Source organism: Thermobia domestica, chromosome 10, assembly GCF_964235325.1.
Source record: "Thermobia domestica chromosome 10, izTheDome1.hap1.1, whole genome shotgun sequence".
Classification (NCBI taxonomy): domain Eukaryota; kingdom Metazoa; phylum Arthropoda; class Insecta; order Zygentoma; family Lepismatidae; genus Thermobia; species Thermobia domestica.
The window spans coordinates 239,474,696-239,535,643 of record NC_137463.1 but is presented as its reverse complement, the minus strand read 5'-3'; the positions used below and the strand labels follow the sequence as shown (position 1 = coordinate 239,535,643).

At 36.3% G+C, this 60,948-nt stretch overlaps 1 protein-coding gene across 1 annotated transcript; it reads left to right on the top strand.

Annotated features, from left to right (window-relative positions):
• The first annotated feature begins 3,048 nt into the window (after nt 1–3,048).
• On the top strand, nt 3,049–46,365 carry LOC145663121 (tudor and KH domain-containing protein homolog). Its single transcript, XM_081729406.1, has 11 exons — nt 3,049–3,177; nt 7,759–7,904; nt 14,462–14,615; nt 19,493–19,623; nt 24,256–24,364; nt 29,704–29,885; nt 32,371–32,481; nt 33,361–33,459; nt 39,514–39,752; nt 42,516–42,708; nt 45,760–46,365. Exons 2-11 carry the CDS (start codon nt 7,809–7,811, stop codon nt 46,003–46,005), a joined length of 1,560 nt encoding a protein of 519 aa, XP_081585532.1. The 5' UTR covers nt 3,049–3,177; nt 7,759–7,808; the 3' UTR covers nt 46,006–46,365.
• The last annotated feature ends 14,583 nt before the right edge of the window (nt 46,366–60,948 follow it).

Below are 60,948 nucleotides of genomic sequence, written 5' to 3'. Positions count from 1 at the left end.
GGGCCAGCCGGGCTTGGGCGGGACGACACTGATTTCTCTTCAGGTCGGGCCGGGCTGGGGCCGATTAACTGCAATTCTTTAATAATTATTGACTTTCGTTAAACGATAATTGGAATAAAGCCAAACGCTGAAGAAGTGTGCCCGTGAAAAATGTTACAAAGAATGCAATAACTATTTACAGTTTGTGTTGCTTAGCGCCTTCACTTTCACTATAGAGGATTGCTGGCATTATGCGGTAAATTGAGCTCTGACGTTGACCTTCACTGAACCCAAAACATGACAAGAAGGGGTGGGAAAGTTTTGCCTGCCGCTAAATAATATTGCCATCTTCACTTTATGTTAAAAATCAATCAAGTTAGTTTTTGTTACAGGAAATGGAGTTTTTGTTCTCTTGATGACAGGCAAAGTTCTAGGAGGCAATGGTACCATTCAGGAGGCAAGCGTCAGGTTGTGAACCAGAGTTTAGAAAATGTTTCCGAGGATTAGGTCAAGTTTAATACTAAATTTTGAGAATGATTGGGGCTGGAGCTAATTTTTAAAAAAAAATATCGGGAAGGGGTCGGGCCAAAAACTTTTAAAATTTATCGGGCCCGGGCCGGGCTTGGGCCAAGAATTTTAAAAACGTATCGGGCCGGGCCGAGCTCAGGCCGAAAATCTTCAAAACTTTTCGGGCCCGGGCCGGGCCGGGTCTAGGTACATTCGGACTGGATTGGTCTCGGGCCGAAAAATTCGGCCCGTGCATGTCTCTAGTTCAAACCCTGCCTAAGGAAAGTTTTTTATTACTTGTAAAAATTTTTATAACACTTCTTTCGTTAAAATAAGATTAAAGATAATATTCAAAAAGTGATTCAACGATTATTTTTTAAAATTTTCATTAAAATAAGTTTGCCTTTGTAGTATACAGATCCATAATAATAATAATAATAATAATAATAATAATAATAATAATAATAATAATAATAATAATAATAGTAGTAGTAGCAGTAGTAATAGTAGTAGTAGGAACGGGTTAGAATGCAATTCAGCATTCATTTGTTTCTGTGCGATCTTGCCAAACGTAACCCGCTTACAATGCTTTCTGGCTAAGGCTGATTGTATTTCGAAAATATGCATGTGGGAGATGTGGATACATCTTTCACCTTATGTAATTTTACTACTTTACTGTCTGAGATGAACAAATTACTCTGACACAGGGGTTACGCTCAACCTGTGGTGCGCAACTTCATTGGTTACTTAGCAAAATCGCTAGTAACTAATAGAACTAAAGGACATAAAAATGCTCCATTAAAAGGCAGCAGAAATTTGTGGAATATGCTGGGTTAGTTCAATTTGAGTTTAGTGTCCTTTGTAACAATGAGACTAAGACGAATTTCTGCAGTGCATCGTGGATCCGAACAATATGAGTTACTCTTCGTGCATGTGCTTTCACGTAGCAAAAAACGAGATATAAGAAAACGCCCTTGTGTAACAATTAACGGCAAAACGTTGAATTACGTCTCGGATATCAAATTTCTTGGTCTTTGGGTGTCAGATACATTAGATTGGAAAATTCACATTCAAAAATTATCTAGTAAATTGGCTCAAACCTGTAACATGTTAAAGCTTTTACGAAATAGTGTCAGTCAACATGTTCTGCTCACGGCTTATTTTGGACTTTTTCATTCTAAATTGAAATATGGTATTATATTCTGGGGATCTACTGCACTGCTAAATTCCATATTCGTTTTACAAAAGAGAGCTTTAAGGTTTATGACCGGAAGTAAACCTCGAACTTCTTGTAAACCTCTATTTAAATTTCTTGAAATCTTACCTCTTCCATGTTTATAAATATATGAACTTCTAAAATTTGTAAGAAAAGATATACAGATAGATACAAGCAGCTTCCGGTTGAACTCAGATATTCATAGGCATAATACAAGACAAGCGTCTGACCTTCATGTAGAGTCCTCACGTTTAAAAGTACATAAGAATAGTACATTTCCTATGGCAGTGAATATTTATAACAAGCTTCCTTCCACTTTGAAAAACAAAACATCTGGTTTCAATAAAGCAGTCAAGTCCTACCTACTCGAGCACTGTTTCTATTCTGTAGAAGAATATCTCACCTGTAGTAAATAATGTTTAAAGTATATATATTTTGTATATCTATAATGTAAGGTTTTATTAACTGTTATGTTGTTTTATATCGATGTATGTAAATTAGAATAATGAAAAATTGTACGTTTTTTTTTTACATAAATTCACAGTATTTTAATATTGCATGTAGATTTAAATCTATACATATGTACACATTCAGTGTTCTTATGACGTGTCCAACTCATACGTTCACGTTGTGAACAATTTGTATGAAAAAGGATGAAAATAAATACAATACAATACAATGCACTTGGAATTGTAATATTTTTTCTGGGTAGGGCCTACTGAATAAAAATAGCCCGTCATAAAAATAGCAACTTTATGGTTAAAACGAGTGATAAATGTTAGAAAACAATTTCTAGGCATTACCAGTGATTTTCGCGATAAAATATTTGCGCAAAATAGGATAGCAGGTACCGGTACTAGAATAGCCATGGGCATCCAAAAGTGGGACTTCCCCCCTGGCTCACGAAAATGTATTAAATTTCTTAAGATTTTCTTAATACGAATAAAAAAAAATACCAAACGTAATATAGCAACCAGGGAGATCGTCCCCCTGGAAAATTTTCTTCGGGAGCCCATGAGAATAGCACCTAATCATTTCCAGAGTAGATCAGTTTTGCATGCATATTATCAATTTGCACGCAAATAATTATTTAAACATGAGCCAGGTTAATGACAGTCCATAACATCTTACAGAATATCTAAAGCAAGAAAAGTGAAAGAAAATCGCTTTATATTATTATTATTATTATTATTATTATTATTATTTGACGAACTATTCTTACTTTGCACACTTTTTGTCCGTGTTGCAATTATTTTTAGTGAAATTGGCCTAGTCCTCTTTATACATATAATATATAGTACAATACAGAAAAATAAATAAACATTTATGGAAATTCATTTTATTGACGCTTTTACTTATCACTTATTCTCCATAAGAACTCTAGTTTCGCATGATGATAGTCAACTAACAACTGAAATGTGAAATCCGCTTTTGTCCTTATAGGGAGGAGAGAGGTATATTTGCAAACAAATAGTGTAAGTTGCTTGTGTTTTCGCAGTATATTATTATACTTTGTTCCTGTTAGGGTATATTTCTATAAGTAAATACTCTATTGATAGTAAATATTCATATTTAGTCACTACGGAATGTAGAATATAATGGACCTCATGTATTGAAATACATGGCCTTCAAATTGTTTGTTTATTAACATGAAAGCCGTGTTTTTTTGAAAATAGGTTAATTTCTTCTTAATTATTTACTCTTCGGGTGACAGATATGCACATACCGGTAGTAATCTTATTTAAAAATGAGACGAATAGAGTATGTGTATAAACGATAAAAAATCAAATTAGAAATGTCAATGCAGTTCTAATAACGGGAAAATTGGAATCTATTAAGTTTGAGAATTAATTTTGTATCTTTATTTTAAACTGTTAACCTGGCGATGAGCTAGTTTCGTGTTCCTCTCTATCTTAGAACTAAATAAAAACAGGACTCCCTCGTGGCTCAGTGGTTAGTATACGCGCCTTTGGCGTGGAAGGTTCGGTTTTGATTCCCGGCTGGAGCTCATGTAGTTCGGATCCCACGTTAAGCTGTAAGTCCACGTCTCATATAGCCTCGCTGCTGAAAGGGACGCTGAACTCAAAATCAAATCAACTTGTAACAATCAGAAATCCCGTTAATAGGAGTGCGAGGAAGACCCGGCAGAAGTTTGGTTCTTGTATTCATCGTTTTTTGGTTTCACTCAGGCAGACGGTTCTATCAAATAGAAAACTTGTGGATAAAATACGATGTGAAACATTGTTCGTGAAGGAATGAGATATTGAATATCAGTAATTACTGTCAGTACACAGCATATTGAAATAAATTTTGAGAGATAGTGAAAGTAGTGTACATGTGTAAGTATGGCCTTCCACTATCCACGTGTATGTTTATACTCCTCCCCCCCTTCCCGTCGCTGACGCGCTTGCTACCTACGGACGCACTTCTCTACCTCTCAGGTCTCCTGCCCTGGCTCGGTTAGATAGCATTCGTGCTTTTTAGTGGGCACCTAGCACAAGTTGGTTCGTGTTTTATAAGCTGTAGTTTTATGCCATACTGTGCGTCCACACTGTATATATACTAAACCATCCTGAAGTCAGTCTTCAAGTAGTAGTGCAGCTCCTCATTTAGTGCATGCTCTGCTAAAAGAAATACGAAGCTTTAAGCTAACCTGAAAACGTAAGAAATGTATCAAGAGTTTGGTAGAGCCGTCTGCTTAAGTAATGCTTATATATATATATATATATATATATATATATATATATATATATATATATATATATATATAATTGATCGTGAGGTAATTTTACGAAACCAGCTTCACTTGGAATCTTGACGCAAAGATGAATAATAGAACTATTTTTAGCTGTGAGAGGGAAAAAAAACAGTTTTAGTGTTAGGAAGTGTTAAAATGAAGAAATCTCTATGTCCATATTTAGCTCTGCTCAGACGTAGAATAGATCGAATACTAGCCTGTAATGACACCTAACACAAGTTAGTGGATACAGCTGCATCGTGCATACCTTACCTGTAAAGATATCACAACGCCAGCTTTCGTAATACATTTCTACATCAGTTCTTCTTTCCGTATCTGCGTAAAGCTACAATTGAGAGTGTACAATGTAAAGTTATAAAAGAATGTGTAGTAGGGGCTAAAATGCCGTAGTTGGCGGCCCCGGATAAGAACCATATGAACCTGTTTTGAACGTTGTATTACTACTTCTCTGTTCTTACTGTATTATACCTCACATACACACCTGTTTCATTTTAGACCTTCCGTAGTCACTGTAAATCACAAATAATATTTCTTATTTTTATGCTTATTTTGCTCTTTCCTACATCCGTATGCATCTATATAGTACCGTATTACTGCGCAAAATTAGTGCCTTCGAAATATGAAGTATTGCAAAATACACACTACTCAAAGATTACTACATCCTTACCTTCTCACTGCGATAGAGAATATAATGTCGAAACTGCTACTAAAAAATTCGTGAATAATATCATCCTTATTGCGTGTTTGAATAAATATTCCTGCCAAATATCCATTGAAGTGTTCCATCTTCTTGCCCTGTGTGGGGTTATAATTTCGAAATGTTCTCCACATTGACTGAATCGACTGGGCATGTACTTTTTCAGGTGCGTTTGGGTTTGCAGTCCCCTATCGAAGACATGTTGCTAGAATATTAAAAGTTACAAAACGCATAAGAAAATATTTATTTCGTGCGTGCTAATGGGAGAATACTTACATTCGTGAAAAATGAAATTTTTCATCATTATATGTACTCTTACTGCCTTGAAAAGTGTTTCTTAGAAAGACCTTTTTTTAATAGGTGCAGATTGACTTCACAAGGGTTGAGTGTGTAGATGTATGGCATAAGAACTACAGTACATTAAGCACAAACCAACGTGTGTTAAGTACCACTTAAAAGCACGAGTGCTATATAATCGAAAAAAATGAAATGAAATCTTTGAGTTTTACGTCCCGCGGTTATGCCGTTAGGCTAAAGGGGACGGTGATGATGAGTAATGAATGAAATGGAATGAAGGAGGTGGGAGGAAACGGGAGAACCCCGAGAAAAACCACGCAAACGGTGTTTGTCCACCACAAAGTTCACTTGGCGAAGGCTGGGATCGAACCCGGGACCCCAAGCACCAGCTCTACCACTGAGCCACCGCGGCCCCGCTGTCTAATCGAGTCAAGGCAGGAGCGCATCAGGGGAGCCCGAGTAGTAGCGAGGGAGTGCGTCCGTAGGAAACAGGCGCGTCATCGACGGTGAGTAAACTCATAAATGACCATTTTGAAAAACACTTGGTATGACATAAAAGAAATAGAAAGCTTTGCGATACTTTCATTATCAGTTTGCACACTGCTTTGACATAGCACTTCCTTCCAGATTTTAACTTCGGTTTTCTCGCTTATTAATCAACCTCCACTGGTGATAATTCACTCTTTTCTTACTCTCATGCTGACATTTCGTCTGATTGTGTTATTCTTCCGTAAATTTTGTACTTTAGGACTGGCATCTGCGGCAGTTAACCCGGAAATAGATAATAGATAAGGGTTCTGTCCTGCCTTCCTATTTGCAATTTGTATTATAGTACAGAAAAAGATCATAACAATAGCCAATAATTAAATATATCGAACAGGATTAAAATTTCCGCTCTCCAATACTCAAGTCAAAATTAATATTCATGTCCTCGAGCTACACGCTTGTAGCCTCGTCGTAACCGAATTTAAAGTTTTTTTTTTTTTTTTTTTTTCCTCACTTAGGCTTCATCTTTGTCATCATACACTAAATAGCACACACAAGTGCCCAGGACACCGACAAAAATTTGAAGCGTTGTTAGAATAGTACTCTGATTTCAATGTTTTGCACACACACACACACACACACACATAAGAAGTTTGTTGGTTGTATCTTTGTTACGGTCGAGAACAGATCAGAATCTAGTCTGCGTTGCGTCTGTTCAGCATTGTGAGATGTCATCAGCTGGACCAACAGGACTGTGTCGTAGTTTTGTGTTAGGTGCCGGTACTTGTCGGGATGCAGGATAACGAGTATGCTGACACAGAAGCCAAGAACACTGCATTAGAGCACATTATCCCGTGCTCCGATCTCAGTAGCTACATCCTCCAATGAATAGCTAAATCTGATTGACAAGAGGATTGGAAGTAGCTCAACGAAGATAAATTCGCTCAGTAATATCTGTTTTTTGTAATTAGCAAACGTCGTCACGCACTGAACTCCGAGATGGATTGTGGTGCGTTTTCGTATTGGTCACTTTCATCTCAAGCATTCCTTTTTAGTGTGTGACGTCAACATTCCGTATTATGAAGACTATCGCGCCATGAATATTCCTCCTTGTACAAAACTCGGAATACTGACATTTGAGAGAATGTTTAGACTGACTTGTATTAGTTGGATTTTAGGGAATACTCTGTTTCCAGTGACAGTAGGTATGCTTTCGTTCTGACGACTGAAATAGTTAACTTTCCCTGAGACTGGTGGGAGCTCATGTATTTCGGATTCCACGTTAATCAGTAGGTCCTGTCATATAACCTCGCTGTTAAAAGGGACGTTAAACTCAAAATCAACTCAACTCAACTTCTCTTGTTATGTACCTTATACTGTTTACGAAACCACAGTTGAAAACTCATAAAGGGTTCGGCAGGGAATCGAGTCATTTCGTCACGCTGAATATCTTCAGTTCTTGAATATTAAGCATGATCAGAATGCTACTATCCTTCTGACAGACACTTACGAGTCAGTTTTGATGAAACGTGGAATGGTGTGTGTGTAACATTCGCTATAATAGCTTCTTATCTGGCAGCACAGTGTGCATTTGAGTGTTATTTTATATACCAGTTCCGCAACATGCTGCAGTACGTTTTACTGTTGTAGTTCAGGGTGTCTCGTCCTCTACATGGGTGTAACGCAACTTTTGGATCACGCTGAACAGTAAAAAAAGATTTGTTTTTTAATACATACATCAGAAAATTTTGCCTCAGGGAACTGTTTAAAATTTCTCACAGATATGACTGTCTAATTTCTTTTTCTCAATCATTTTAGGTCAAAAGAAGACCAACATTGGCCAAGCCAATGATTTCCAGGAATGAAATATGGCTTGGAGTATAAAGACTATTACTATTCCAATTTTAATTGGAGTATCGCTGTCAGGAGTCAGTGCGGCTTTATTGTATCTTTTGTTGCGAAAGGTAAGCCATTCAGGATATATAGACCTAAATATTATCCATAGTTAAAGTTAAAAGTTTTTAGTTATTTGAAAAATGTATGGAATAGTTATTTCAGTGTTTCATGCTCACTTTTATTCTCCTCAAAGACAAATATAACAGGTAAAGCTGTGCAATATTTCAGAAACTACTTCATTTTTCTTCTTCTGTTAATAAAGTTGCTTTTTTTTTTTTTTTTTTTTTTTAATACATGTTTCTATTTCTTACATATTTTTTGCTTAAGATTTGTTAGACGATATGTCTGTCAAATGTGCTCAAACTTTAAAACTCGGAAGCTAATTGAGAACTGAATCTACAAAATTCATAGTTTTTTTTAAATCTTTACCTTAAGTGCGACAGGAATATGAAAAGGTAGCCACTAACGAAATGGAACCAAGCTTAGTAGGAATATATTTGAGATCATGCAAAAATGGTAGACGCGTAAGCACCTGACTCATTGTCCAACTTTAATGTTTGCTGATGACGTATCAGTTGTGCAGCAAATCATGGCACTGACATTTCTAGAACTGACCTTATTAGTAAAACTACTGTACGTTGAACAACAACGTATAGTACAATTTGAAGTTCCTCGAACTGTGCTGTACATTCCCCCGACTTAAATCCCTTTTGAAAGACGAGCGGAATGGTGTGGGAAGGCATTTTGCAGCACGACCAGATGCACCGATGACTATTCAGCAGTTATCCACAGCGCTGGTGATGAAAAGACTCATTACCAACCTTGTGAGCAGCATGGGGCATTTTACAGAACATGCAGCTCTATCCGTGATCACATACCCTTTTAAGAAGCATTGCACTCGTGTAATTGTCAAGGGAGCGATCGTGAGTCATAGTGGTTTCAGTTTAAGTTATTGTTTCTGTATAAAAGTGCCATTTTTGTTGTAATCACGTTTTTTCTTTCTGTTGTTTTCTATATCATACTGTCATACTGTATCAAGTTTCACCGATGTATACCACGTAGGAGTAACACAGGATACGAAACTTACTTCCGTCCGTAAGTTTTGCACACCAGTGTATAACAGAGTTGTGAATATTAATTAATATACTATTATATTTTAGGTTTTAATGTTTTCGCCTGCAAATATTTTATGACTGATGTTGTTACTATTAATTAAAAAGGAAGTCGACGAAATTAAGACCTCGAATAAAAGATTGGAGAATGAGTTCACACTTCCTTAAACACCATTCGTGAAAAACTTGATGAGAATTATAACCTCATCAAACGAAGGAATTAAACAAATGCATGAATACTATTGAGGAATTACAGAATAAAAATTTCTCGTTAAAAATGATAAGTTAAAAGTTCAAGTAGATGATTTGAACCACTATAGTAGGCGGAATACAGTTGAAATACAAAATATTCCTGTTTTATAAGGTAAAGATGTTAGTAATGTAATTAGGGGGTAGGCAGAGCATTGGACATAAGTGTTACTAATAATATGACAGACAGGATGAAAAATCTCCCAGTCAACCACAACAAGGTTAAATTTGAGTTGGGTTGATTTTGTGTTTAACGGTCTGTTCAGCAGCGAGGCTATACGAGGCGGGACCTACTGATCAACGTGGAATCCGAACCTCATGAGCTCCCCCCCCCCCCCCCGCAGTTTAAATTTGTTAGAGGATCAAAAGATAAAGTTGTTACAAAAATAAAATGTGTTGATCTGGGTCTTGTGAGTGGGTGGAACTATTCATGTTAATCAGAGTTTAACATTATACCTAGAATAGTCTTTAGTGAGGCCAGGGAAATTAAGAGAGAAAAAAATTGCTTTCTTCTGAATTGACTGTGCAAGCAATAACAAACTGAGAAAAAAGGCTAATGATTCTTTTGTAGAATATATATACAGTGAAACCTCTGAATAACGGACACCAATGGGACATGAATTTTTTGTCCGTTATTGAGAGGTGTCCGTTACAGAGAGGTTACAGAAATTTAATTTCTCACAACGGTAATTATATGCTGTAATATACAGTAAATGTATTCTGTGTGTGAATGTATGTACGTAAATTTCAATATGAAAATACTCTACTTAGTACATTGGGAAGGATGAAGGAGAAACTCATTTCTGTTAAATAATATTATTGCTGGGGAAGTACATATCATCACCATGTAAGCGTTTTTCATTTATTTCAAATTCTCAAAAGATGCGTTAGAAACCAATTAATCGGTTAGACTTTTTTGTTTAGCGAAAAAGGCATACTTTTTCCTCTACAAGGTTTATAAAACTCATTAACAAGTGTCCTCTGAGAATCCTCAGTACAGTTGAGAAAGAAACACGTGTGTGTGTGTGTGCGTTTGTGTTGTGGCGCGGTATCTTCGTTGGCGGAATGAATGAAAAGGCATATGGGAGTGCATATGTTTACTGGCCGAGCCCCAATCACAAAGAATATCTTCTTTGAGAAAATGAAAAAGCAAGCCGGGAAAACTCCAACCTAGATTTGTTCCGGTATCATAAATAAAAGAAAAATGTTTCCTTCCCCCCCGCAAAAAAAAAAAAAAAAAAAATTAAATAAAATAAGAGAGGAAACATTGCCCGTTGAAAATATGATTGCAAAACAAACAATGTTTGTTTTGTTATCTTTGAAATTGTCGGAAAAGATGCAAGGCAAAAGGACTAAATTTGTTAGGGAAGGGAAGATAGTTCGCATAGAATTCTTGGCCATGAAATAAAAAAATAAATTTCAAGTTCAGCTTGAAGCTGTTCTGTTTGATGGTTCACCAGGTCTAGACTCATGACATACGCTTGTGAGGAATAATATATTGCAGAACCGAGAATAATTCCTGTCCGTTATGAAGAGATTATTTAAATGTCCGGGGGGGGAGGACTGTCCGCGTTCGTATTTGAGTGTCCGTAAAAGGGAGAGTTTTGTTCCATATGGGAACATATATTTTTGCCGGGACAAAAAAATATGTCCGTATTATAGAGATGTCCGTTAAGGGAGGTTTCACTGTACTCTCACTCTGTTGATTAGGTCAGAAGTTTAACGTAAGATTAATAGAAATGATCAGTCGTTATTTTAAAACTATCAAAATGTCAGAGGTATTCGAACTAAATTACAGAAACTGTAATTTATTGATGATGAAAGGAATAACGTATTTAAACAAGGTAGAATTCATGAGGATGGAGGAGGTGCACTTAAATCGATTTTAAAGGACTATATTGTAACTGAAATCCCATTAACCATAAATTGTATTGAAGCATTAAGTATAAAACTTAAAATAGCAACTAAATATCTTTATGTCATCGTTATGTACTTTCCGCGGAATACCAAAGTGGAAAAATATCTTGAATTCTTTTTTTAAAAAATTGAAGAAATAGGCGATATACAATTTCTTTATATCATTATGGTTGGTGATTTTAGTATTCCTTCTATTTTAGAGTTCTTGTTTGATTTGTTATTTGGTGACGTTATCTGTAAGTCCTTTGCAGACTTACTTAATTTCATAATTTAAGATCTCCGAATTTAATAATAATAATAAAAAAAAAAAATGCGTATGACTTAGTTCTCTCTAGTGTGAAGTTGGAAGTTAGCGTTATCTAGGAATATGTGTCCTTTAATAAAAGATAAACATCATTCGTCATTAAATTATCAGTTAATCGTAATAACAGTATTTCTTGTATTAAGCATACTACTGGTATTGTATATAATTTTGGTAAAGCTAATTTCCTAAAGTTCTTCAGGCTACAGAATTTGATAGTTACCTGCAATAAAAAACGTTAATCTAGCAGTGAATTACTCTTATAATATTTTAAATGTCATTATCGATAGCAATGTGCCTAACAGGAAAATATTCAAAAAGCGTCGTCACCCCTGCTGGTTTACGTCGGAAATTGTTAGTATACTAAAAGGAAAAGATTTCTATAGAAAACATTTGCATCTTTCAGTTTATTATATGAATAAATTTTAAAAAGTTACGAAAACGAGCTAAAACTCTTAAGATAGGTCTTACAAACTATATATAAGGAAATCAGTAAATGATCCTAAATACTTTTAGAATTATTTTAACGGGGTGTCTATCGGTCACGAATGTCACGAAATCAGAAAACGATCATGAAAATCACGAAAAAGTCACGAAATTTAGCTTTTGGATCACGATTTTTTTAACTGTGCAAATGTAAGTACAGATTGGAAAATTTTGTTCTATAAAACGTCAAAATTCACCTTCAAAAATGTCTATGGCCGGCTTTAGACATTACCAAATCTTAAGCAAAGTACGTTTCTATAACATGGATGAAAATTCGACCTAATTCACACCCAAATTCGCTCTTGAAAATGTTAGGAAATCTTATGATTTGGTAAAGAAAAGGTCACGAAATTTCATTTTGGAATTTTAGTAGACACCCTGTTTAAGAATAAAAAAAATAATAATTTAGAAGTTAATCATATGATATATAACAATCAAATACTTACTTCTGATTCTGCTATTGTCAATAATTTTGCTGAATATTTTAAGTGTCTACCTTTATGTCGTCCAAGTTATAATGGATATTATTCCCCCATCTTAAATGTGGCAAACTCTCTAGCTGCCAATTCCATTTCTGAACAAGATTATATAAATGCCTGTGAAATAATCTAAATTCCCTAGCCCTGATTTAATTTCTACGTACATTGTTAAGAGATGTGGAGAGGTTTTGAATATACCTCTATGTCGTGTGTACAATCTCATATTAAAAACTTCTTTCCAGGTATGTGGAAAATTAGCAAGGTTCATCCTATATTTAAGACGGAAAATCGTACAGCAATCGAAAATTATAGACCAATCTTATTAAATTCTAAAATAGCTAAAGTTTTTGAACATATCCTTTATAGTAAAATTTTCAGTCAAGTTAAATCTTATATATCAATATATCAACATGTTTCTATCCCAGGAGATCAACAGTTATTACTAATTTTGTTAATTTTGTTCGATTTCCCCAATAACAATCAGTCAGTTCATACAATATATACAGATTTTTCAAAAGCTTTCGACAGATTGGACCATGATACATTAGTTATGTAATTATCTAGTTTCGGGTTTTCAGAACAACTACTTCTATTGATTCCATCTCACCTAAAAGACATAAAATAATATGTAATGGTCAATAATGAAAGATTTGCTTTATTTGATGTTTACTCAGGGGTGCCGCAAGGATCTAACCTAGGACCTTTATTTTTATTTATTTATTTGTATTATCAATTATTTGCCGTCTATTCTCATATATTCAAACTCTATTGTATATAGACGATATAAAACTCTATAGATGTTAAGAGAGGCTAATGTTTGAAAGCTAAAGATTATTTAAATATTTATTACCATTGGAGACTTCAAAATAAAGTAAATTTCCTTGTCAATAAATGTGTCGCCATCACATTTTCAAGAAAAAAATAATCCCACTTATTTTAATTATAAGATTAATAACTTGAGTATCAGAAGATGCCAAGAGGTAAATGATTTGGAAATTCTCATCAATAACAAGTTATCTTTTAATGTACGTGTAGAAAAGTGTGTAATGAAGTTTTTAGGATTCGTAATAAGGAACACTAGAGATTTACACAATTTTCAGCTTTTAATAAGTGTATTTAACACCCTTGTCAGAAGTAAACTTGATTATGCCTCTTTGGTCTGGGCTCCTTATTACAGACACTATATTAAGATTGAGCATATCCAAAATAAATTTTAGAGATACCTGTATTATAAGGTTTTCAGAATGTGTAAGGCTGTTGAATTTGAATATAAAATTTTTTAAAAAAATAAGAAATTGATTACTTCTTATTTTTCAACAGATCTTTTCTTGTAATAGGTGACAAATAAATAAATAAATATTACTATTTATTCTTTTATGTTTTTAGACTTGAGAACCATACATTTTGATTTGACTTCTCTTGTTTTACACAAAGGAATATCTCAGTTTATCGGAACTTCTTGCAACTATTTGTATATTTTTCCTTACAAATATTATGAGTTCATAACATAAGATAAGAAGCAGATAAGATTTCGAATTTAACTTAATTTTCGGGGTTAAATTTCGATAGAGTAAAAAGTGACTTTAACTGCCACCTTTGCATTCATATGCTAAGGAAAAGTAAGGAGCAGGTAACCAGAGCTTACCTCCAATGTATTCAAATGCAGGCAAGGTAAGGCTTAATTTTACTACGTTGCTTTTATATCGAAATTAGCTACAATATTCATTCCACACTATCACAAAGTTGACTGAACTCCCTTTGCCTCCAAACTGGACGTGTGATGTAGGGATTTTTTCTTATTATATATGTCCTGTATTTTGGCCTATGACTAGCTTGCGTGTCCTCTATGCGCGGACCGTCGAATTTCATTCCCATTGGAATCTCGAAAGATTTTTAGGGGATTGATCCAATTCCGTGAGGAGATACAGTGAGCTAGTGAAAGAAAGAAATAGTGGTTGTGTATTGACGAATCCATAAATTACTTTGGGTGGGATACGGAGTAGAGCAAGCTGATACAGTGAGCGCGAGTGAGTTGGCTATATTCTTATTGTGATTAAAGTTATTATTATTATTTTTTACAGGAAGATGAGTTGGAAGACATTAAAACTTCTCGACACACGACTGTCGAAGTAAAAGTGCCTAAGGAAAGTGTTGGAATGCTTATCGGAAGGGGAGGAAGTAATATCAAAGATATACAAGAAAAATCAGAAACCAGAATTAACTTCAAAGACGAACGTACGTATTGTTTATTAAAATATTTGAGCATTTTTGGGTTTCTTTGTGTAGTGCTGTGTTGTCTGAGGAAGGACCCGGGGGTAAGGTTCTAAGAAAATATAGTGAAACATCTAAATAACGGACAGATGGGACGTGGTTATTTGTTTATAGATGAGAGGTGTCCGTTCAGAGAAGTTACACAAACTTGACATTATTCAGAGTTTATGCGATAATTGTATGTATGTATGTATGTATGTATGTATGCAGATTAGTTATAAGTGTAAATATAGAAACCCTAAGTGCTGGAGCTATTGGATTTTCGAACATGGAGTCTTCTTTTCCCCGAGAAGTGTGAAAGGGAAAATATTCCTCATTGAAATTTCATCATAGAATAGGAGACTTTTGTTCTTTTATCTTTGAAGGTGCAGCCCCGAAGGAAAAGATGGGTGAATTTATTGTAAGTAAATAGAAATTCCACATAGGATTGGCGGGAATATATGTTTTTACACATTGAAGGTTTTTCTAACAAGTAAACCTTGCGAGGTCGAAATCGACTTTGTTGACCAAACTTGACTGCAAAGTGGGAATATCAAGAAACGAGCGTAAGTAAAATTTAAAGTTCTTCCATCCATAAGTACGGGCGCAGTGGTCAAAAACTTAATTGATAAGAATAAGCCAGAACAGTGTGTTTCTAGAATAAAAGTTTCAGTGTATTTGTAAAACGAATAAGAATGGAAAACAAAAGCACTTTAATAGACATCGGGAGGAAGTAGACATCTATTCGAGCGTAGGCTTGTCATGGCGGCCATCTTGTATCTCGCTCAGTTATTTTAAATAGGAACGGGAGGAGCATGTAATGTATCAGATTGGGGTAGAATTTTAAGAGAAATAGAATGGTGAAGTCTGTGTTGCCGTAAGTTTATATTTGTAAGACATAATGAAATGGCACGTTGATATGAGTTCATTGTTTCCGAAATTTATTAACAGCCGTATCTGTTTTAAACAATCCAAGTCAGGAAAAGCTAATGTACGCTAGTGAGAACGTAGTGGGAAACTACTTATGAAGGTAAAATTAGCTTGAAATCGGTTAACTTGTATCGTGCAAAATATTGTAAATGGGAATGTGGTGAATTGATAAAATATTTTGGCCTAACATTTGATGAGAAACAAACGCAGTTATTTTTGATACAACTTTGCTGAACGTTAACTGCAGCATTCGTTAGACTTGTATTAGAGTACACGCGAATATAATGATGAATATATTTTGTTTGATTTGGGGAACTAAGTGCATCTGTGTGTGTGTGTGTTTGTGTATATCTGTGCGCAATTTATACCATTAGATGGTATCTCCCTTCCAGATACCAGTACATGACTCCCTTCCTATTTAAAATAATCGAGCGAGATACTATATGGCCGCTATGATAATCCTGCCCTCTAATAGATGTTTACTTCCTCCCGGTGTCTATTAATGTTTTTTTTTTGTTTGTTTGTTTGTTTGTTTGTTTGTGTGTTTCCATCATTTACCCGTTTCACAAATACATGAAATTTTCACACTTGAAACACGTCCTGGCGTATCTGATTAATCAGGTTTTTGATCACTGCGTCCGTCTTTATGGACAGAAGCACTTTAAATTTTGCTTACGCTCGTTTCTTGATATTCCCCACTTCGCCACGAAGTTTGGTCAACAAAGTCGATTTCGACTTCGTAAGGTTTACTTGTAAGACTTCATCAGCAATCAATGTGTTGTGAACCGAGAAAAAAAGAATTTTAAGTTCATCTTGCAACTATTCTGTGATGAGAGCTTTGTGATGAATAAACACCGTGTACATGGCTTTTCTCAGGATTCTTCCGTTTCCTTCCACTTTCTTCATTCCACAATTTCATGTATCACCATCTTCGTTAGCCTTGAAAAAATTGCATTGTGGTGACCAGCTCATTCATTCATGACAAAGATATTTTGAGGGGAAGGAATTTGCTGTGTCAAATACGTATGAACTAACAATTATACCTATCCGTTATGAGGAGGTTTCATAAAACGTTGGGAGAAAAGACTATCTGCGTCCGTATCCGAAAAGCATGGCCGTAATAATGCATATATTTTGGCGGGAATAGGAAAACCTGTGCGTATTATGGAGGTGTCCGCCAACAGAGCTTTCACTGTGTTGTATATTCTATACAAAAGAGATACCTCTCTGGAGCTCTTGTCAAGAGGGTTTGCATATGATGTCTTCTATCTTGTTATGACCGAAAATAGTGTAAAAACTAAGATCAAAAATTATACGTAGGATACCAATGATATTGAAGTTTCAAATTCTGCCTTTGAAAAGATTTGTATAAAATCATCATCATCATCATAGGAATTCTGCCTTTATTGGCAGGTCACTTGCCGCAGCTGAGAAGCTTCCATGCTCCACGGTCCTCCGCTAACCTTTTCGTCTTCGCATATGATCTTTCTGTTTTAGTATCATCCATTAATTGTAGTCTCCTTCGCCCCCTCCCTCTCTTTCCCGCCACCATACCCTCTAGGACGTCCCTCATGATACAATCTCTTCTTAGGCAATGTCCCAACCAGTTTCTCTTCCTCTTCCTAATAATATCTAGAAGTGTTCTTTTCTCACCCACCATTTCTAACACTCTCTCATTCGTTTTCCGCTCGACCCAACTAATTCTATCCATTCTTCTCCACACCCACATTTCGAAGGCTTCCATTCGATTTTCGACACCTTTACGTAATGTCCACGTTTCCGCCCCATACAGTACAACACTCCACACGAAGCATTTTATGAGTCTTTTTCTCAACTCTTTATTCAAGGTCCCACAAAACAGACTTTTCTTCCTCCTAAAGGCTTCTTTCGCCATTCCTATCCTTGCTTTTATTTCACCTTCGCACTTCATGTCATTACTAAGAATACTACCCATATCGAAAACTATTCACTTGTTCTATTTTCTCCCCTCCTACTTTTACATTTGACACTTTTTATATTTGTATAAAAAATAATTTACAATTCCAGATGTCCAAATTTCTGCGTAATTCAGAATCATAAACATCAAGGATTCTTAATTAATCATATCACACCCACAGACACAAAATAATAATAATAATAATAATAATAAATAAGCACAAAGATATTCTAAACAGATCTTGGGAAAAGATTATAGACAATTTTGCTAATAGACTCCAGTAATATACACATTTTTCAGTTAAAAAATATTTATTAGTCAAAATTATAAATATTTTTACTAAATTGTAGTTGGTTTTGTTTTGAACCCATCTATTGATATAAAGTTAGAAAACACTTATCTTTGTAACCTTCATTCAAAAAATATCTAGAGGTTGTGTTGTGAAATTTAAGGAATCACTTTCATGAATTTTAATTTGTGCCGTACATTCCAAAATTGTGGAATTTTAATATAAAATTAATCCCCATTAATATATATATATATATATATATATATAATGCAAAATCAAAGCGAACAGTTCCGATCCTTTTTGGTTATTTACATCTCTACAACTGGCAAGTCAGCAGAGGTTTTCAGTCGCTTGTGTATTTTCATCAGTTAATTGTGAACGTGAGGAGTGAGCGTTTCTTTCTGAGAGAAAACTTTCTCCCCATCTTCATAGCCCACTCTCGGAAACAGCCAAGCATATTGAAAACTTCAGCCGACTTAAAAAAGTATCTACAGAGAGCTGAATAAATGAGAATGTAAATATGGTATTCCGTTGTATGAGTTAGATTACATGATGTTAGTGTTATGTTTGATCGATTAAAGCTGCATTCATATTTCTCGACTGGGCAAAATATGAAATTATCTGTTTCATTTGGTTTCATGGTGATGACATCTAACTGAGCAGTGAGAAGACGATGGCTTAATGGTAGCCATTTTCAGTTCGTATCTCATAGTGATGTTCTATAAACTAAAGGAGATGGATGCTAGACGCAAGTAAGAGTTTGTGAAATGAGAGTGTGGGAGTAAATGGGTGAGAAACAAGAAAGAAAGAAAATTGTCAACAGAAGTGTGTCCTTTAATTTCTTTAAAAGTTTTCTCCCCTTGAAATAACTGTTTTCTCATTAACAAAAAATTGCTTACGTACAGTCCGCAGCAAAAAACCTGCAACATGAGCATGTAAGTTTATTGTGAAACTACGCCTAACAGCACAGGGAATCAACATAACGTCTAAGTGGCACGAATCACGCTAGGAGAAACCTCGGCGTCTTCCTCTGCACACTTATTTTGGAGCAAAAGACTTCGTCGTTTCACAATAAACTTACATGCGCATGTTGCAGGTTTTCTGCTGCAGACTTAGACGTATCGGAACAACCTAGTTTTAATACGTCTGGAGAATATTTAGTTTTCCTACGGGAGAATATATTGGTAAGTAAACAATTTTTTTGTTAATTTGAATCATTCTCTCATGCGACTACGTAATTTTAACTACTTTCTTAGTTTTAGTTTCACTTTTATAGCATTTTTGTAGCCGTCCCTAAAATCAGTGTGTAGTATATTGATATAGTTCGTTCTAAGATTTCTTTATATTGTCTAATCAGTAGTTTTAACTTCTAATCAAAAACTTAACCTTGCAAAGCGTCTTTCCTCAAATTAGCCTCGTGTTTCAACGGATAACTTCCATCTTTTTCAACAGTTCCCTTCCTACAAAAGGAACGATAATGTGATGAATCTCTTTTTTCCATAATTGTAATTGGTATAAGCTGTAATGGACACCAGTACTAATTATTTAAAAATAATAATGTTCTTAGACAAATTATATTGTTAATTCTTTATAGAAGTGCATTGGAAGTTTCTTGAAAAAATATTGACGCTTTCAAGCTAAGTCTTTGATTAGAATTCATTTGTGCGTCTATTGTTCTGTTTGAGTAATTTTAGTTTCTATTCACAGGAGAAGACGAAGAGTATCGAATATGCGTAATCCGTGGACCAGTAGAGGCTACTCATACTGCTCAACGACTGATTCAAGAATTTATCGACAAACAGCCGGTTATTGAAACATACGAAATGTGGGTTCCTCAGGTAAGCATTCTTTATTTGTTAAATGTTCTAAGTTATTAGTGTTCCATTGTAGCCTTACGAAATGAAACCAAGATTTCATTCTTTTAACGTATTGTGGACTTAGTCAAAGATGGAAATCAATATTTTAATTTTATCGAAATTTTTATGTTTATTTTATGTACGTGGATTTTTTGTTTTTGTTTTTTCTATCCGCTTATTACATTCAAGCCGGAAAAGAATAACGTTACATCTACCCATGTGAATTATGTTATTTGTCTCCTTTGTATAACTTCCGTGTCATGTAAAACTGTGCATGCAACAAATTGTAACGAACTGTATAAACTTCCTGGTTACTTACACTGATGAACATGTCTCTCTCAAACTTATATTTTTCTGTACACGTCGAGATTTTGAATTTGAGACACCACAGATAGTATTTTTTCACGTTTCAGTACTATCTCTTCCGGGATACATATAAACTGAGGACTTCGTAGATTCATTGAATTCGAGCTCTGGTACACCAACTAGCAGACCAACACCTTAACCTTTCAGAGATAAACAACCGAGTCCGCAACGCTAACACTGAACTCAGGCTACCGTATGAGAATTAACACTCTCAATTACCAACTGTCCTAATTCTCCGTTGCACTGGATAAGTAGTAAATCCAATGGACTTCGTATCAAGTCTCATTCATCAATCTACAAGAAGAACCGTTTGCAGGTTCACAGAGGGGGGGTCATTTACATCAACATCAGATTAGTGAGAGAGAAATATGTTACATTCATACACAAATTCACTGCACAACATTAACCACACTACACTTCCCAAATGTTTAATGAAAGACTATTAAACTCAGTATAAAATATACTTCTTTGTCAAGCGATTCATTTCTATGAAAAGGTTAAGATTGCCAATACTAGATTGGTAAAGTACATATGGCTTTATGGCACTGGATATTGTAATATTGAAGCTGTACCTTTATCCCTGTAACAGTGCTGTTAAGACATATCCTTAATATTAATTGGTTTGAATAAACTAACGTACATAAATTGCTAGTGTTCCATTGTGTTCTTCTGAAAAGAAACTAGAATTTCAGTGCTCAACATCTGTCAGCTTCCCTAACCTTTGTTGGAACGCTATTTAGAAATAAATAAATATAAAGTACTTTTGTACTTCTCATTCCTGAGGGACGAGAAAATGAGTTTGACAGGATTGAGTTGTAGTGAATAAGAATGCACACTACTAAATTCTAGTTTTAAAATGTTTGTTACTGCATATCCTTGCGTGTAGTGCGGATGCATGTAGAAAGTTAATCAATCTTAAATGATTCATTACTACCTTTTTTTAGTTATAACGTTGAAGTTGTTTCTGTCGGCGATGGATTAACTTTTATTTAATGCGTCCCTTTTGCTCTATATGTCCTTTCATAGCCAAATGACAAACGCATTTTTACTGTGCACGTGATTCCGACTTCAATCCTCGGGAAGATATTTCGCTTGGATGCTTTACAGGTTTGGATCTCACTAAATCACGGTATCTTAACCCATGGTATGCGAGCCGGTGCTAGGTGGTATTCATGATTTCTGTAAAGTTGTGCGAAAATATTATCCTTCTATAGATGATAAGGGTAAAGTGCTCTGTGGTCTGTAATGTTTCTTGTTGCGTGGTCGCTAACGCTCTTGTCTTTGGTACGAGCCGTCCCCGGTTCGATTCCCTGTACTGACACTCGGTCGGAAAGGGTAAGAGCTTTTTCAGGCCAGCCATCCTGAATGAGGTTTTCCTGGGTTTTCCTCACTCACATCAGGTGATACCTAAAGGCGCAGGTCCCAGACCGCTTCCTTCCGTCCCTTTTCCTGGATAATATGATTGCCGAGGGACAACATCCGTAATACGTGACAAGCTAACATGGTCACATATGCCAAAAGCTCAGATTCTAATTTCTAATTCCCTTGTAATATTTCTTAGAATCCTGTTGCTTACTTGTAGAAAAACACAAATGGCGACTCGTTTGGAAAACTGGTCTCGCGAAGAAGTCTGCTCAGCTATTCGATTTCTGTGGACGAAACATGTAACCGCGGCTGAAATTCACCGGCATCTGATAAAGAAAACGATCAGGACTTCTCACCGAAGCCGTCATCTTCCTTTACAACAACGCACTCCCGCATACAACCCAGAAGACCACCACACTGTTGAAGCAGTTTCACTGGGACATCATCGACTACCCTCCCTACAGCACAGACCTCGCTCCAAGCGACTTTCACCTTTCCCACACTTAAAGGAGCACCTAGGAGGCCGTCGCTTCGCTTCATAGGAGGAGATGAAACACTTCATGACACCGTGGCTGAACACGCAAAGACAGGATTTTTACCAGGAGGGACTCTTCAAACTCATCCCACGATGCGATAGCTGCCTCAGTCGGTATGGAGATTATATCGAAAAATAACCTTATGTATGTAGCAGTACTATCTGTTTGCTGTATTGGTTGTATGAAATAATATATGCACGTTTCACTGTAGGCTTTGTAACCTTACTTTGCGATCACCTCTCACAAATATGGTGGTACGTTAGTGAGAAAGGTTGAAAGATCTAAACAGTAGGCGTCGTCTCATATAGCCTTGGTGATGAAGAGAGTCGGTAAAGCTCCAATCAGTTATTCGGAAGGCCATAGAACTTATTCAGTTCTATTCATCTTTGGAACTGAAAAGAACAAGAAAATCACAAATGATTAATTTACACAGCCACACATCTATCAGTGCAAAGCCATATGGTAGCATACTTTTTTATTGTAGTTAAAGTTTTTTTTTCTTATGTGTTTGATAGTGCCTTGTACAGGGTGACCCAATACGACCTCCCACAATTTAAAGCCTAATTAAAACAAAAGATATATTGTAAGTAGAAATTCGTTTATACAGGGTGGGGCAAATAAAAGTGACCCGTACGAGTGGATACGATTGGACGTGAAGGTACGCAAGGAACCACACCACGTGTACACACACCACCGGTTCAGATCTTAGTGCAGGCTTAGTGTAGGCGTAGTGTCAGTGTGAGTTGAGCAGTGTACAGGTGAAGATGGTACTCACAGTGCAGTAGAGGGTGTTCCTTGTGGAAAGTTACGTAAAAACAAATTCGTGGAAAGAGTGTGCTCAGTTGTTAGCTCATGAATTTCATGGTGTCAAAGTGCCAGTCAAGAGTGCAATGCAACGATTAGTCAGAAAATAGCATCAGACAGGATCTGTTTTGAACAAGGCGAAAAACATTCCGAAACGTGTCCGAACAACTGAAGTTGTGGTCATTTTCATTCATGTGGTCATTCAAGAGATGAATCTGATCATTTTCAATATCTGCTATAAGCAGGTTAGAAAACTATTTCCTTTCCCTTACTGTGTTTCTTTGTACCCTAAAACTCTGTTTTCCGGGTCACTTTTATTTGCCCCACCCTGTATAAAAGACTATTGAAAACAGTTTGTAATCACTTGGCTCTGATTTGAAATTAAACAACTGACAATACAATTTGAAGACGATTTATGAAGGATACAGTTTATAATTGCTCAATATTTTCAAACATACGAGCACTTTTAGGTCGGCTAGAGCTCCTTGGTGCTTGAGCGGTTAGAGTACGCGTCTCTGGCGTGAGAGACCCGGGTTCGATTCCCGGCGTTAGCTCATGTGGTTCGGATTCCACGTTAATCAGTAAGCCCGCATCTCCTGTAGCCTCGCTGCTGAAAGGGACCTTAAACTCAAAATCAACTCAACATTTATGTCGGCTGGATTGTTTTTTGTTTCATCCATTGTTCGGAAATTCTCGATCCCCTGCAAGTTCGTCTTACGTGGAATAGCAAATGTTAACCCTATAATGCATGAGTTTTTGTATTTTCTGTAAAATAGTAGTTTTGCGAATGGAAACAAAAAATGAGTAACGAAAGTACCGGTAAGCTTAATAGTACCATCTATGCGGTAACTTTGGAATTACAACTAGCTTCGAACGTTCCCAATCTCTTTCAACATGCATTAGCAACTACATACCATTATGTAGGAAAACACAGATTATTTACCACTATGACCCATATCTGTCCCACTATGCATTGTAGGGTTAAACGAGAAGGTTTTGGCATAGTATTCACAGATCTGTTGCTTTTCGACTGTATATGTGCGATGAGCTTCAGACCAAACCATAGACGACTGAAAACAGCAGAAGAGTGTTGAGCGGAAGGGATGACCACTCATTTCGCCCTTCTACTGACAGCGTTGCAACAGATAAAGAAGTGCAGGGGGGGAGGGGTATTATAGAGAATAACTGTATTGTCAATTGATGTGCCATTTCAACATACAGGAGAACAGGGTAACTCAAATCAGAATAAAGTAAATACAGACTGTTATCAATACCATTTTATATTTTCGAACAAAACAAGTTTCTATCTGCAATAATTTTTGTTTCATTAGCCTTTAAAATATGGGAGGTTTTATCACTCTGTACTATGCACCAATCCTTTGGAACTTTTAGTTTACCATTTAGTCCTTAGCAATTCTACGCAGCGAAAAATTTGGAACTTATTGAGTATTATACTGGAAAATGGACGATATAGTATTTAAGAGATAATTACTGCAATTTCGATTTATGATTTTTAATTTAATTTTATTTTATTTTTTCACAGAAAGCATGTGGAAGGATAATTGGTAGAAATGGCGAAAATATTCGATCGATCTCTAGAGCATCGAGTGCAAAAGTTGTTATTGACCAAGTAGGAAGTACCAGAGACCCAAGTAAGTTCATTTATGTGCACAATAATAGATTTCTGTAATAGTAATAATAAAATAATAATAATAATTAAAAAAAACTACAATTACAAATCCCTTTCTTGAAAAGAAAAAGAAAGAAAAAAACTTTAAATATTATAGATCCCAAAGTTAAAATTAAAAGTAAACTCATCTTCATAGCTAAATAATTAAAATTTTCGCCTTTAGTATGAAAGACTTGTTTGTGTGTTTTTGAAAAAATTGTGTAGTTTCAATACCATAATATCGTGTAAGTCCACGTTTCATATAGTCCCGCAACTGAAAACTCCAGTCTTACAAACACACCAATCAGACACAAAAAGTCAGGAAAAAGGAAACATAGATTTTAATGACAAAGTGTCTATCGGTCACGGAAGTCACGATAGTCATCAAAAAGTCACCAAAAGTCTTTTTTTTTTTTTTTTTTTTTTTTAATGTGTACAAATATCATTACAGATTGCAAAATTTTGTTCTATAAAACGTCAAAATTTACCACCAAAAATGTCTGATGTCTGTGGTCGGCTTTAGACGCTACCAAATCACAAAAAAAGCACGCTTCTGTTGTATGAATGAAAATTCGGTCTAATTCGAACCCAAATTCACTTTTGAGAATGTTACGAAATTTTATGGTTTGGTAAAGAAAAGGTAACGAAAAGTCACGAAATTTCATTTTTGAATTTTAGTAGACACCCTGATATGAGTTAATTCCCGTTGAATGATTGACGTACAAACACCCAACAGTAGTTTGACACTTACGGCAGTTTGAGTTTATGAACCTAAGAAATAGAGTAAAAATATTAAGATATATATATATAATCTTATACTAGCTGAAGTGCCCGTTCTTCGCAAAAAGGTAGGTTTATGGACATTATTTGAACCACTTTTTCTCTGAGGGGTACACATGTGGAATGAATTTGAACTCGAACGGCATTCGAAGTGTCACTGTTCATCTCAGCAACCCTGAAAATTGTGGATTTCACACTAGTATCTGTCGTTTTTGATTATTTTAACATGTCTATAAAGTTCTATGTCTCTGTTCTATAAAGTAAGAAATAACGTTAGTAAAAGACGTTTACAGTCCACCCATCACTTTAAGGGGTCCGCGGTAGCTCAATGGTAGAGCGTTCACCTCTGGTGCGTGGGATCCCTGGTTCGATCCCCGCTCAAGCTAAGTGATCTTTGTGGTGGACAAACACCGTATGCGTGGGTTTTCTCGGGGTTCTCCCGTTTCGTCCCACTTTCTTCATTTCACTCATTTCTTATCATCACCGTCCCCTTTAGCCTAACCAAGACAACTGTGGGACGTAAAACTTGAAGATTTCATTTCATGTTCATCATCCTGAAAAAATAAGTTGATAACAATAGGCTTTCTTCGGCTTTGTAATTCCAGGGAGCTTTGTTTAGCTTAGTACTTATGTTAAGTTTAAAATTGTAGAAATAATATAGATGCGCGTAAATCATTAGGGACTGTACAGTATATAATGAACAAAACTTAATACTTACTAGAGAAATCAGGGGACAGTCTAGAAATAGAAAGTTCCTTGCTCACGAATTACTTAGCAGAAGACATAGAAAGGAGGAAACGGTTGTGTGAGACGAAATTTCACCAACCCTTCAAGTAATTTCAGTTATGTCTTCCTGTTGCCGAAGTTTGTAGTGGCTTTTCCAAAGGACTGAACATTTAACATTATGTCAATCCACAAATCAATGTCAATATTCACTACTCATAATGTACAAGCAATCATCGAAACACCTACAAATATATTAATAATGCGAGTGCTTAAGCGGAGTTCAAGGCTATTATTTCTTTAGGAAACAATCAACTTTTGCGAGTAATTCTTTTATTTCTTCCACTGCAGTTGAAATTACATTGAATTTCAGAGTGAGTCGTGAAGCAACCTCGAAGCTCCAGCTTAACCACTATCAACCATGCAGACCACTGATACACATTCATTCCTGATAGCAATCATGCATGAATTAAATCACGTTGGCTGATCCATAACTGACATCTATTGTTCTTTAATACAGATGCAATCTAACACTTTTTTTTTTTTTTTTTTTTTTTTTTTTTTTTTTTTTTTTAATGTTAGCCAACACTCATCTCACTGTATGCATGTAAACAATTTTACAAAAATATGGTCTTAAGGTGACCTTCAAAGCAGCAAGAGGTATTGAATTTTTAACATAGTAATTAAGTTATTACATAGAGGGAAAGTAAACCTCATTTATGAAGTGTGTGTACCTGTGACCAAACCTACAGAAGTACGACGAAGAGATACATTGAAATTAGAATAAAGGAAGAGATCAGAGACTCTAAGGATAATAATCAAACGGTTTCAGAAATATGAAAATATCTAAGTGAATTTAACCATTCCATAACATAAACCAACGTTTTTAACAAAACTTCTTTGCTTATAGTAAGACAAGTATACGAATCTTCCTTCATCAGGACCAAGGACTGGAAATCAAGTCTTGAAGAAGGAACCCAAGACAAGCAATGGGACTACGTCATAAATTACAGCAAACAATAAAATCGTATACGTACAGAGTGATCCAAAAGGCCCCGTTATGTACTTACGATTTTACGATGAGGTAAAGTTACGAATCAGAAAAACATACAATGTGATAGGAGAGAAATTAGTAATATAATCCAGAGTATCTATATGGACATCATTTTTGTAATAAATATCTGTTCACCTCTAGGTACGTTCTGAAATTCTACTGCATTGCGTCAGTGATTGTGGAAAATATATACCGAACAACTTCTTTCAGTTCGTTAGTCGTGTGCGAAGCGTACTGGTAGCATGCTGTTTGATGTAACCTCACAATTTATAATCATACAATGAAAGTGCGGGACTTCAGGGAGACCAGTCTAGAGGAGCTGGTAACTGTGGAACTCACGTTCAATGTATGCGTTAGAAAACGCTTCATTCAGATATTCTCGCACGGCAACCGAGTAATAAACTTGTGCTCCCTCTTGTTAAAATTAAACCCTGTCGATAAGCCCTTCTGCTTGCAGTTAAGAGGCGAACTAGCCTCGCAACATGGTGCGGTAAATTTCACTGTTTAGTAGAGGGTATCTCGGCCTGTACATTGTTGTAACGGGTGTACTATTACTGCTCTGAAATTTCCACAGCATTCGAGTCAGTGCACTTACAAAACACTCATTTAGTAGAATATTAATGGATATAGAAATACTGTTATTCCAAAATAGGAAAATGGCGGACTTCTTGTGACCATCATAAGCTGTTCAGTGTTCAATTATCAATTCTAAGAAGAATCGACTAAATTTCGACCGTAAATGTTGAAGTTATCCTTTCTCCGGTACGCAAGATAGAAAACATCAATTAAAAAACAATTCAAAAAGTAATCTGGGGACTATATGAGTAAGCAAACAGTGAGGTTCGCAAAATATTGTTGAAGAATAATACTCCCAAGACGCATTACACAGGTATCAATATTTGCTCTCTTTTTATAACACTCACCTATTATGTGTCCTGAAAATTCGAGCCGGATAACTGTATTCCTGGTATGATTTCAACAACTAATTCTGTTACCTTCGCCAGCTGGCCATTAGTGAAGAGATTGAGATTAGCAAATCTTTCCACGTTTTATTCAGCTTTGTCGTTTTTCCCCCAAACCAGCAATCTAGCTATTAAAATGCTACAAAAGCTATAAAAACGCCTAACTCCAACCTCTAACTTTGGCTATCAAACCTTTGATTTACGGTTATTTGTGATTTCACGTTTATAACAAAGACAAATATTTTTAAAAAGGTGTACTTTAAATAAATTACTAAAAGAGATCTTTTTTACAAAGTTTATCCTTTTAAATTATTGTTCAAAGCCTTTGCATTTTAATAAGCCTTCTCCGAAATAAATGCAAATGAATTGTGCTGCCATCTCTGGAGTTTTTTAAACTATACATTTGTGGACGTTTATATGTTTGTGGCAAATCCTTTCGACAGTGAGATCTCGGAAACTACAGGCTCTAGAAAGATGACGTTTTCACTGATCGATTGCAAATTTTGCGTAGATTGTCCAGTTCTAACTCAATATTAAAAAAAAAAAAAAACATGGCCATTATTTATTTATTACATTTTTACGGATACACGGGAAGTGTTGAAATTTTAAAAAAACTAAAGCATCATATCGTACCTATTATACATTCCAACACCATATAATTGTATATAGGGGTTGAGTATCTCTCAGGTGTTTGTTTCATGGCCAAATTATAATGAAAAACGAAGGATAACCATTTCTCCAGTCTAAGTTAAATCTTTATTGTTTGAAGTGTTCTGCCCAATGAACACCATATATCACTGAGATTATAATTGATTGTGTGTGTAATATATTAGCTTATTTTAAAATGTATAAAACGATAGTCATGCCTGTTGTTCTGTGTGTTTGCGAAATATGGTCTCGTACTCGGAACAGACGAATATTCGGACCCAAGAGAAACGGGAATAGGGAATAGCGGAATCTTCATAACGAGGAACTACATAATTTATACGGTTTATCCAACATTGTTAGGGTCATCAAATCTAGGAGGCTCAGGTGAGCAGGTCATGTATCCAGGATAGAAAAAAGAACAAACGCTTTCAAAATCTTAACTGAAAGACCAGCCGGAAAACGACCATTAGGAAGACGTAGGCGCAGATGGGAGGACAATATTAAGATGGATCTCGCAGAAATAGAATATAAAGTAGAAACTGGATCCAATTGGCTAAGGATAGAAGTCAGTGGAGAGCTTTCGTGAACGCGGCATTGAACCTCCGGGTTCCATAGGCCATAGAGTTACTTACTTTATGTATTTACTTATTACATATTACATGCAAGAAGTAATGTACTTGGACAATGTACTTGGACAAACCACTCACTACTTTTTCTTTCTTGAATGAATATGTACAGTTGAACTTATTTACATATTTGTGAAATGCTGAAAAATTAACCTATTTTAAATACAGACTGTTCGGACTGTTGAACCCAGGCTTTCTACTTACTATGCAACTACCTTCCTCCAGATCAGCTACACGCTTGTTTACGTAATCCAAGATGACCATTGAGAGTGAAAGTATGTTGCAGTCTGGAGGTCACTGAGTAATGCGTAAGTAACGCGTCGACATGATAAGCCATAAATTTGGATTCTATCTCGGGTCCAGTCGTACATTTTCATTCTTTGAAATTCAAAACCTATATGAATTGTTTTATTACTATCTTTAAAGATGATATTATTATTATTATTATTATTATTATTATTATTATTATTATTATTATTATTATTATTATTATTATTATTATTATTATTATTATTATTATGTTTTACAGATGCAGAGCGTCGTGTGGTGATTAAAGGAACTCCTGAACAAATAGCTGTTGCTAGATCTATGATCGAAGAGAAGATTGAAGAGGAATTAGAATTGAGAAAGAAAATTGATCTTTCACTATCTAGTAGATCTCCACGCTACAAGGGTCGACAGCTTTATCTAATGGCAGGAGAGGAGTCACAGGTATGTAGCGATTAAGATACACATGACTTTCATCACTGAACTATATGTTGGGGGCCGCGGTGGCTCAGTGGTACAGCGTTCACCTCTGGTGCTAGGGGTCTCGGGTTCAAACCCTGCTCCCGCCAAGTGAACTTTGTGGTGGACAAACACCGTGTGCGTGTTTTCTCGGGGCTCTCCCGTTTCCTCCTACTTTCTTCATTCCATCATTTCATTCATTACTCATCATTACCGTCTCCTTTAGCCTAACCGGCATAACCGTGGGACATAAAACTCAAAAATTTCATTTCATTTTTGAACTATATGTTGCTGATGAAATTTTCATCTTCATATGCCATAGTTAATACCCAGAGTGCGTGCTCATCTCCTGCAGTGAGGTACTACCCTACACCGTATTGTTGAATGCCAAAGTTGAGTTAGGTTCTCAAGAGTAATCAATAGTATATACCTCTTAAACTTAATCTACACCTTTATCTTTTTCATAGATATATTTGCCTAAATCACTTACCAAATGTCTATAGGCTAATACTGTTTGATAGATTGATATTGGTACTCAACTATAACGACGGGGCCGCGGTGGCTCAGTGGTAGAGCGTTCACCTCTGGTGATTGGGGTTCCGGGTTCGATCCCAGCCCCCGCCAAGTGAACTTTGTGGTGGACAAACACCGTGTGCGTGGGTTTTCTCGGGGTTCCCCCGTTTCCTCCCACTTTCTTCATTCCACCATTTCATTCATTACTCATCATCACCGTCTCCTTTAGCCTAACCGGCATAAGCGTGGGACGTAAAACTCAAAGATTTCATTTTCAACTATAACGACTATTAATTCCAATTCACTAAACCCATTTATTACCATATTACATCTACATCATATTTGCACTTCCTATATCGAGGTATTTTCAAATACTAAGCAAACATATCCATTACCTGTTCAAATCGATCCATTTTAATCTATTTCCATTATATAAACTAACTGTTTTTACAGTTTATTCTCTAGCAACCAATTAATATGCATGTGTCATTACCTTAAACACTTAACATCCTGTGGCCTCATTCCACATCTACCAACACGTATGAGCGGCAATAGTGCTCCACAATAAAGATCATCTCTTGTGCTGTCAGTATCATTATCTTCGCGCTAACTTCACACTACGCTAGTCTACACACAACTAAGTATACAGCTCATTCCACATTGCACATGCGCGCCATGCTGTATGTGAATTTCAGTACTATTTGTTTTGCCGCATACTGTATTTAATAAAACTATAATTGAAAACACTGTTAAAACGTTGCTACTTTCAAAGTCACTTGATTAGCTTTACTAAATCAAGTAGTCCCTCAATTGCCTCGCAGTGTTGAATGAACACCAAACAATCTGTGCCGGAAGGCTTGTTTTTTGAAGTTTGATGTCCCTTTGCAGCATGGTGACTGTAAAATACTTGGACCGAAAGCTTAAAGTGAAATTCGAACCACCGTACTGTGTTCAGTGCTCTCCCACCGGGAATCGAACCCGGGACCACGTGCACCAAAAGCAGGCGCTGTAGGCCACTATAGCAACAGGGAAGACTTTGTAACTTGAAGACAATTTACTGTGGGACCACGAGCATTAACTATTCGAATATATGGTAGCAAAAACAGTAGATTATCGTGTTGGAGTGTTAACTATGTACGTGTATAGTCCTCCAGACTCCAATACACTTTTTATCTTGAGAGTGGTTCTCTACGCCGCCACACGTGTACGCGCACCTTTGGTTCAAGGAGTCACAGGTTCCTTTCCCGGTGGTGTAGATTCAACTTTGAAATATGAACGCATTACGGAGGTTCGGATTTCACCTTAAACTATAGGTCCACGCCTCATAGAGCCTCAGTGCTAAAAAGAGACGCGAAACCCCAACCAACTGATCTGAGAAAGGACCATGGACATTTTAACTCTGAAATTCGATGAAATTCCATCTATAGTTCTTTCGTTATATATAATTTTGAGTTGTTTAAAAAAATACACAAATGACCGCTACTAGTAATTAGTAGATTTATATATATATATGTCAATCGGCTGTCTTCTGAAAGTTACAATTAAGGTGCATACTCTACCGAAGTGAGGTGAGATTTACATCATTTTCTTAAGTATATTACTGTACTTTTGATTAAAATGTGAAGATCTCACTCAGAGGGCTATTTCCCCCTGCCTCCCTAATTGTAACTTTAGTCAGATAGTAAAAAAGTTCTTTATTCATAGAATCTCTTTGTTTACTGTTATGTAATGTCAATCAGTTTGAAATGGAATCTTCGGAAATATCGTAAAATTAACTTGTTCTTTTATTATATCTATCTATCTATCTTTTCTCATTGCCTGTTTAGAAAGTAAATTCCGATTTTGAGTTGAGCGACTCTTGTAATAAGAATCTTGAACAACCTACCGAAAAGTGTGGACAGTGGTTAATCGTTGTAGGAAATTAATACCTGTATACATTGTACTGATTGCATTTCAGTCTGATCGAGCGGAAGACCATGCGTCAGAGAGACTGGCACCAACAGGCAGTGATGGCTTTTTGGAAGTCTACGTCTCAGCTGTTGAGAGTCCTGGACGCTTCTGGCTGCAGGTAGGCATAGGGAATTCATTCTGATGAATGCATTCAGTGTACACCTATTCCGTTGTCAATCAGATGTAAAAGAAAAGGAGGAAAAGAGTTTTATGTGGTTAACGGAATTAAATACTTATTCTAAAATACACTACTGAAGATTTGCTGATTGATACTATAAGGTGCTTATCGCATCACATATAAGTATAGTAAACCTACCTTTGTACTTACTCTTAATGGTCACCAAGATCACAGCGCGGATAGAAATCATCCATTAAGAATAGGGTATCTTCGAAGTACAAGGGTAAGTCTACCAAACATTGTTAAATAGTTACGATCATCTTAATCGTGGAGGTTGTCCAGATGAGATGTTCCAGTAAGGTTGCTGAAGATTTTTTGTTCTGAAATGAAGACGGATGCTTGAGATATTAATGCATAATGATTTTGCGTATTGTTAAATTCTTTTGAACTCTAATGGTATATCACCAAGGTTATTTTGGTTCAATTTTAAGAAAAAAAATTAAAATTACCTAAACCCCGATCTTTTTGTTCGTAATTTGGAATTACGAAGGCTATGTACTTACTCTCGATTTTATTGTCTAATAACTCTGAAATAACTACTTTCGTAGGTTTTGAAATGTACGTATTAATTTGTTTTAAATAAAATGTTATTGTGATTTGGAGTCATTTAAATACAAAATAGTTACAGGAAAATAACTTGATTCCTTGGAAATTCTTGTTTGATTAACTAACATAACTTTATTTATTCCGTCTTATGAGGTATCTAGCAGGTTTACTTGATTGGTATATATATATATATATATATATATATATATATGATAAAATGTTGGCCCCGTAGATACAAGATATCTAACTTTTGTGTTCTTTGTTCTGTTTTAGGTTATTGGCCCGCGAGCAGTGGAATTAGATCGTTTGGTTGAGCAAATGACTGAATACTATAGACTTGAAGAGAATAAACAACTTCATATTTTAAATGAGGTAAACAATGTTTCGTCTTAAAAGAATAATCATTACAAAGTTAAGCTTCAAGAGCATACAAATAAAAATAAATTCAAAAATAATATTGAATATATACGGGGGACGTTCAAGCTATAACTGGAATTTCTTTTTTTTTTTTTTCTGTTAGAGAAGACAACATGCGAATCAGTTACTGTTCTTTTCCGAGATACTCCCCTATGTACATGCACACACTTGTCCCATAAGTGTGAAAGTGCCCGTATCTCTGCGGCATTGAATTCTTTAGAACGATCTTTTAGCCATTTCAGCACACACGTTTTGACTTCGTCGTTTGTATAGAATTTTTGTTCTTCAGAGGACCAAAAAGATGGAAGTCGCAAGGCGATAGATCGGGGCTATATGGGAAATGGTCTAGGATCTCCCAACCACATATGATAGGCGGTGATAGGCGAGACGTTTTCCCTACACTGCTTCTGGTCAAACGTTAGCATTCTTGGGATTCATCTGGCTCTGCAGGTGTTTGTGGCTGGTCATTTCCACGCTTCACATGCTGCTGTTTATTTTCGCACTCAAGCCTCTCACAATGAGTTGAGTTAATTTTGAATTTAACGCCCCTTTCAGCAGCGAGACTATATAAGACGGGACCTACTGATTAACGTGGAATCCGAGCCACATGAGCTCCCGCCGGGAATCGAACCCGGTTCTCCCACTCCAGAGGCGCGTACGCTAACCTCTTAGCCACGAAGGAGCTCTAATTGCTCACATTGATACGTCGATTACTGAGAGTGAGCTGCTCCACCTGACAAATGTTGGTTTCGTTGACTTCAGTAGCTCGTGACGTACGGGCCACGTTGAGAACGAATTCTCTTCCTGCCTTGAATTTTGAACACCACTACACTCGCGACTGAGAGAGAGTTTCTTCACCATATTGCACACTTAATGTTCTGAAGATTTTAGTAGGGTCTTCCTGAAGGAAGACGCGAAACTTGGTGATGCAGCGCTACTCCACTAGGGCCTCCAGCTCCACACTGCGAGTCTTGTTGCTGTCGTCCATCACCGCTCTCTGAGACTCTTATCTTCTTAACTGCCCATTGTCACGGAAAAGTGTCATGCCTACCCTATCACAGGATGGGACACGGACGCCAAGCTGCGCACAGCAACACCTGGGGGAAAAGGAATTACGGTTATAAATTAAACGTTCCTCGTAATTTTGTTCCCTAAGAACATACTTTTACTATTAGAAGCATGTTGTATTTCGCACTCTCTTGAGCTTATCTTTATGACAAATTCCACTTAGGAAATAAAGAAAAGATTGGAATTTAAATCATGAAAATATAAATCTTTAATCCTTGTTTGGCATTTATTCCTCGTTTATTGAACTATTTTTATCTAGTAGCATAGCAGAACCGTACCTAATACTTTAGAACAATATTAGGTACATACATCAGTATTATGTAAATCCTACAAAGTGTGTAAGGATTCCTTTTAGATTGTTTATAAAATACTGAAAATCAAAGTTGGTGTGTTTCTGAGTTACAAGCTTTGCAAAGTGTATAGAAATGAAACTACATGGCACAAACACTAGAGAAAATGGTGTAGAATATGTTATGTATTAGATAGAAATTCCCAATTCGAAACGCTAGAAATGCTAGGCAAAAGGAGTTCATTTGGTATCTTTTTCATACTTGACAAGGCAATTTGCGAAAATTGCAGGAAATAAGGATATAAAATTTAATTTATGTTTATCTTGCAATGCCATTCATCTTGGCAAATTGGTTAATTGTAGTTCTATTTCCTTTTACCTAACTGAGGTCTACCAATTGAGAAATTAATTTTAACCCTAATAGCACTTCTCATTTTTACAAATTGGAACTTGCTCTTGTTTAGATGTGGCCATTGCCATATTAGATTAATTACCCAATATTACTAAATTCTTAACAAACAATTCTCTCACAACTAGCATCTACTATATTACCTAAATTACGTTTACCAATTACAAATCTAATAACTAACTAGATATTTAATGGGCAAATTTTCTCTTAATAATGAGGAAATGTATCATTATTAGGTTTTCATGTTTTAAATTGGAAAAAAAAATCTTTTGAAACTTAAAATAAATATCCGTATAAGAAGTTATCGCTTATTCTCTATATAAAGTAAGACCAGCAAAAGGAATTACTATTATATTTTAGAGATGAATGAAGGAGATCGGAGTCCGTGACTAGAGAAAACCTATCAGCTGACCAAGGACACTTAAATCTCTATTAGCCAACAAGAGGCAGCTTCACAGAAATTAGGTGATATGCCGAAAAAGCACGCCATCTATCAAAAAAAAAAAAAAAATTCTCTTTCCTTATTTTATTAATAGGGGAACATCTTTCGGACACAATATACAGTAAATCTTACACCAAGAATCAAATATTGATCAGACATTTGACCCGACAACGATGAGCAACCTAATAAAAAATTAAAAGAAGTAAACAAGGGAGAAGAAAAAACTTGTATAAAATCCCGAAAAAGTAAACTGAATGATAATCTGAAATAAAATAAATCTTCTTCAAATCGAAGAAGAATGTAACGTAGACGACGAATTGACCCAGAGAATAGAAGAAACTAAGGAGGTAATTTTAAAAAATCAATGAAAAACAAAGACGACACAATTGCAATTATAAAACAATATCTTCTGGATCAATGAATTGCAAAATTTAAAGAACAAAACAAGAAAAGCTAGGAAATTATATCACAACACTGCATAACAACCTAAGAAAGAGAAGATTAAACAAATATAGAAGCTGACAAATATAGAAGAAACCAAATGGAGAATATACTAAGAACTGGGAAGAGACTGTGACATACTTTATGAACACTTTATTGTCTCAAGACAACACTCAGGAAGATAACGAAACGCAAGCACAATTAAGACTGAGGGTGACTCGTGTGCAAGATGAATACAGGAACTAACAAATCAAGAGATATCATATAAAAGATTAAAAAACAAATAGACACCAAGTCCGGATTGTATAAAACCAGAAATCTATAAAAAGAATGCATACAAATGGGCGCCATATTTATGAAGGGTATTCAATTTGTGTTTTAGAAAACGACAAATAGAAAGATTCAAAGGTAATATTTTTTTTTTTAAGAAATGTAATAATAAAAAGAACAACGACCCGAAACCATAACAGACTTATGTCTGTTAAATATAATAGATAAATTAATGGAACGGTCAATAATAGAAAGGATAAATCGAAAAAGGATTTGACCAAATGGCGTATTACAATTTGGTTTTAAAAAAACGGAAAACTCAGAAAATGCGATTAAAAGACTAATGGAATAAGAAAAAACTGAAAAGTACCAAATTGTAATATATGCAGACATAAGCGAAGATTTCAACAAGTTATGGTGGCCTGCTTTTTTTTTCAAAGAATTAAAAGAACTCAAACCAAGCAAGACACTATACACGATAATGTTAAATTACTGTAGCGAAATAATAAGATAATAATAATAATAGTAGGACCAAAATGAGAAACTGCATAGATGATTCCCGTAAAGGAGAAAGGACAAGAAATATCATTGTAAATCTAAAACCACGGAAAAGCGTGGAAACTGTAAGCACAGACTAGAATATATTTTACGTCGTGACCAGTTTAAACGCGCCTAAAAAAACTAAACGAAATTGACGATGATAAATCCACATGTGGAGGACAGCACACACCAGAATAAGTGTTTTGGGAATATGATATATCACAAACAATAAAAGAAAATAAATAAGACAAGAAGAAATTGAAACAATAATAGAAAATGACCACAAACTCAAAAAGCTTAATGAGCTCCGTGGCTAAGCGATTAGCGTACGCGCCTTTGGCGTGGGAGACTCGAGTTCGATTCCCGGCGGGAGCTCATGTGGTTCGGATTCCACATTAATCAGTAGGTCCACGTCTCATACAGCCTTGCTGCTGAAAACGAACGTTAAACTCAAAATCAACTCAACTCGAAAAGCTTAATATGATAGTTAGATATGTTTTAAGGAAACAAAGACAGGATCAAGGACGAAATAGATAAAACTAAAAATTTTTATACTCGAAAATGTTTTATATACTTAAGTCTTTGAAACAAAATAAAATCTGATAAAGAATAAATTAAACTATGATGAATATGATGAGTCTAAAACTGCATTTTTAATGTGTAGTGTAGGGTAGTGTTTCTGTTTATTATATTATTGTAATGTGTTTTGTTTTAAAAGAGAAAACGAACAAATCTTCAGAAAAAAAAAGAAAAATGGAAAATAAAATAAAAAATAACTTAGATAACTTGAAAAAAATAGATGAAATAACAAATAGGAAATCTGATGGTTCGATTTACTTCCTCAAACTTTTTTCTTTGAAATGGAAATTATACAGAAAAAACTTTAAGAAAAGCGTAGTTTTATGAAACTTCCTTTTCTCTTGTCAGCAGTGTTCTTGTGTATTTTGTAACATACAGGGTGGTCCATTTATAATGATAATAGTAAATATCTCAGAAATCGTGAAAGGTAGAGAAGTGAAATTTTGCACCAAGTAACTATAGGAAGAGGGACAACGCCCTCGATATTTTATGACATCACCGAATGAACAGCGTTGCCAACCCAATATAAAGTTATGTTTTTCACATGGCAAACGAAAACTTAAAATACCATATTTATTATTCAGTGTTGCAAACTAAGGATGTTATAGTATCACAAACATCCAAAGTTTGTAAGTTTCTATCTCACGTGCAGCACAACGAAGATGGACAAGATAATGCACATGGAAAGTACCTTAGCGTTGGATACTATGGTCACGTTATGACTTGTTTTGAATGAATAGGGACTAAATACCTGTGTGGTTTGCAGTGGACGTACAAAGTATTTTGCCGTTTGCAGCACTTCGATATCTAAAACCGTTCCGGAGATATGATAAACATTGATAAAGTCCGCAACACTGTTGAAAATAGCGTATTTGTGGACTTTTTTTTTCCGTAATTACAAGTTTTCGCTAAACATGATTTAAGCAGTGTTTATCATATCTCCGGAACGGTTTGAAATATCGAAGTGCTATAAACGGCAAAATAATTTTAAACGTGCATTGCTCACCATACAAGCAACGAGATATGATACTTACGTAAGCACTTTTTCAGAATAGAGCCTTTCAAAACAATTCAAAAATTTCAAGCCCTGTAACTTCGTTCCTACTCATTCAAAACAAGTCATAACATGACCATGGTATCCAACGCTAAGGTATTTTCTATGTGCATCCGTCCATCTCTGTTGTGCTGTATGTGTGGTAGAAGTTTCCAAACTTTGGATGTTTGTGATACTATAACATTCTTAGTTTGCAACACTGAATAATAAATATGGTATTTTAAGTTTTCGTTTGATTTGAAACACGTAATAATCTGACGCAGTGCCATTTAAAAACATAACAATATTGGGTTGGCAACACTGTTCATTCGGTAATGTTACAAAATATCTAGGACCTTGTCCCTCTTCCTATAGTTTCTTGGTGCAAAATTTCGCTTTTCTGCCTTTTACGATTTCTGATATATTTACTGTTATCATTATAAATGGACCACCCTGTATATATACATACATACATAAATAAAGTAACAAAACAGAAATTATAGGATGACTTAAAATATTAGATGTTATCCTATAAAAAAAAAAATAAAATCCCACTTCACTTTGACCTGTGGTAAAATGAAAGAGAAGAGAAATACGAAAAAATAAAACAGTATATAGAGAGATAGAAAAAGACTAAAAGAGACAGTCGAATCTGCCATTAATAAGACCTTATGAAAAGGCAAAGCAAGGGAAAATTGAGGCAGAAAAAATAATTACATCTTATAGAGCCTAGGCTACATGAGACGAGACCTACTTCAAGGATTTATTTTCTTCTTTCTTCTGAGGCATCGTATTCGTCCAGATACGAACTGAAACCACAGACATACACAGAAAGTACGAAGGAATATGCCCTGTTATCACAAACATGCTTTTATTTGCTACTAATATGAAAGATGTCTAGTATATTAGTAAGATGACTAATTTTATAATATTTTCAGATCAATGTTGGCCAAATTGTAGCAGCCCCGTTTAGTTTCGACGATAAGTGGTATCGTGCAGAGGTGGTGAATGTTGAGGAAGATGAATACGACGAGAGTGAGACAAAGGTTTCCCTCTATTACGTGGACTACGGAGACTCTGGCTTCCAGAAGAAGAAAAATGTCTTTGAACTAAGGACAGACTTTCTTCGATTAAGGTTCCAAGCAATTGAGTGCTTGCTTGCCAAAGTTAAACCCAGGTACATTGACAACTAATGATAATTGGAGATGATAGTTAGGAAGTAGTAAAATGGTTGAGAGATACTTGATTCGTATCTGAATCTAGCAATATCTTTGATCTCCTCTCAAAGCGGGACAAAATAGATTTAAGGAGGAGTGCACTCACTTTGTATCTTTTGTCATATCAGTAACTTGGAAATAAATAAATCAATTAGTTTTGTTTTCCTTAACTTTTGAGAATATGGTTTGTTCTGTTAGGTTAGATTAGAGTTTAGTGCTCCTTTCAGCAGCGAGGCTATATGAGAGGTGGACGAACAGTTTAAATAGGATTCGAACCACATGAGCTCCTACAGGGAAAGAACTCTACATCAGAGAAAACTGTATTACGAAGTCAATCACAAAAGGTGTTGGCTGGATATCCACTTTTTCATACTACCGTGCCTATTACGTAAGGCCATGTATTTACTCATTCTTTCATTTTGTTGTGCGTAAGGTTGGGAACAATTGTACAGGTTTACAAAGTGTGTAGTGCAAAGTCTTGGATGTACTCTATTTCGATTTTTTTTTTCTAAAATCGCAATGTTTTCTAATAACTACTGTGTTTTCCAACTGGTAAATTTGAATGAAGAAATTTATTTCGTCATTAACCTAGATGTGAAAAAGAGCTGCGGCAAATACATGTATTTTTTTTTAAGTGAAAGAAACATAGATATTGCTAAGACTAGAACTTTTTTTTAAAAAATAAAAAAAAAAATTCTACAATTGTCATTTATTGGGTCGATGTATAAGCTCCTGCGGTTCTGATATTTTATTTTTATTCTCCTGTTCTGTTCAAATTCAAATACAAATACAACCTAGACATAACATTAAAATAGTCTACGAGTCTAACAATACATTGCATACACATTCAAGAACTTGCGCCATTTCCTGCGTTGTTTGACGAGGATTCTCATGAAGCAACTCATTCAAGCGATTTTCGTCAAAATCTGAAGATTTTCCAGAACGTGGATGATCAGACAAGTAAACCGTCCTGCTCGAAAGCGGGAAAACCATTTCTGTGCTGTTCTTTCAGCAATTGCTTCAGTCCCGTACCCTGCACAAATTATTCTCGCAGCTTCTGCTGCACTGGATCTTCGGTTAAACTCGAAGAGTAAAATGTGACGGAAATGATCACTTTTCTCAACTTGACATTCTATATTAGTTTGTCTGAAATGTATACAATAATACTTTGACAATCACGAAAACGTGTGTTTCACAACACACAAATCCAAACTACGGTGAAACAATGGAATAATGATAAACAATCGCTTCACGCCGCATTATTGCCAACCCAAAAGAAAACCGCACGAACTTATGCATCATGTATTAAGTAAGTATTATCTCACACCGGTCCAGACTCCTTCCGTTAACCCTAGGAACAACAAGGTATTTTGGGTTACATTAAAAAGCAATGGGTGTGGACCTCAGAGGTCTCCCTCTTGGTGTTTCTAGGTTTAATATAGAAAAAATTATTCCAGAAGTGATTTTACAAAGAAATGGCTGGGAGAGAAGGTATGAAGCTAATAATGAGTGGTAAAATAACTTCATCTCTACATATAAAAGAAGAAACCCTGACTGGTTGATCAAGGCCAAAGCCAAATCGCTTAAGCTACGAACTTGAAATTTGAAGAGGGCATAGGATTTGTGGTCTAAGGTCCCACTGAGGAAGGATTTTTTTTTTTTGGAAATTTGATGGAAATGAAAGAAAGAAGGGTGGCAATTATCTTAAAACGACAATATCTCTAAATTTCTGAAGGGTAGAGGCATGAAATTTGAAATATAAATTTCTCAATTAAAACAATTAGACATGTGTTTCAGCGTTTTTTGATATTTGCCCCAGAATGGAAGGAAAAGGGTGGGGTTACAATTGTCATAATTGGATGGCCAAATCTGGAAATTCGTTAAGATTACAGACATGAAATTTGGTATATTTAGATCTTCTATTTAAAATAATTAAAAACGTGTTTTACCGTTTTTTATATTGTCTCTAGAAGGGAAGGAAAAAGGGGTCGAAAAAACGGGTCGAGGTTGCAGTTGTTAAAATAACATGGCCATATCTCGAAATCCCTTAAGAGTAGAAACATGCTAATTAAAGACGTGTTTCAGTATTTTTTTATGTTTCCCTTAGAAGAAAAGAAAACATGGTGGGGAGGTAGCAGTTTTTATAAGAAGTTAGCCATATTTCGAAATTCCTTAAGATTAGAGACATGTTAGGGATGTGAAAAGTGCAAGGTCGTAAACCGAGCAAATGCAGGGGTCTGTGGGGCGAAGTCACCACCCAGCCTAAGACTAGTTGACATATAAAACGAAATATTAAAGAGAGAATAAAAGAACACCTTAGAATTTCTAGGAATAAAAAATATTCAGAGTTAGAAAATATTTATAATAAAATATTTAGGATACTTTTTCCTACAATATACGCAATAAAAATAAGAATAGTAGTTAGAAACGCTGAATATGCAGTCGTCATCTTCATCGAACCTCATTTACTTATATAATAATAATAATAATAATAATAATAATAATAATAGTGTATGGTGTAATTTTAAAATAACTATTGCGTACTTCTCCGCTACATAGCCTCATTCAATCTTCTGAGGTTAGCTGAAGATTTGTAGCCGAATATTTAAGGAATTAAATTTAATCATATATATGTACAATGTTGTCAGGCAAGAGCACTTTGTCATTTTCTTAGTGCATCTTGGAGGAGTTATTTTTACATTCATTTTCGCTTTTTTTTTTAGTAATGGCAGCGTCGAATGGTCAGAGGACGCATCCGACCTGTTTGAAGAGATGAGCTATGCAGCACAGTGGAAGTCCTTGGTGGCGAGGGTGGAATCCTACAAGGAGGCTAAACCTAGTGGCCCTGGGGAAAGAAGGAGAAGGGAAGGAAGCCCCATTCCTTGTGTAGAGCTCTACGATACTAGTATGGCACAGGTATTAACTCAGGGTTCTGTTTATTAATGTCTCGTATGTGTGTGCGTGTATGTCATGACTTGTTGATTGCCTCAAGAACACGATGAAATGGAAATCGAATCAAAGCAGCCTCCATCAATGAGAGCGCTTTGTTTAAAAAGAGCTTTTTTTTTTTTTTTTTTTTTTTTTTTTTTTTTTAAGCCCACGAACAGAGAACTTTACCAATGCAGTTAACGTGGCTGCAACAGCGTTGCCATTTCCAATGTAATTGCACTTTTAAAATTGGACAATTAGCCTAAAGCCGTTAGTACACTGATCTATAGACCTGTGCACTCTTGATAGGTAAACCCATCCATTAATGATAAAGAATCCACGATTGAGCGTGTAGTGGCTGCTTTTGATTTTAAATGACTCGTGTGCAGTATTTATAATTATTTAAAAAGGGTAAATGAATGGTTTTTAATAATACACAATAACATTACAGTCGCCAGTAAGCATACTGCCTTACGTAAATTTAAAACACACACAAACTATAACACGAGTTCAATATTAACAATCCTGTATTATCACATTGAATTTCCATTATTATTTGTTTTTGTTGTTACACGCTGGTGTCTCCTATCTACATTCTATAAATACGATATTGCCTTCACAGTCACCTGAAGTTTTGAAGCCAACGAGATTAGGTTTTATTTTGTTAAAATACCGTATTTATTCGATTATAAGCGGGCACTTGATTGTAAAGCGGCCCCTTGTAACCAGAAAAGATATTTTTTAATGAAGCTCATTAATGAAACTTGCAGACAGCAGGTATAAAATTACTATTTCTTTGTCACTGTTTTCGTAAAGCATCATCTTTTTAAATCAGGTTGTCTACTGATATTGGAAATACTTGAATTATACTGGAATTTAATTTTGATCCACATACTGGAAAAATCATGAAACTGGTAATTTGTCAACAGTACTTTTTTGTAATTGTTTTAATAGTCTTAGAAACAATTTTGTATCCATTGAGATTGTAAATTTTTCCAAAGCAATGGGTGGAGTGGAGGGCTGTGAGGGGAGTTGGGAGGCCCCTTAGAAATGTTTAAAAAAATCATTGTATTTCAAAAAAATCAAGGCTAACTTAATTTATTAAAAGTAAAATATTCTTTTGATGGTAAAATAATTACAAACCTGAAATCATCAAGAGTGTGATTATTTCTAAAAAAAAAAACTTCATTGTATTAGGTACAGGAATTTTGCTGATAGTTATACTGAATATACTGGAAATATACTGAAATTTTGAAAATGAAACTCAGTAGACACCCTGTAAATCCACAACTGATGATTCTGCACGCCTATCTATGCGATTCAGCAATGGATACAAAATTTGCAGAAAACAAAATATCATTGTCAGTAGTTGGTAAATAATAAATTCTGCTAAATTAGTATGATTTGTATGTAAAGGAAGGAGCTTACTTAAAGATATACATATATATAAAATTTGCATTTCTTTTTTGATTTACGATGTAAATTTACTTGTGGAGGTTTTTGACGATATTTTTCGGAACTTTTTAGTATTATGTCGATATACACCGATATGTCGATGTGTAGAATGTTGTCTGTATCAGCCGTGTTAATGATACCGATTGTAATCCGAGGCACATTGTTTGAACCAAGGAAAAAAGTACAAATATTTGGTCTAGGAATTAATTCGTGCGGTTGGTACGCACACATTGAAGCTGTAGTACAAACACAAAATACATAAATACCTTAAGAAAAATATTGTCCATCGCTAGCCACCACTTTCGCCCATCTGTCAGGCAATGTACGGATTCCGTGGCGAAAGAAGTCCTCATCCTTGGAAGCGATCCAGTCAGAGACCCATGTTTCGATATCTTCTGAAGAAGTAAACCGCTGTCCAATCAAATCGTTGTTCATGCAATCGAACAAGTAGTAGTCCGAAGGAGCAACGTCTGGTGAATACGGCGGGTGGGGTAAAACTTCCCATCCGACATTTTCTAAATAGGTTTTCACCGGTTTTGCGACATGTGGGCGAGCGTTATCATGTTGAACAATAAGTTTATCATGTCTGTTCTCCCATTCTGGTCGTGTTCTGGCCAGAGCTTGCTTCAAACGCATTAATTGTCGTCGATAACGTTCTCCATTCATAGTTTCACCCGGTTGCAGCAGCTCATAGTACACCACACCTTTCATATCCCACCATATGCACAGCATAACCTTTGCACAGTGAATATCTCGTTTTGGTTGTGATGGACCTGGTTCACCTGGTTTCACCCAGGCCTTTTTTCGTTTAGGGTTCTCGTAATGGATCCACTTCTCATCACCCGTAATAATTCGATGCAGAAACCCCTTTCTGCTCTGTCGTTGAAGCAGCAATTCGCAAATGGTTTTTCGTCTTTCAACGTCTCTGTCTTTCAATTCATGTGGAACCTAATGTGACATCTTTTGAATCATTCCCATGGCTTTCAAGCGTTTGGAGACTGTTGTTTGATCAACGCCTAATGCTGCTGCAAGTTGTTCCTGCGTTTGACACGAATCCTGCTCGAGCAATGCTGTCAATTCTTCGTCTTGAAATTTTTTTGGCTGTCCAGCTCGCTCTTGGTCTGCCAAGCCGAAATCACCACTTCTAAACCGTGCAAACCACTTCTGACACGTTCGCTCAGCTAGAGCATGATCACCATACACTTCCACCAAAATACGATGACTTTCAGTCGCACTTTTCTGCATGTTAAAGTAATGCAGCAGGACACCCCGCAAAAACACTTTATCAGGCACAAATTGCGTCATGTTCACTTAACTACAAACTGGTGTTGTTGACGCTTTAATCCACTGCCCTATACTACGAACGATACGCGATGACAGGGGTTTGCAACACATGTGTGGATACACGGAACTGTGGGACGCTCCGTTCGTTGCGCCATCTCTTGTCCACCCGCACGAATTAATTCCTAGACCAAATAAATAAATAAATAAATAAATAAAGTCGACTTGCAATGGGATATTGTAATAGTATTAAGTATAATGTTAGTTGAAGATGTATTTTACTGACTTCTCTCTTCCTCTTAGGACGTTAACATCGCGGAGGCGTTAGTGAATCAAGGATACGCCGAATGGGACGAATTGGAATCAGCACGTCGTAAGAAGGAAGCGAAAACAAAGGAGAAACCGGAACAAACTGAGAAAAGTACTTTCAATGGAGTTAACCATGCAACCAGTTCACCCAGACAAAACGGGAACTCTTCATCTTCCACGGAAGTCGATAGCCAAAGCAGCGGTGTTACGGGCAGTGGGAAGTTATCAGGAACTGTATGATATCTTCGATGTTAGAAAGACGTTTGCCATAACGTAGATTGGTTTCCATTTAACAAATGACAGAGTGCCATGTGTTGACGGGGATATTTCTTTTTCCATGACGAGTGTTGGTGGTTTGGTTCTGAAAACTATGATGTTTTCTTCTAATGTAAAAAAGAACATAATAATAATAATAAAAGAAGGATTGTTGTGTTCTTTAGAAAAGTGCTTTGATGTAGTTGCGCTGAAGATAATGCTTTCTGTGTTCTTTGATTTTTAAAATGTTTTTTATTACGTAGATGGTTCCTGTCTTGTTTAATAATTGTGTTTGTTTTTAACTGTGATGAAGTTACCTAAATAAACTGACCTATTTTGCATAAATAGGGTATATTATACAATATAATTACATTCAAAAATAATTAATTATTGTTTTCAGTAAGAGTTCTCGGGCAATCAGCCAGGTGAAGATGTTGATATGGGACGTTTCGAATGCATTCGAAACATCGGATGTCAGTATCTTCACCTGGCTGATAGCCCAAGAACTCTTACTAAAATCACGTTGCCAAGAAAATTCAGTTCTTTCTTCAATTAATTGGTCTCTTTAAATGTATATTTAAGTCTTAAACATTAATGATTAACGTTAGAAAAAGTAGGAATTTTAAATCGTATTCTATATACAGACTATTTGCTACGTTATTTAGTTAATCTATAACTGAAGAAACACCAAGTTTATCGTCGCAGAAACAAAAGTCTGCCATTAGATCCTTTTCTGTTCAATTCATTCAGAGTTATTTTCGTACCTTCTTAAAATCCTGTTTTACATTGCCTTTCATTCTTGTCTTTGACTGTCCGCAGATTTCGTGACAGAAGCCTATGCACTTCACGCTGTGTTTTCCATGCAAATGACGTATTGTCCTGCCACCTAGCGTTCGAATTCCACATATATACAGTAAAATGGTAGAATTATGAAGTCAAATTTATTCTTTGATAACAGTTCAGAATAAAAAAGTAATAAATTTATCGACTCAACGATAGTCTTCCCAATGTTTGTTAAAAAATCAAGTTTAATACGCAGTAATTCTTGATCCCTACTTCAGTGATTGACTGTTCGTCTTTAATCAATCAAAAGTAAGCATAATTTATACACAATAAGGAAACTAAACGAACTTATTGTCTTGCGTATTTTAAATGTTCACTGTGCGATCTATGCTTAACACGGCCAGATTGTATCACATTCCTGTCACTTTGCTGTGCATGCTGGTATAAATTTCTGCAACTGCTCCAGTGATTTAACGTAAGGTTAAACAGTGTCATAGCAATGTAAGAATAGATTTTTTCTTTTACTGGAATAGCGCAATTCCTAGTCTATTGTAGCAGTAATTTGATAGCATAAGTCGTGCTAACTTCTTGGGTCTGATTCTTCAATGATATGTCGACTGTAGCTTGTATTCCATCCTTTTTATATGTATCTTCTTGACTTGAATTATAAAATATGCTGATATCGTGGATCATCGACCATTTAGTAAGTAGTCAACAAACTTTTGAAGAATTGCCCGAAGATTTCAGCAGGATTAATGTGCTAACAGAATTAGCGTTGAAATAAGATAGAAATTACGTTATTCAGATAAAATTCGTATTATTTTCACATAGAATAAGCGTGAAGTTGCAGACGTTAACATGTCGTAGCAGTTGTAGTTATATACACCGATCCATGATGAAGTCTGAGAAAGAAATGGTGTGAGGATATCTGGGGACCCTTGTGGTCAATGCGAGACTTCCTAATCTCCCACAACTGCAACTATCTTGATTGCGGTATTCCTGAACGTCACGGTGATAATGCGGTGCAATACCATTCTGATGAAAGATGAATTAAATGCTGTCTTCGTCGAATTGTAGGCCAGCATGCCCAGATTAATTGTACAGTCCGCAGCAAAAAACCTGCAACATGAGAATGTAAGTTTATTTTGAAACGACGCAGTTTTTCGCTCCAAAATAAGTGTGCAGGGGAGGACACCGAGGTTTCTGTGGCGTGATTCGTGTCACTTAGACGTTCTGTTGATTCCCGCGCTATTAAACGTAGTTTCACAATACACTTACATGCTCATGTTGCAGGATTTTTGCTGCGGACTGTACCCATTACAGGAGGTTCACGGAAAAGGAAGATACATAAATATTTCAATAGGAAATACCTGGAACATTAACTTTAGAGATAACACGTCTGTGTTGCAAAATTCCATGAGAATGTTTTAGTACCTCAAATCCTCACCTTTTGCTTATTCACTTGCTCAGAAATATGTGATGTTGCTTCGTTACTAAACACCAACACTTCTGCTAAACCATATTCTTTCATAAAATATGGCAAACTCTGAGAAAGACATTTGAAAGTCTGATCTTTACAGAGCTGGTAACAATTGCAGTTGATATTGCTTCATTATCACAGGTTTCTCCAGAACTTGCACTTTGTGTTTTGCTAAATACCTAGTTGTTATCCTCTTCTCTGAATCCATTTGGTGGCCTGTGTTGGCCTAGTGGTAGAGTCTGGCCTCTGGGGCGTGAGGTCTCTAATTCGGTCCCAGCTTTGGTCAACTGGGCTTTGTGATGGATAAACACCTTTTGTGCTAGTTCTCTCGGGATTCTCCTTTTTTCTGTACTTCATTCTATAATTTCTCCGTTATTACTATTTCCCTTAGCCTCGGAGCATAATCGTGGGACGTTAAAATAAAAAAAAAATCCACTTGTGTCTTTGTATATTACTGGTCACAAAAGATTAGACTAGCTTCCAGTCTTAAGTTCAAAAAGTTAAGCCTAGATCCTTACGTCCCTCGGGTCTCCTTACAAGGAAAATCGACTCTTCGTTCATTCTGTTACAGAGCAACATACGTATTCTCTAATAGGAATTGACCATCTGGACATTGTCTCCATATAAATATTCAAGTGGCATGTAGAAAACAATTATAAATATGACAAAATAATAATAATAAAAAGTGACATAGTACTTAATATGATATTAAAGCCTGTGGGAAGTACACCATAAAGAGAATAGTAACATAAACAGATGGACGAGACTATTAGACATTTGTCTTTGATCTAGTGGATAACTTAACGGATTCGCGCATCAATGTTTAAGATGGGTTCGAATCCTGTCTGCAAAGGTCTTTTGTTAATAAAGAATCTGATTTTATTGTCAAAGAGCATTCATATTTATGAAGAAATTTATAAATATGTTACAGCTATAGAATATTGTTATGTGTCAGTAATTGGAATAGAACCCTGACTCTAATACCACACATATATCATTTTGTAACTCAGAAATTAATGAATATACCTTAGCTACAGGGGCTAATCGAGTATATGCTCTCAATGAACTAACCATTAATCTCAGATTTGCAGGTAATTCATCAAGTAGGTAATGTCTTAACTCATAAATAAAACTACACACGCCAGGTGAATTTAATATCCAAAAATGGTGCTGTAGCCTATTTAAAGGATCATTTAGACAATGTCTTAACATACTCAATTAAGAAGCAAGATTTTGACGATAATAAGGATTTTGTAGTTAGAGTCGAATGTAGGCAATGCGTTTCATCAAGTCATGAGCCAGCTCTGTACTCACCAGAATTCGTTCAGCGAGGACGACGGAGTCGATCTTGCCTCTTTAAATACTAGCACACACTGACTCAAGTTCTCTACCATTTCAGTCCATCTTCCCTTCCTAGTTTTGGTGGCGTGATTATTTTCCCGCTTACCTCAAACACTTGCAACGATTTTCCTGGTTGCTTGAAGTAGGAAGCATTAATGTTTTAGGTCATCACATTGCTACATGAGTATTATTCCTTATTAGAAGGAACGTTCTATCTGTACATAGTTTTATGTTACTACATAATTTCCTTAGTTGTTCTGAAGATAACTGGTATTTTCCATTTAAAATTTGAATAATTTACAAAGTGTTATGATCATGATTAATCAGGGTGGCTATCGGTCACGAAAGTCGCGAAAAAGTCACGAAATCAGAAAACGGTCATGAAAGTCAAGAAAAAGTTACGAAATTTAGCTTTTGGGTCACGATTTTTTTTATCTGTACAAATATAAGTACAGACTAGAAAAAAAAGATATATAAAAGATCAAAATTCACCACCAAAAATGTCTATGGTCGGCTTGAGACGCTACCAAATCGCAAGCAAACCACGCTTATATCGCACGTATGAAAATTCAACCTAATTTGCACCCAAATTCGGTCTTGAGAATGCTACGAAATTTTATGGCTTGGTAAAGAAAAGGCCACGAAAAAGTCACGAAATTTCATTTTGGAATTTTAGTAGACACCCTGTTAATTAAATATTTTTTCCCCTTCACCAATTAATTCTCGTCATGTTACAATATAGTACATTGCAATATATACACAAGTGTCCAAAACTTAATCATAATGACTGTTCGAGTACATAGAGCACGAAGAACGTAAAGAAGTCTCACCAAGTGGAACCACCTACCAACATATCACACGTTAAGGCCACATTAACACGGAACAGGCCAAACAAACATGGTAGAAGGGGTCACACAACACAAACTCAAAACTTGGTACCAAAATACACACTACCACGAAAACACTGTGAAACGTCCTGGCGGCATCGAAAACAAGTTAATATGGGATATGGTCGCCCCGAACAACCATAAATGTCTGGCAACCACGTTCCATGCTCATGATCAGGTTGTTGAAGAGCTCGTGGGGTAGCTGATTCCGCTCCTCACGAAAAGCAGTACATAGCTCCTGGTGTGTCCTGGGGGCGGCTGGTGGGTTTCAACACGTCTTCCTAATGCTTCCCAAGCATGTTCAATCGGGTTTAGATCCGGAGATCGCGCTAGCCACTCGATACGTTGGATATCTTCCATCCCTAAATATTCTTCCATCAGTTTGTCTCGATGGGACGTGCATTGACATCCATGAACAGAAACTGTTGGCCAACTTCGCCCCTGAAAAGCTGCACATGGGCATGCAGAACCTCATCTCTGTAACTCTGGCCATTGATGGACCCAGTATCGAAGATGTTCAGGTCAGTACGACCATTCATCATAATGCCTGCCCAGACAAATACATCACTACCACCATACCGATTCCTTTTCCATAATATTCTTGGGATGTAAGCGAGTACCCTGTTCGAGCCAGATCAGAGTGCGATGGGAATCGCTCTGGGAATTGTATCGGAATTCATCCGTGAACAGTACGCGGCCCCATTCTTTGGGGTCCATTGGTGATGTTCTCGACACCACTGTAAACGGGCCCTTTTGTGTGCTTGAGTCAGTGGAACGCATGTTGCTGGTCGTCGAGCATACAGACCACTGCAATGCACTGGCTCTCAGTCTCCGATACACAGGTGGCGTACACTCTCACCCTGAGGTGGTTGCAAACTCCACTGACACTTGTCTTGCAGGCATGGTACGATTCCGAAGCGGATAACGGCTAGGTATCGGTCCTGTTGTGGAGTTGTCATTCGTGGATGTCCTCCATGGGGCCTACGGCTGATGTCTCCGGTGTCGATATACTATTTCCACAATATAGACACGACACTTTATGGCACATTGATGGCTCGCTGTACTGCTCTCTGTCACATTTTTCTAAGCTCCCAATGATCCGGCCTTTGGTAAAATCATCCAAATGACGTGTTTGTGTCACATTCCATTAATCTATTGCCACATTCAATTCAACAATACCCTCCGCTCACTACAACACTCCACTCATTGCACACACGGAATGAGTTTATTTCGAATCCAAGCACTAGTGTTCGATTTCTTCCCGTAGAAGGCCTGATAGACGTTTGTCATAAACGGTTCAATGCTCCTCACAAGTAATACACGCCATCCACAACAACTGTGCTCGCGATGCCCTTCCCGCACTTTACATGCAACGTCTTGCATTATACTTAAGTTTTGAACACACATATATATATATATATAGGAGAAAGTCGGACAAAACCGGGCCCAAAATTGTTTTTACTTGTTCCTCAGCATCGATATGGATAGTATAGCTTGAACTCGTTTTCAAATGCTAAATAGATTTGTTATTGACACAAAAATGTTTATTTCAGTGGAAAAAACTCATAAATTCGAGAGCAAAAATTTTTTTCAAAGAATATGCAAAAACCCGGTTTTGTCCGACCAGGCTAGACTATACTAGACCAATATTTTTTTTTAAAAACAACTTTAGGTCACGACTTTGCTCAGTCTAAGAATAAACATCACAAACAAAAGTTTCATCATAGTAGTCCACATTGCTAGAAGTTTCATGTGCCCATCCTTTACAGTTAAGACACTGTATCCAGCCTTCTCTAGATTTTGATCGGACATACAATTCATTACAAGAGATACAAGATTCGTCAGTTTCCTTGTCGTCTTCATCTGATATTGAACTCGCGAATTCTATTGCTGGCTTCCTTTTCGTCTTGGTTTCAACAGGTTTTGAGTCAAGGTCCTTAAACTATTCACGCTTTCGGTTTTTCGTTTCTTGTTTCTTAGCTTTTTTCTGTTTCTTCTTGCTCCAGTTCTCGCTTATAAGTATACGAAGTAAAAATGACTGTCTTCCTTCGCCTCTTGCCGAACATATTCACAACTCATGGGTCTTGTTGCACTGGAGGAGGCATTAATTCTGTTGGTGATATTGCAAAAGAAGGCACATTACTGCCTTACAGAGTAACAAGATGGCTGATCATCGACTTGATATTGTATCTTAGCCAGTTTTTGAAGCAATGGTATCGTATCTTGTCCTTAAGTCGACGCCTTCACTAGGTCTGTATTCCCTTAGGTTGTTGACCTTCATTTGCTTGCGCATTCATCACATTTAATGTAGGTTGGCTTTCTGTGACTTTATGTTATTCATCCAATGCTTTTGTCCTGTTTATTGTGACGATTTCAGGCTGTCCAAGCAAAGGATTCTCGCCGATTACCGCTTCATCGTTAGGTTGCACATTCAATGAATTGTTCATGGTTGATGCATCAACTTGAGGTGGTTCAGGAACAGTTGATTATCACCAAAGGGACGCCAAACTCCAATACAAAACACTAGTGTTCACCCTTAAACAGAATGCAATATGGAAAGATGTTCATCCTAGAAACTAATTCTTTAGTATTTGATGCAAAGAGGAGCATCATTTGGTGAGGTAAGGGGCAATTGCCTACCCTGAGTTTGAGATGTAGGTGGTGTAACAAGCGATTCTTCAGAAATACGTCCAATGCCTGTCTGATTTGATGCCGCGATTTATAGAGACTAATTGCATATTGGTTTCTCAAAGTTAGATGTGTTATACATTCATCCTTTTAGTATAGTCATGTAACGAACCTATGGTATAAATTTCATTCTATTCGCACGTCTTTCTTGGTTGGTTGGTTTGGAGTTTTCACTTTCAGCACCGGGGCAATATGAGTACGATCTGATTCACATGAGCTTCTACTGGGAATCGAGCCCGGATTTTGCACAACAAAGGCTAGTAGGATAACCAAATAGTCACAAGGAAGCTCGCGTTTCTATTGGTGTTCCAGTTTTCACCACAAAAATTATAACACTCTAATACTCATGGTTATATGGTTAGCGTATGCTTATTCGGCGCAGGAAACCCGGGTTCGTTTCCCGGTGGAAGCTCATGTGTTCAGATCCCATGCTAATTTATAGATGCATGTCTTATATAACTTTGGTGCCCAAGCCAACCAACCATCTAATACTCCATTTGGCGCGGGAGACCGGGTCCGATTCCCGATAAGAGTTCATGTGGTTCGGATCGCACGTTAAGTTGTAGGTCCACTTCTCATGTAGACCCGTTATTGAAATGGAGGTTAAACTCGAATCAACAATTCTAATACAATAAACAGAAGTGTGTAATTCAAATACCTACTTAAAAGTTGAGAAGCGGGATTGAGAAGTTGACTACACAAAATTAAAGAAAAACAATCGTACGGTACTTTTATTTTCACGGCCATTCGTAAAAAATGTTACAGAGGGGAAAAGTCAGGGAACTCTGAATTCAGCCTTTTTGCTCTCATTTTTCCCAGGATACTTTGCGGTCGGTGTCGTCACCTGGAGGTATCGCCAAGGATGTTATACTGTAAAGTAGATGATCTGCCCACACCACAAAATCGTGAATCCATACGTCATAACCTTACATATCCTATGATTGGTGATTTTCTTACCTGTGAAAGGTTATTTCGTGTAATTTCTTCTCATTCCTATTTGTACACCCATATGTGCAGCATGTAACCATTGGATAATATACATCTGAGGCAACGACTTAAATAAAAATTAACGAGAGACACACTACATGTCTACATATGAAGATCGCATTGTTTTGAGCCAACATATCTGGCGGTCATTCAGTTACCTAATAGGATGACAATACATATGGGCAGATCGTCCCTCTATTTTTATAACATCCTTGGGTATCGCGACGTATCATTTAAGAGAACAAGTGAAATATTGCATACACAATTACCCTAGTTCGTATACTGTTGCAAGATGGGCGAAAGTTTCTCCACAAGACGTCACGGATAGGGAGCCAATCAGAACGCTAAACGCAAACTGGGTTTACCTGTTATTTTGTATATCTTGGGGAAAAGTTACTCTGCCAGGGATGAAGAATCTTTTCTTCAGGGAAGATAAATTTTTGTCAAGGGAGAAATCTCTGACATTCCCCGTCGATTCGCATACTGCAAAAAAGAAAATAAAGAAAGAAAAGGAAGAAACTATTCAGATATTTCAGAAACTAAAACTTTATTAACACTAGAAGGACCAAAATTTTTACCTCCCTAGAAGTACCGAGCCGTCATTTTGACGGCTATTTAAATGCAAGAGATATACATCATTTTTCTTTGTATTTCTCTTATTTTAGCTTTAATTTAATATGTTTAATCGACTAGCTTATGTTTTATGTAAGTTTTTGTCGTGATATAATACAGGGTGATCCACTAAATCCCGTCAATGCATAAATATAATATTAATATCGAAAGTTTGTTCACAGGACAGTGACATGAAAAATTAAAATAAGGGAATAATACGTACATTTCTACGTATGAAATCCTTTTTTTACTAATCACGTGATCACACTACCTGCCCTGTAGACATTGGCTGGACCATTTTTCTTTAGCACAGACCCAGTGTATAATACACCAAAATCATTATATTTATTTCAAACTTTTTATGAATGGTGAATGAAGGTGAATTTACATTTTCAATACATTTTTATTTCAACTTTTATGCACTGAACTCAAGAGAGAAATACTTTTCTCGCGTTTACACTTGTGTACTGCGAGTGGATTTTCTGATTGATATCCATAAAGGTTTGTAGTGAACATATTCTTTTCTTTCTGATTCAAGCACATTTTGGAAAGTTCTCTTCTATTTGGACGCATACTACCAATCAAGGTCAACTGTTTCTTTTTCAAATATTCGGCTAATTTTTAACTTGCAACTAAGGTTATCGCATGCAACATTCAGTCCTCTGTTGAGAAAAGAATCCGTCGTCTTCAGAACAATATATTCGCCTAAAGTTCATTCAACGAACCTTCTGACCCTGATGTAAACATTGCAGAATTTTATTACTCCGCCAGTCACCGGATGATTGGCTATCGGTCAGCGCTTCTTTCGAGAAGCACGTGCCTTGTACCCTGTCGATGTTTTACTTATTCCCCGCATGTGACCATATTGTTAACTGTGGTTCGCGTTAAAGTTGGGTCAAAACCACTTTCAATGCATGCATATTCTCTTTTATTGCATTAATTCAATTTAGTTCTTAGATAAAGTGTTGCCTAATTCTAAGGAATTCTGGTAATGAGCCTTATAAGCAAGGACTATTTGCTTCTGCCGCATGGGCGTTCTAAGGCTGTCTAACCAATAAAATCAAACCATCACCACGTGTATTTGTTTTCATGAGGCACTGAACATTCCTTGAATGAACTTTAACTGTAAGTCCCGACGTCGTTCTTAGTCGTTTCCCAGGTAGGAAATGCCTTTTAGTTGATACCGTGACTTTAGAACTGCAAGCACCTACATTTGAATCCAAATTTGTCAGACTTCTTTGTCATATATTATATGTATTTGCATGTCATAGCTGTTCATCCACACAAACACTGTCGTGGGTTTTATAGTGCCTGATACAATTCTCAATGAATAAGTTCTACACAGATGATACCAAAGCAAGCTTGTTTGCTTTCAGCCTTGAAGAGCTAGGGCACTTGTCATCAAACCGAAGATACTTCATTATTTCAAGAAATATCTTTCTTTCTATAATCTTTCTGTAAAACACTGGTCCACAGCTTACGTTCTATAGTTCCTTTACAGTTATATCTGAAGCTATACGAAATATCAATATTGCTAAAGTTGAAAGTGTTCTGCAATTGACAATGGCCAAAGAGAATCTTGAGGCTGTCTGAGCTTCAATAACGATGCATTTCAGAATGTTTCCCAATATTGTCTCGTCTATAAACCAGCGAAAAGCACTACCAAAATCACCATCTTCAATATGATGTAACGCATAATATAACGAACAGGTTTCTCGCGAAGGATGTCGTGTGAGGCAGTGCACCCACCATTGTTCTGTCAGTCCATTTTACTCCAATGTGTCCCATGACCCGCTATAAAGACATTTGATTGATTACTTCTGGAAACTTCTGTATCTGTTTCCTTCCTCTTATCCGAAGAAGTAGCTTCAGACACTGCATTCTAGCTACTACTGCTGGCTTCATCGAAGCAATCTCCCTGTTGTTCTTCCAAGCGAAATTCATTTTCGCTCAAATCTTAGAAAGCACGTAACATTTTATCAGGTCTCATGTTGCTTTTGTAATTATTCATGTGTACCTTCAAGAAAACCTTTATTTCTACAGAGAACAATGTTACCAACAAAATACGAACAGAATTCAAGAATAAATCAATCAAAGAAGAACCAAATATTTTACCTTTGCAGCAATAAAAAGCAGAAATAAAAGATATATCAAATAGCAAACTCGTTGGAAAATAACGTAAAATATTTCAAAATTTATTGTTTCTAACAGAAATATTACATTTATTATTACCATATAGCGTACAACCTATAAAACAGTCCACATCAACAACAAAATATAGATTTTTAAATGAGGCAGTCAAATTGACGGTTTGGTCCTTCTAGGGGTATACAATAAAATTATATATTTATTTCAAATACACACATAATGGTTATATGCTATATCAAACATCTCTTTAAAATAATAAAAGTCCTAATGTTTGGTTGAGTAACTCAAAGAAATATATGAGATATATAAAATTGTTTTACGTGATGCCGTCAAAAAGACGGCTTGGTCCTTCTAGTGTTAAGACTCCTACAAGACAGAAAAACAATTTCTCTGAGAAAATATAGAGTAATACGAGGGTCATTCAGAAAATAAAGTCCGTTTAGTTATACAAAATTAAAAAAAGAATATTTATGAAAAAGTTACATACCTGAAGCTTCCTTCACTTCTCTACATAATCAACTCCTATATTTAAGCATTCACCATACCTGATCACGAGCTTCACAGTTTCTATATTATATTCTTCTGCCATACGACAAATGTTTAAATGAAAGTGGTGATTATGTACAGAATTAAAGAAAGCTTCAGGTTTTGTACATAACTGTTTCTTCCAATAAATATTGTGTTTTTCATTTTAACGGTCTTTACTTTCTGGATGACCCTCGTATTTTCTAGACCAGTCATTTTTAACTGTTCAGTGTATGACATAGCAGCGTGCTTTTATAATTAGAGCCAGCAAAGAGAGAACAAGTTGAGCAAAGTAGGGGAGGGAATTTAACAAAACAGTGTTGCCAGTGTATGCTTAGTCATGAATCCACAAGTAGAATGCATCTAAACCATCGATTACACCTTGTTTGCCTGTCAATACTGTCTTCTATCAGCGCTCGCTGTCTCTTCTTCTCGCTTTCTCTCTGTGTGGTTTATTGAGGATGTGGGCACCTAACTGTGACGTCACAGAGCAGGTAGTTGAAAATGACGGCAAGACGGAGTGTTCTTTTTCGGATGACTTTCTCAGAAAAGCTGCTCTGGCGATTGCTATATTATTTCACCAATGTGTCTTGGATTGGAATTTAGAGTTCATTTCAGTGCTGAGACTGTATAAGACATGCATGTACAATTTATTGTGCAGTATAAACCGATGTGATGCGTTCAAATTTTAATGCTTGGAATCGAACCTGGAACCCAGGGCCGGCTGTACTATATGTATTTGCACGGGGCGGCAAAATCTGTCATAACCATATCATTTAAAAATTGCTGAAAGAACAGCAGGTGACCTTCGCCGCCATATTGAAAATGGCGGCCGGAAGTGTCAAATGAACAGTACCCAGATAAAAATTGCAATATCTTCGTTATGGTTGAACGTAAAGAGATAAACTTAGAGTTGTTTTATAAAACACAGATAACACGATATTTTTTTAAAGAAAAAAATCATAAAACGCATACTTTTAGAAATATTTAGCTCAATTCTAAAATTCCGAATACTCCCGTCAAACTGATTTAAAATTTTATTGAACTTAGGATGTAATTATTAACAAGTTAAAATTTGAAATAGATGTTGATAAATATTATTTAAATGACATACTAAAATCCCTCAACTTCTTCGTTCGCCAGATTCGAAAATGTACAAATGTCCGGAGTAATTGAAAGATAATATTTTGTTAAGTGAAATACAAAATATGGATCGGGCTAAATATTTGAGACAGTCGATCCGAAGCCAATTGGGATCAATGGTAATGCAAGGGCAAAACATTATGACGTGTTTAAGGTTGTCCTCCGCCATCTTGGTGACACCATCTTGCAATCAACTTGTTTATTTTAAATGGCAACATGGTCGCGTGACATATTAAACAACATCCTCGTTCGAAGAGAAACCCAACGGAAAGGTTGTTTTTCCAAAACCTACAGCTGTTTTGAAGTTGTGAATAGATTTAGAATATGTTATATGTGAAATGCTGTAAAATGTGCTGTGCGAAGTTTCGAATTGAAGGATAAAGTAAAAAGCAAACTTTGTAACATCTCACATTAGGTATTCTTTAATAACCAGAAAAAGAGAGCTAACACACATAAGACAATTACAATCACATGACATGTTCAGCATGCCCACCGTTTTGTTCTATGCATATCCTTAATCTTGAGACACAGTGCTTGTGCACTCTGCGAAGTATAGTTGGTTCACAGATAGTAATGATTCACCTTTTCAGGTAGCTATTGTCAATAATTTTACACTAGTAGACAATAGCTTTAAAGTGCCCCCAAAGATAGAAATCCGACAGAGTTAGGTCGGGACCTTGTTGGCCACTCAACTGGTCCATGCCGAAATATCCAGCAACCGGGAAAGTGTTCATTGAGCCATCACTACATTACGACCATAATGCGGTGCCCCATTTTGTTGCCAATATTGATGAAATCACCCTTCCTCTTCCAACAAAAGTGACATAAAGTGTTTTCAAGCATAACTCCATATTATGCAGCATCCAAGGTTCCATCAATGAAAATAGGTCCAATAGGTCCCATCAATGAAAACAGGTCTAATAAGTTTTTCGCACCATATTCTACACCACACCATTACCTTACCTGCACCTTGCATCTTTGAAGCATCTATCTAATTAAGATTTGTATTAGCCCTGTTCCGAACATTTTGCCCAATATCGAGAAATCCTACGGTAAAGCTTTTTTTTATTAAAAAAATATATATATATGCAACGGTTTTGAAGTTGTGAATGGGTTTAGGCTAGAATATGTTATGATTTAGACTTAAATTTTGTTATGTGTGGAACATTGTATAGACGGGAACTGACTGACTCTATATTTTTTTCTTCTTGTAGGTAGGACAAGGATGCTAACTCGAGAGGAAAGAATCGAAATCTTTCTTTTGGCTGGAGAACGCAATTCAGCAATAACAACCGTCTTTAAAGAGCGACATCCTAATCGCGAGCCGGTGACAGACAGTGCTGTGCGAAAACTAATCCGCAAATTCATGGCAAAGGGAAATGTTGATGATTTACCTCGATCAGGACGACCACGAAATGCAACTGATCCACATATATCAGCAGCTGTGTTGTGTGTATTGGTGAAAAGTCCTATGGAGAGTGTGCGACGTCTATCAAGTGAACATGATGTTAGTGCCAAAAGTGTCCAAATAATGTTAAAAAGGAAAAAACGGCACCCCTTAAAATTAAAGTTGAAACAAAAACTGCCAGAGGATGATTTAGATAGACCAATGGAGTTTTGTGAGTAGGCGTTAGCCCAGATAGCTCGTAACCCAGTGTTTCCTCATAACATTGTTTCTAGTGATGAGATAAATTTCTATGTAACAGGTGAGATTAACAACCAAAATGTCGGGTACTGGGATAATACAAATCTTGATTGGATAGATGCATCAAAGATGCAAGATGCAGGTAAGGTAATGGTGTGGTATGGAATGGGGCGAAAACTTATTAGACCTGTTTTCATTGATGGGACCTTGGATACTGCATAATATGGAGATATGCTCGAAAACATTGTCATGCCACTTTTATTGGAAGAGGAAGGATGATATTGGCAACAAGATGGGGCACCGCATTATGATCGTAATGTAATCGATGGCTCAGTGAACACTTTCCCTGTTGTTGGATAGGTCGGGATGGACCAGTTGAGTGGCCAGCAAGGTCCCCCGACCTATCTAAGTTGGATTTTTATCTTTGGAAGCACTTTAAAGCTATTGTCTACCAGTGTAAAATTATTGGCTTTGGCTACCTGAAAAGGTGAATCATTACTATCTGTGAACAAATATCACCAACTATGCTTCGCAGAGTGCACAAGCACTGTGTCTCAAGGTTAAGGATATGCATAGAACAAAACGTGGGAATGCTGAACATGTCAGGTGATTGTAATTGTCTTATGTGTGTTAGCTCTCTCTTTTCCTGGTTATTAAAGAATACGTAATGTGAGACGTTACAAAGTTTG

What these genes read in the sequence shown, in the direction of transcription:
- LOC145663121 (XM_081729406.1), top strand. Translation starts at nt 7,809, where the DNA reads ATGGCTTGGAGTATAAAGACTATTACTATTCCAATTTTAATTGGAGTA. An exon ending in CTGGACGCTTCTGGCTGCAG is followed by an intron (nt 32,482 to 33,360) that starts GTAGGCATAGGG and finishes GTTCTGTTTTAG; the next exon opens with GTTATTGGCCCGCGAGCAGT. An exon ending in AACTTCATATTTTAAATGAG is followed by an intron (nt 33,460 to 39,513) that starts GTAAACAATGTT and finishes TAATATTTTCAG; the next exon opens with ATCAATGTTGGCCAAATTGT.